The sequence below is a fragment of the Eulemur rufifrons genome, chromosome 6, assembly GCF_041146395.1.
Source record: "Eulemur rufifrons isolate Redbay chromosome 6, OSU_ERuf_1, whole genome shotgun sequence".
NCBI lineage: Eukaryota > Metazoa > Chordata > Mammalia > Primates > Lemuridae > Eulemur > Eulemur rufifrons.
The window spans coordinates 58901073-58960668 of record NC_090988.1 but is presented as its reverse complement, the minus strand read 5'-3'; the positions used below and the strand labels follow the sequence as shown (position 1 = coordinate 58960668).

At 36.3% G+C, this 59596-nt stretch overlaps 5 protein-coding genes across 5 annotated transcripts; all 5 read left to right on the top strand.

Moving 5' to 3' along the window:
- Window positions 1-10452: 10452 nt before the first annotated feature.
- LOC138384209 (olfactory receptor 5P3) lies at window positions 10453-11632 on the top strand. Its single transcript, XM_069469516.1, has one exon. The coding sequence runs from the start codon at window positions 10477-10479 to the stop codon at window positions 11410-11412; it is 936 nt and encodes a 311-aa protein (XP_069325617.1). The 5' UTR covers window positions 10453-10476; the 3' UTR covers window positions 11413-11632.
- Window positions 11633-21512: 9880 nt separating this feature from the next.
- LOC138384897 (olfactory receptor 5P76-like) lies at window positions 21513-22488 on the top strand. The gene has a single exon (XM_069470555.1). The coding sequence runs from the start codon at window positions 21514-21516 to the stop codon at window positions 22486-22488; it is 975 nt and encodes a 324-aa protein (XP_069326656.1). The 5' UTR covers window position 21513.
- A 6394-nt stretch (window positions 22489-28882) lies between these two features.
- On the top strand, window positions 28883-29857 carry LOC138384208 (olfactory receptor 5P76-like). Its single transcript, XM_069469515.1, has one exon. It carries the CDS (start codon window positions 28883-28885, stop codon window positions 29855-29857), a length of 975 nt encoding a protein of 324 aa, XP_069325616.1.
- A 9560-nt stretch (window positions 29858-39417) lies between these two features.
- Window positions 39418-40389, top strand: LOC138384207 (olfactory receptor 5P76-like). The gene has a single exon (XM_069469514.1). It carries the CDS (start codon window positions 39418-39420, stop codon window positions 40387-40389), a length of 972 nt encoding a protein of 323 aa, XP_069325615.1.
- A 15284-nt stretch (window positions 40390-55673) lies between these two features.
- On the top strand, window positions 55674-56652 carry LOC138384896 (olfactory receptor 5P76-like). The gene has a single exon (XM_069470554.1). The coding sequence runs from the start codon at window positions 55678-55680 to the stop codon at window positions 56650-56652; it is 975 nt and encodes a 324-aa protein (XP_069326655.1). The 5' UTR covers window positions 55674-55677.
- The last annotated feature ends 2944 nt before the right edge of the window (window positions 56653-59596 follow it).

The window sequence follows — 59596 nt, the reverse complement described above, 5'->3', positions numbered from 1 at the left end:
ATTGCAAGTTTTTTTCCTCAAGGTACATAGCCTCTCCTTAATGCAAGCAACTCTAGATCTCTGAATTGATTCAGGTCCGGAATTGTATGAAGAGCTTTCACTACATTTCATGGTATTTCAAATCAGGCTCCTGCTCTCTTTGACCCTACAAGGTATTAAGTCAGACATACCAAGTAGAGCCTTACTGGGTTGCCCATCGGTGGTTCTAAGGAAACCATGCTTAGTTAGCCATCTCCAAATTAATGTTGCACCTCATACTGCAAACATTAAATTGACTGGAAATTTTTTTTTTTTTGTCGAAGACATTAAAGACAAAGGTTTCTGTACAATGTAGACTTTCAAAACGGAAGTTTTTCAGCACATAATGAGTTTTATAGAAAGACATTAAATAATCACTGTAAAACTTGGTAAAAATCCAAAAAACAAGTGGCTAAGCAAACCTGATGTATACTGGTATAAATGTGGGAGATGTAAACATAAAGTGAGCAGGCAAATAACCATATAGGCCCTACTTTCAATGTTTGAAATGACTGAAGGAATAAATCACATAAGGTATAGAGTGTTCATAATTTCTAAGATTTTAGTTCTGTGTGATACTAAAAATAGACAAGTATATTGGCATCTAATCTTCCTAAATTTCTCATATATTGATAAGATTCTGGCATGAGAATAGATTTAAACATGACATAACTCAATATTGCAAAATTTCAGGAAAGGTCAATTGGTACAAATCATAATCACATTTTACTTAACGCTTTTTTTTTTAATTTAGATTTTTAATGATTTTTTTTGTTCTTTTTTTCCAATAAGCTTTCTCAGGTTGAAGATAAGCACATTTTAAATGCTGAACAGCATGAATCTTTTGCTAAGTGTCCACATGGATTTATCATAACCCAAACATAGAGGTTGCAATTCTGTCAAGCTCATAGTCTGGGAAAACTGCTTTTCAGTACTCCTACAGAAGCTTCAGTAGACTTATTTGCCAAGCCAACATGTTGGCTAATATGTATGGCAAATTAAGTCCTGTCTCAACTTGCATTTCCAAGGCAATAGCATCAAGCACCACCCCGAGTTTTATTGACTGCAACAGCTGTTTCTATGACCATCTGGAGCCTTTGAAGTGCACCTGCATTTTAGGATGATACTTCTCCAAATACAAAAGTTCTTGCTGTTAAAAGCTCCATGCCACTTTTGTCTTATGAATTGCACTACATATTCATATTTCATTACACTTTCAAATGATGCAAGAGCAACAAGCACTGGAGCTCTCCCAAGGCTTGCAACACAATGAACAGCAATACTGTAACCAAGTTCTTCAAGAAACTTTTTTTATAGGACTTAACCAGTCATCAAGAATTTGGTTGATTATATTAAGTGAAGTATCCCAAGAATGGAAAAACAAGCATCACATGTACTCACCAGAAAATTGGTTTCCTTGATCATCACCTAAATACAAATCTGGAAACGACACCAATTGGACATCAGACTGAGGTGGGGGGTGGGGGAGGGGATGGGGGTATGCCTACACAATGAGTGCATTGCGCACCGTTTGGGGAGTGGTAACACTTGAAGGTGCTGACTCGGGAAAGGGGGGGTGGGGAAAAAATATGAAACTATTGTTTTTAACTTGCACTGTTCACTTAATAATTTATCATGAATATTTCCCATATTATTTCATATCATTGTACAAGAAATAATGTATACATTATGAGGACATACTGTATCTAACAAGATATACCGTTAGACTCTTTGATTCTGTAAAATTAAATAAAAAAAAAAAAAAAAAAAAAAACACTGTACAGTGTTGGACCAAAAAAAAAAAAAAAAAAGAATTTGGTTGGAGAGAAATACACCAGCATCAAAGGCCAATCAAGAACAAGGGTGACTTCTTTGTCCATAAGAGTAGTGTAATAAGCTGCTTCACATACTCTTATTATACTATTGTGGTAACTCTATACTGGAACAAGACAAGGATGCCCAGTTTCACCACTTCTACTCAACATAGTACAGGAAGTCCTTGCCAGAGCAATCAGCAAGAGAAATAAATAAAGGGCATCCAAACGGGAAAAGAGAACATCAAACTATCCCTGTTTGCTGATGATATGATATTATATATAGAAAATTCTAAAGATGCCTCCAAAAGACTCCTAGGATTGATAAATTCAGTAAGGTATCAAGTTACAAAATCAATGTAGACAAATCAGTAGCATTTGTATACACTAATAACAACCAAGCTGAGACTCAAATCAAGAACTCAGTACAATCACAATAGCTGCAAAAACAAAAAAACAAACAAAACAAACAAACAAAAAAACCCAGGAATATACTTAACCAAGGAGATAGAGGATCTCTGCAAGGAGAACTATCAAACAGTGATGAAAGAAATTGTTGGTGACACAAACAAATGGAAAAACAGCCCATGTTCATGGGTTGGAAGAATCAATATTGTTAAAATGTCCATACTACTCAAAGTGATTTAGAGAGTCAATGCAATTCCCATCAAAATACCAATGTCATTATTCACAGAATTGGAAAAAACTATTCTAAATTTTACATGGAATCAAAAAAGAGCCCAAGTAGCCAAAGAAAGTCTAAGCTAAAAGAACAAATCTGGAGGTATCACATTACCTGACTTAAAATTATAGTGCAAGGTGATAGTAACCAAAACAGCTTGGTACTGGTATAAAAATAGACATACAGATTAGTGGAACAGAATAGAGAACTGAGATATAAAACCACATACCCAAAACCAACTGATCTTTGGCAAAATAGACAAAAACATACATTGGGTAAAGGTCACCTTATTCAATAAATTGTACTGGTAAAACTGGATAGCCACATGCAGACAAATAAAACTAGATACCTATATCTTACCATACACAAAAATTAACTCAAGATGGATTAAAGACTTAAATGTAAGTCCTGACACTATAAAAATTCTAGAAGAAGACTTAGGAAAAACTCTCTGGACATTGGCCTAGGCAAAGAATTTATGACTAAGATCCCAAAAGCAAATACAACAACAAAAAAGAATGGAACTTAATTAAACTGAAAGGTTCCTGTACAGCAAAAGAAATAATCAAAAGAATAAATAGACAACCTATAGAGTGGGAGAAAATAATCTTTTGCATCTGCCAAAAGATTAATATCCAGAATCTACAAGGAATTCAAACAAGTCTGCAAGAAAAACCAAAATAACCCCATTCAAAAGTGGGCAAAAGACATGAACAGACATTTTTCAAAAGAAGATATACAAATGGCCAACAAACATATGAAAAAATGCTCAACATCACTAGTCATCATGGAAATGCAAAGTAAAACCATTGTGAAATACCACCTTACCCTGTCAGAATGGTCATTGTTAAAAAGTCAAAAAACAGATGTTGGTGTGGATGTGGTGAAAAGGGAACACAATAGTTGTTGGCATGGGTGTTGTGAAAAGGGAACTGTTGGTAGGAATGTAAATTAGTACAACATCTATGGAAAACAGCATGAAGATTCCTCAAAGAAATAAATGTAGACTTACCATTCAATCCAGTAATCCCTCTACTGGGTATGTACCCAATGAAGAGAAGTCATTGTATCAAAAGGACACATGCACTTATATGTTTATTGCAACATAATTCACAATTAAAAAGATGTGGAATCGACCTATGTGCCCATCAGCTGATAAATGGATAAAGAAACTGTGGTATATACCATGGACTATTACTCAGCCATAAAAATAATGAAATAACGTCTTTTGCCACAGCTTTGATGGAACTGGAGGCCATTATCCTAAGCGAAGTATCTCGGACACAGAAAAACAAATACTGCATGTATTCACTTATAAATAGGAACTAAATGATGGGTATACATGGTCCTACAGAGTGGTATAATGGACTTTGGAGACTCAGAAGTGGGGAGCGTGGGAGACTGGTGAGGAATCAAAAATTTCCTGTCAGGTACAGTGTACACTATTTGGGTGATGGGTACACTAAAAGCCCTGAATTCACCACTATACAATTCATCCATGTAACAAAAACCACTTGTATTCCCTAAATCTATTGAAATTAAAAAAAAAAAAAAGAAATCAAGGATGGATTGAGAGGCTGAGTACAGATTCCCAAATAAAACCAGTAATAATTCCCTGCCCAGCTTCCCGATCTGATCCACTTTTAAGACCCAGAACCATCTGATTGATTGAAATTGAAAAGATATGGAATCGATGTATGTACCCATCAACTGATAAATGGATAAAGAAAATGTGGTATATATGTATACATATACCATGGAATATTACTCAGCCATAAAAAGAGTGAAATAATGTCTTTTGCTGCAACTTTGATGGAACTGGAGGCCCCAGGAAGAAGGACCCTGAAACTCATGACAAAGGAAGTATGAATTTTTTTGCCTTTCCTCAAAGAGAACTATGGTCATTACTGGAGTAACTAAATCCTGGGGGAATAGAAATATCCAAACTTATCAAGGCTGGTAATATGCAAAATTTGAGTTGACATTGATAACTGTGACCCAAAGATTCATCATGGCCACCCTTAGGGCATATGAGAACCAGATAATAAAAGGCATCCTGGGCCCCTGTCTGCCTCCCAGTGGCATAGACCTACTACTCAAAGACCATTTCCTTAGTCCCCCAGAGTATTAATGCAATCAGAGTGGACAAAATGGTAGAATGGCAGTGGGCAGAGAGTTCACATTGATTCCTTAGCTTTGAGTTAAGAGCCATGTTAGTAGGGAAGCCCATGTGGAAGTCTCTTGAAACTGCCCATCCCCTATCCCCTATAAGAATGAGACAGATCCTACAAACTCAGCAAAGTATTAACCCCAAATGCATCTGCTATGTCAGATGTGCAGAATCTTTGCTTAAAGAGATGAACACAGCCTCACACACATTCTGTGTGGCTGTTGATATGGCAAATGTATTTTTTTCCATATCTTATCAGAAAAAAAGATGACTGTGTGATAGATGATACACACATTTGTAATCTTTCCCAGAATTATGTTAACTCTGTTGACCTGTGTTATATCATATTAGAACACTATAAAAAAGATCTATATCTTCCCAACCACCTATAAGCACAAAATGGAACAAAAGACCCACCTATGAAGAAAAAAGTGAAACAAAAGGCAACTTAGAAGGTTGGTTGGAACTTTCTGTGTGGACTCCTCCATTGTCTATGCCATAGCTCTGGATCTTAGATCCAAGTCTCCAGTTTCTGGGCCAAAGGTTTGATCTCGGAATTAGTCTTTCTTTTTCTTGATGGGCAGCACATATCTGTAGCTGAGTAGTTTTATCAGCCTCTTTCCTGCTCGCAGAATTTCAGGAGTCTGATAGCTGCCTTTCATTTTGCTCTGTCTCTGTCCCTTTAAGTCCAAGCTGGTGTTGTTTTTGAGAGTATATCATTTCTGAAAACATTTTGGGACTCCCTTGTATGTTATGAGTGTTCACACCATTAGACAAGAGGGTCCTTCACAAGTATTTCCTTGACAATCCCATCTTTAATCTTGATTTCTGCTAAAATGGCTGAGGGAATTCATGAGCCACATACCTAATCTCTTCAGCACTAGCAAAAGTTGCAAGTTGTCTGGCCACACCTTTGGCTTTCTTTCCAAAGCATGCTTTCCTAACAATGAATCTCACATTTCAACATCTTTTGCAATCTAAATAGGCTGAGACTTTCCCAAATCATCACGCCATGGCTGCTTTTTGTCTAAAAGCTCTTCCTTTAAATGATCTGTCCTCTCACATCTTAATGTAATGAGTGAGAAAAGCCAGGCTGTACCTTCAACACTTCACTTGTAAATGTCCTCAGCTAAATATCCAAGTTCATCACTTACAAGTTCTGCTTTCCATATAACTGTAGGACACAATTCAGCTAGACTTTGTGCTACTATATAACAAGGATCACTTTCCACCAATTTCCAAAGACATGTTCCTCATTTCCTTCTGAGCCCTCACCCAGCAAAATGGACTAAAAAGCAAGACTGGACAAGAAAGTCACTTGACATATAATAATATATGCAAGTTGAAAGTAAAATAATGAAAAAAGATATAGTGTATAGACATTAATTGAAGGAAAAGGGCTATATTAACATATAGCCTCTGAATTAGCTATATTAATATCAGTGTAGAATTCAGAGCAAAGAAAATTACTAGAGACATAGAGGGATATTACATAATAACACAATTCTTAAAATGATAAAACTACAGAAATGAAGAACATATTAGGGGATGCCTGAAGTTAAGGAGGGTATGGGGATGGGATGGAAGTTGTGGGTATAAAGGAGTAACATGAGGGGTCCTTGTGGTGCTGGAAATGTTCTGTATCTTGACTGTATCACTGTCAATATCTTGGTTGTGATATTGTGCTATAGGTTTTTAAGATGTTTCCATTGGAACAAATTGGGTAAATGGTATATGGGACCTTTCTGTATTATTATTTCTTATAACTGCATGTGAATCTAAAATGATCTCAAAATAAAAATTTAATTAAAAAACAAAGGTGCTACCATTTAGAAATATACAAAGGACATAAGCACTTATATTTTCCCAGAAAAATTTTAAGTTTGAATTGAAATTATATCTGGTAAACTGTACCCTTGTTTATTTTTATAAGTCCCAATACAGTTAGAATGATTTTAATGATTCATCAAAAGCATTTATTAAAACATTCTAATGCATACACAAAAAATTTATAGAGGTTCTTAGGTAATATATATTTTTATGAGCATGTCTATCTGTAATTTTCTTTGTCTTGGTGGATTTCTAGTGGAATTTTTATAAACAAGTAGTGTACTCAAGGGAGTATATCCCCAAAGACCCCAAATCTCATAAATGTAGCCTTTCTGTACACTGACAATTCTTTGGAATTTGTCGTTATCATTAAGGTGTCGTTATCATCTACAGGTAATACTTTTTCTTTTCTATTGATACAGGTATGTTTGTTTCTCATTTTTGTATTAGAAGTTAAAGTATGGTTACTTCAAGGAAATAACAATTTGTTGAACATTCACTTATTTCTATGATCAGTGCTTGGTATTATCTTGTACATCATCTTATCTAACACAAGAATCCTGTGAAGTATTTTTTTTAAACAAATAAATAAATAAAATAATGAAAGGTTGAAGAGTTTATGTAAATTTTCCAGGATTCCATAGATTGTCAGTGGCAAAGCTGAATCCAGTCCCGGGCCTGTATGTCTCCAAAGCTCATGGCATTTCTGTCCAACACATTGCTTTTGTGCCATAATGCTCTCATCATTGACTCTGAATTTGTGTCATATACGTCTATTTTTCTTAAAATTTTAAGCTTTCATTCAGTCTTGGGTTCATGCCACTAAATCGAGTTCCTACCGCAGTCCTATACAAAGATAAGAAAACTAGAACTTTGAAATTCTGACATGTAATTGCATGGTGTTCATAAGATAGCATGCTATTGCTCACTTAATCTACATATGAAGTTATTCAAGCATCTCAGTTCAGAATAAAAGTGTGAAAATGTGGCTGGATGAGCACACAACTGTTGATGCCAGTATGAGAGAAAGAGTGTGTGTGTGTGTGTGTGTGTCTGTGAGAGAGAGAGAGAAACAGAGAGAGAGAGTTCAGTCTGCTTGACACTGAATTCTTCAGGGAAAAATAAATTAATATTTAATTTTGGTTGATCTTTTAACAACAGAATTATGAGAATTTTTGTGTTTGTTATTGATGAGGAGTGATAATGCTACAACAAAGAATGGAAATTTCCAAGAGTAAATAAATCTTATATTAAAAAAAATATGGGCCGGGCGCGGTGGCTCACGCCTGTAATCCTAGCACTCTGGGAGGCCGAGGCGGGTGGATCGCTCAAGGTCAGGAGTTTGAGACCAGCCTGAGCAAAAGCGAGACCCCGTCTCTACTAAAAATAGAAAGAAATTATACGGACAACTAAATATATATATAGAAAAATTAGCCGGGCATGGTGGCACATGCCTGTAGTCCCAGCTACTCGGGAGGCTGAGGCAGTAGGATCGCTTGAGCCCAGGAGCCTGAGGTTGCTGTGAGCTAAGCTGACGCCACGGCACTCACTCTAGCCCGGGCAACAAAGTGAGACTCTGTCTCAAAAAAAAAAAAAAAAAAAAAATGAAAATATTAAATTATCCCAATTTTCTTCCAATAGCCTACTCTATGTTCATTTCTCTACTTTTGCCTAGAATGTCATCTCCATCCAACTGGAGCTAAGAACGGTTATTTTCAAATATCCTTATGTTCTCTTGAATCAAGAGGTTCCACTTCCATCTCTTTTTAACTCTTTTTCACCTTTTCTCTGTGCTTTATGGTACTCACAGTCATTAACAAAATCTCTTATGTCCTCAATATCTCTTTTGAACACTCCATTCCCATCACTGTCATTTTCGACAGATACTTGGCTCTCCCTGAGGACAATGTTTTCTCTGCAGCCTTCTCAAGTGATCCACACTTTTTCTCTTACCACTTTTAACCCTGGGCCTGTTGGTTGTTAGGGTCTTCCCTTTCTCCTACTGCTGCGTATAGCAAAATTCTCTCTCTCTCCTACCTACAAGCTCCCATAGTTAAGCTTTACATCATCAGACTATACTAACCAAGCCTCTTTTTCTCTCCTCCTCCTTTTGCAATCATCTACTGACTTGCATCATGTTGTCTCGTCATCTTTGGAAAATTTTTGGCTCTGGCTCACTCTCTTGTTCTTACGTTATTCCTGTCACAATTCCTGATGGTTTTACTGTCTCTACATAGAGGATCTTCTTAGTTTCTTGATCCCTCCTACAAAGATCTTGTTTTCCTCCCTACCCAAACTAATCCCTTCCATTGTTAGAGTTTAGACATTATCACTTGCCAGTAACTGTAGCTTTTCCATAATCTCATTTTAAGCATCCCAAATTGTAATTACCACAATGTCTTGTCTTTCCAGTTCATTCTCCCCAGTAGAATAATTACAGCAAATATTCAGTCCTTGGAGGTCTAGGAACTTTTTGTTGTTTTTACCCATCTCATGTACTTACTTCATCTTTGCTTAGCTTGAACATAATGGTTATTTTACTCTCTACCTTGCCTGTACTTTCAAATGCCACATCTATGCCTTCTATTGCTCTGCAAAAAGAAAATCCTGCATAAGAAACTCTTATTTCTCAACTATCAAACACCCACAATTGATCAGCTGAAAACAGAGGTATATCAATTCCCTAGGTTCTGGACACTTGAAAGAGACTCTTTATCACCTTCCTCACAGAATTGTCATTACCTTGCAGACACAACTTTATAGGAATTACTGGATTACAAAGTCACCTTTTCAAGAGTAAATGTAGTATTTATTATATATGAGCATAATTTAAAAAACCTTTTTGAACATATAATGAATCAAGTATGCTTTCTGATATTCTATATTCTTCTGCAGAAATTATAGAAAATATTTATGTGATATAAAGATGGTAATGAAATAGTGGAAGTCCAGGAATATGGTTTTTCATCTGTTTTACCAGAAAGCCATTTGACCTAAAATTAGTTACTTAACTTTTTTAGATCTTAGTTTACAGCTTTCTAAAATGCAGGAAATGAAGTGGATTATTTCTGGGGTCTTTTGAAGCTAGGCATCCTGTGAGGAAGCTCTCATATGTTTCTTGCTTTTTCCTAATTTTTCTCAAGCAAGTTGGTATGGGGGAGAGCTTTCCAGAAGCTGACTTAGAGATCTGATTTTATCTCTAAGGGACTATTCAGAGGGGGCTGGATATTTGTGTTGTGTAGGAGGCTGGAACCTTCTGTTGGCAACCCAGCCCCAGCTTATGCAGAGTCTCAGGCACGTGTGGAAGCTTCCAGGAGTAACCTGATCAATGTGTCTTCCCTGCATTGGCTCATTATAATCTCATCTCCTCTTTAAAACCTCAATCTTTCTTTGCATATTTGTTCATGATTTGAGAATGTTACCCCACCTCCTGCGTCTGTCTAAACTTCCTTGATATTGATTGTACTTTCCCCCAATTGTGAGACCTTTGGGTGGGAACCACAGCCCACTACTTAACTAGTGATCTCTTCCTGGTCCTCTGTTTTAGCATGCAACTCATCTGCTTGACCTCTGCCTTGAATTGAGAATTCATAATAACTGTACATCTTCTTTCATACAAGAAGTGATACCTTAGACATCCTTTTGAGGGCTGCTCTTTTCCATAGGTCCTGGTTCATTCTGATATTTCTGCCTTGCTTCGATTATGTCTTTAGCTTGAGAAGTTCCAGTTACTGATTCACACAATCTAGTGGCCAACTCTGAGATGTGCTCATGGGAGAAACTGTTCCTCACAAAACACCTAAACTAACCACATGAGGTGAGTTTACACATGAGTGTCTATATTGTTATGATTTTTATTATACAGACATTGTAAAAATATTAATAAATATCCACATTATAGTCCTTAATTCCATTCTAATATCCAAGTGTTTTTCTTTCAGTGGGCCCCATTCCCAATATAGATGGAGACTGGAAACTACACAACTGTGACAGAGTTCATTATTTTGGGGTTAACAGAAGATACTACAGTTTGTGCCATTTTATTTATTGTGTTTCTAGGAGTCTATGTTGTCACCTTAATGGGTAATATCAGCATAATCATGTTAATCAGGAGAAGTCCACATCTTCATGCACCCATGTACCTTTTCCTCTGCCATTTGGCCTTTGTAGACATCGGATACTCCTCATCAGTCACACCTGTCATGCTCATGGGCTTCCCTGGGAAAGGAGTCTCTCTTCCTGCTACTGGCTGTGTGGCCCAGCTCTGTTCTGTGGTTACGTTTGGGACAGCTGAGTGCTTCCTACTGGCCGCCATGGCCTACGATCGCTATGTGGCCATCTGCTCTCCCCTGCTCTACTTCACCCTCATGTCCCCCAGGGTCTGCATCATCTTAGTGGGAGCCTCCTACCTGGGGGGATGTGTGAATGCTTGGACATTCACTGGCTGTTTATTAAGTCTGACCTTCTGTGGGCCAAATAAAGTCAATCACTTTTTCTGTGACTATTCACCACTTTTGAAGCTTTCTTGTTCTCATGATTTTACTTCTGAAATAATTCCAGCCATCTCGTCTGGTTCCATCATTGTGGTCACTGTGTTTGTCATAGCCATCTCCTACATCTACATCCTCATCACCATCCTGAAGATGCGCTCCAGCGAGGGGCGCCACAAGGCCTTCTCCACCTGCACCTCCCACCTCACTGCGGTCACTCTGTTCTATGGGACCATTACATTCATTTATGTGATGCCCAAGTCCAGCTACTCGACTGACCAGAACAAGGTGGTGTCTGTGTTCTACACGGTGGTGATCCCCATGTTGAACCCCCTCATCTACAGTTTCAGGAACAAGGAGATCACTGGGGCTCTGAAAAGACAGCTTGGAAGAAAAATATTTTCTTAATGACACTGTTTATTTTAAAGAATTTGATATATCATTATTGCATAGACATACTAATAAAAGGACATTGAATGTTTGTGAATAAAAGATATCCATCCATATACCATTAGCTAAGATGGAGCTTGTTAGTCAAATGAGAGGTGGATTTTCAGATATTAAAAAGTAAATCAGAGGCCCATCATACATTGCCTTTAATAATATTAAATTAAACTTATATTGAGAACACAAATTGTTTCCAATGAAAAATTCTTAAACTGCTGAAAATTCTTTTAAAAATTTATTCATATTTTCCAAAAGTTGTTCTCTGCCACAAGTTAAGGTTATTATGGCTTCAAATCTTTAGATGTGGCCATATTCAACATCAGCTTATCCTAAGATAATCCTGATAACCACAGTTATGACTGACTGCATTCTGAGAGGAAATGACAAAGTGGAACCAGATATGTTCTTCTGGGAGCTGAAGATCTTCCAGAGATGTTACCTGCTAAGGATGAGCTTTGTGAGTCCACAAAAATCTGGTCTGTGTCCCTGGCCTCTTATTCAGGCATAGTTATAGGGGTCTCAAGAGAAGGACAGGATGTGTTTCTGAGTGACCTGTGAATTCTGTCAGGTCAAAACAGATGACTTCCTCTGTAGGAATGAGCAGGGTTCCTAAACTCCTCAGAGACTGAGTGAAACAAAAATAGGCAATAGGCTGGGTGCAGTGGCTCACGCCTGTAATCCTAGCACTCTGAGAGGCCGAGGTGGGAGAATCGCTTGAGGTCAGGAGTTCAAGACCAGCCTGAGCAAGAGCAAGATCCCGTCTCTACTAAAAATAGAAAGAAATTAGCTGGACAACTAAAAATGCATACAGAAAAAATTAGCTGGGCATGGTGGCGCATGCCTGTAGTCCCAGCTACCTGGGAGGCTGTGGCAGAAGGATTGCTCGAGCCCAGGAGTTTGAGGTTGCTGTGAGCTAGGCTGATGCCACAGCACTCTAGCTAGGGGGAAAAAAACAAACAAACAAAAAACAAACAAACAAACAAAAAAACAGGCAATAATCTCCAAGAGGAGAATCCAGCTTGTAATGTGACATTATGACTGTGAGGAACAACCCTTTGGAGTGACTTGTTCATGGTCAAACCCACATCTTACTCAAGAACCTCGAGGGAATTGGACTATCTTTCCCTTGAAATTGTGACTGTCCCTGGAGAGTTTGAATCAACCTCCACATGCTAACCACTACCAGATTTACTTCCATTTCTTGTCCCCTCTTCTGTGTTTCACACACAAATTTCAACTTTCTGCCAAAAGAACCATAGGGTTTCAATCATTTCATTTGCTCATTTGTTCTTTCATACATTCAAGAATCATATTTGGTAACTCTTACAATATAGGCGCTGTCCTTGGCTATTGAGGATATAAGTGACAAACAGCCAAAGATATCTGCCCTCATGGAATTTATCTTCTAGCATAGGAGTCAAACAATAAAACTAACAAGTAAGTGATACAGACTATTAGAAGGGGGATGAGTGCACGGAAGGTTGATATGCCAGGGTAGGGAGTGGTTACTGTAGGTCTCACTGGGAATATAACAACTGAGCGATGATTGCAGGAGGTGAGGACAGTTCATGTCAAATATGGTGATACCTGTGAACAGTTGTGCAAGTCTAATCTTCCACTCATAGGCATGAAATTTGAGTTTGAGGTTTCTGTTCCAACAATGGTAGGGTTGATCATTGTAATCAATCTCATGGTGAACACAAGGAAAACAAATGATCAAGTGTTAGCTATATCTTAAGTATCACATTAGAGCTTACAGGATAATAAGGAATTGCCTCACCAGAAAGTGTGAGAATCCAGAGAAGTAGACCTAACACTCAAAAATGCTTTTGCCATGAAAGAAGTTGACCAGTGAGAAGACAGTGTTACCAACCTGTGTTGTGGATTTAGTGTTCTTTTGGGCTGAGAGGGGCAACAGTCAAAGCCTAGGGCATGTTTAGATGAGAATTCTGATTGATAACATCTCACATACTTCCTTGGGATGGGGGGAAACCTTATGTAAGTAAGCCTGGTACGGATTAGCAGCCCTGGAGGGCTAGGGAATCTCAAGCCTTGAATTTGAATATAGCATGGTCAAGTACAGGTGGCACCCCGGGTTGAACTGAATATGTAAACAACCAACCTATGTCTCAATTATTCCTACTGATAATTATTCAAAATCAATAACCACACACAGTGGAAAATAATGACAGGTACAAAAGGAAACAAGGTACCAAACATAGGAGCTAGTAGAAACAATGGACAACAGAAACGAAACTACTAAGATTTAACATTTCATTACTTAAATAATGATGATTTAATTAATCATCATAGACTATAATATTGTGTAAAATTTATTAACACAAACATGTGGTGAGCCAAAGTTTGTAACTCTCAAATCTCTTTTCTGAACACAAGTCCTGTCAGATATATGCACAGTAAATATTATACCCTTTTCTGTGTTTGTTCACTGTCATTTGAAGAGCAAATGTTTTAAATTTTGATGAAGACCAATGTCTTTGTGTTAGTCAGCATGGGCTGCCAACACAAAATACCATAGACTGGGTGGCTTAAACAGTAGACAGTATTTTTTTCTTACAATTTTGGCGGCTGAAAATGCAAGATCAAGGGACCAGCATGTTTGGTTTCAGGTGAGGCCTCTCTTGTTGGCTTGGTAGGTGGCCACTATCTTATTGTGTGCTCACAAGGCCTTTCCCTGGTGTGTGCTCAGCAAGAGAGGGAGAGAGAAAGAACTCTCTGGTGCTCTTCTTTTGAGGGTGCTAATCTCATCAGACCAGGGCTCCACACTCATGACCTCATATAACCCTAATTACCCCCACCCCCAAAGCTTCATCTTCACATAGCATCACATTGGAGGTTAGGGCTTCAACATGTGATTTTTGGGGGGCACAAACATTCAGTCCATAACAACCAATATGTAATTTTTTTTTTTGCTACTCTTATGGTTCTTGCGTAATACCTAAGAAATCTTTGTTTATCCCCAAATGCAAACTTTCTCCTATATTCACCTCTAGAAATTTTATTGTTTTATCTTTTGCATTTATATCTATGATACATTTTGAGTTACTTTTCTTTATGATGTGAGGTAAGAGTTGGTGTTTTTTTCCATGTGTCTATGCAGTTGTTTCAGTAATATTTGTTGCAAACTCTTTCTATCCTTATTGAATATCCTTTAATATTTGTCTAAAACTGAATTGAAAAATATATATTTATGTCTGTTTTTGGATTGTCTTTTCTGCTCCTTTGAACTGTATGTCTAACCTTTCACCAATACACCATTGTTAATTTCTGTAGACTTATGATAAGTCTTGAAATCTTGTATTGAAAATATTCAAACTTTTTTTTCCTTTCTAAAATTGTTTTTCTTATTCCAGCTATAAGTCATATTCAGATAAATTGTAGATCTAGTTTATTAATCTCTAGAAAAGATCTTACTAGAATTTTGATTGGGATTTCATTGTGTGGGTCAATTATTGGAGAACTGATATTTTAATAATATTGTGTCTTCTAACCCATGAACATAGTGTAGCTGTCTAAGTATATTTAGATCTTCTTTATTTTCTCTCATCAGGGTTCTATAATTTTTTCATGGTCTCACATGACTTTTCATCAATTTATTCCCAAATATTTTGTGTTTTTGACCTATTGTAAGTGGAGTTTTCTTTTTTCATTTTTCAGTCATTGCTCCAAGCATCTAAAATACAATTCATTTTTTATATATTGACCACATTTCCTGCAACCTTGCTAATTAGTTCTAGTGTATGTTTTAGAGATCCCTCAGAATTTTCTATGTAAATCTATATGCTATCTGCAGTAGACACATTTTCCCTTCTCTCTGAGTTTTTATTTTATTTTATCACTTTTACTTGTCTTATTGCATGCCCAGGACCTCCGGCAAAATGGAGTGATGAGAATGGGCCTTCCTGTTTCTTAATCTTAGGAGGAAAAGTATTCAATATTTTACTCTTGAGAGTTGAAGGTTTTTCATGGATGCTTTACCCATTTTTTTTTTTGTTGTTGTTGTTCTTCTTCTTTTCCCCTTCCTTGCCTTCTTTTGGATTATTTCAGTATTTTTCAAATCCAACTCAATTTATTTATTTCTTTCTTTCTTTCTTTCTTTCTTTCTTTCTTTCTTTCTTTCTTTCTTGAGACAAGGTCTTCCTCTATTTCCCTGGCTAGAATGAAGTGGCATCACTATAGTTTACTGCAACCTCAAATTCCTGGCGTCAGTTATCTTCCTGCCTCAGTTTCCTGAGTGGCTGGGACTACAGGCATGTGCCACCATGCATGGCTAATTTTTTAAATTTTTTTGTAGAGATGGAGTCTTCCTGTGTTTTTCAGGTTGGTCTCAAACTCCTGTCCTCAAGTCCTTCTCCCACCTCAGCCTCTCAAAGTGCTTATTTATATTTATATAAATTAATTTGCATGTGTATAAGTGATAAATTATTTTTATTGAGAGCATGAAAAATAAGATCAGGCATCAAAGTGGCAACTATTATATGCAATTATAAATATTATAGAGAAATATAAGTTCTGTTGCTATAAAACTAAAACATAAAAATTCCTGTAAAATCTCATTAGGATGCAGGCAAAAGGCAGCTTAATTTTTTCTCATTGCTGCTTCTTCATAGCCCCTGTTTCAGTTACTTCTTCACTACTCTCATGTAAAACCATCCATCTAAAGGATGAGGAAGGGGGGGTGGGGGGGCATGGGAAATATATATAACCTGAACTTTTGTACCCACGTAATAAGCTGAAATTTAAAGAAAAAAAATAAAAGCCCCCCCCCAAAAAAAAAGAAAGAAAGAAAACAATCGAAAAGCAGAAGATACCAAAAAAAAAAAAAAAAAAAAAAAAAAAAAAAGATGAGGAAGGTTGCTTATGCACTGAATTTTACCCTCCATTGGTTGGGGTTGCTCCCAAGGCTTTAATTACCCCCACATCTGGAATGTGCTTGCATGTGGTCTTGGCAAGGTCCTGGTGACTGCCCAGAATGTCTTAGGCTTCTGAACAGGAGCAAAGCATTAAAGTGGAGTTCGTGTTTATCACTGGAAGTGGGAAACTTACAATATGAGTTAGAACCAACCACCATATATGTTCCTGAAATCATAATTGGGGTAAGGATATCTAACATAGGTATCAAAAACATGTATTACAACTGCCTACCCACATTATCTTACCATATCATGAGGGAAGAGGAAATGCCACTCCAACAAGTCACACTATAAATAAGTGTACCCTAGAAATCATTTTTAGCATTCCTCTATAAATATGTCCTAATATATACTTGACTTGCATATTCATTTAAATATTGTTAGGACATTTTTGGTTTTGTCTTTTTTGGAGGAGGGAGGGTTAGATCATACCTAGCAAGTTCTGATTTGAGATTCTGCATGTATGCTATCTTAGGATGCTTTCCCCAGAAACAGATCCTGAGAAAAGGGTTTGCTTTAAAGTGATTTATTAAGAGGGTGCTCCAAGAAACTGGTAAGGGATTCAGGGAAGCAGGATGGGTAGAGGGAGAAAAGAAAATGAGGGTGCAATTTCAGGAAGAGTCCTGATTCTCCAGTGGATATTATTTATATACTCATAATGGTATAAACACAGATTTTCATATTTTGAAATCAGTGTACAGAGTTTTTAAAACTTAGCACTAATTACAGAATGCAGTGTCAAGGTACAGGAGACTGAAATGGGGAAGTAAATTTTAGAAAGAGAGTTGAAGAGAGGTATGGGCATGCAGATAACTTTATCCTTGTAAAACAGGGGGTCACAAGATATTTTCTGTAATTAAACACAAGCCAAATTAAATTAATTAAACGTGAAATATATATTACATAAATTTTAAGGTTTAATAAAATACAAAATCAAAATGTAATTTTACTGAAAGGATGGAAGGATGGAAAGGACTTATATTTTCAATAGCTGGAAACTTGAAAGATTAAGAAACTGAATTTTTAAGGAACAAAAGACTGAGAGGACAGTGACCTGAGCTAGGCTATTATACCTTGTGATACAGATATGAAAAAGTTTGCAAAATATATATATATATGTCCATTAATTAAGGAAATTGAAAACATGGTTGTTTGGGGTGTAAGATTTGTATTTATTCTCTTCACTGCTAAAGTTGAGTAGCTTATTTATAAAAAACTGCATGTGAGATTTAATCTTAACTCTAGATATTTATTGTAATATAATTTTTAAACTTCATACCATGACATTATATTGCCTGTTAGCTGTGAGAAAATTATTAAATTTTATTCTTTGCAATAGATCATTGAATTAAAATCTATTCTCTTTTTTCTTTAACTCACTAGATATTATTGTTTCAATCTTGTTATATTAAATTCAATAAAACTGTACAAATACTTTTAGGCATGGAAAGACTACTGGTTTCCTCCTTGCATCAATTATATTTAACTTAAATAGAAAGCAAAAATAGCAGGAATGAAAACAAATTCTAAGCTTTTCTTTAGAAAAGCATTTTGTTTTTAAATATTGAAGTATCTCAATCATGAAATAGTTTAAAGAGTCAAAGTGGTTACCTGCAGGGAGTGAGGCTTTGGATTTGTAAAGGATGGGGCTCTGGACCATTGTTATCTTTTACAAGCCATTTGAATTATATGCATAGAATTATTTGATAACTTTAAAATGAATACAATTAAATTCTTTTAATTAAACAGCCAGCTCACTCTGGCTGTTCTGTGAAAGGGAAATTATGCATATAGGAAAATTAATTAGGACAGTTTTGCACTGGAGAGAAGGGGAGAAGTGGACACATATAGAAATTTAGCAGATATGATTAACTACACATGAGAAGAAATTAGTATCCTGAATGCTGGCCACGTGGTTAGGTCCAAACTGGAGGCCCAGCTAGTTTTAGGCAATTAGGCAAGGTGTTGGAGAGAAAACTGTAAATCAGGAACTAGTTGGGAACCAGTGGTCATCACTGAGCACTTAGATCTTGGTGACATTAGTAGTACGGAGTACACATTCTAACCTTCAGTCTTACCTGAATTTAAAATCTAGATTTAATTTTCCCAAGTAAATACAGTTGGACAAGTAGATTAAACCTTGGCCTTCTCATTCTCTGTAAAATTAGGAGAATGGGAATATTTGCTCACCAAATAATTGTGAGGATTAAATGAAATAATGTGGTAAAGTGATAAGCACAGTGCTTGATTGGCAAAGAGGAAGCTCTGAATGAAAGTTGGTTGGTATCAGCAGTGGTAAACCACTTCCATCAAGGGGAGCATCTGGAATATGAGATAGGACTCTCTAATATTAGGGTTAGCAAGAGACTTAGATTGAGTCTTCAGCTTGAAGGTCACTGTCTCTATGATTATCCTTCGAGTCATGTAAGTCACTCCCCAGTAGTCGTTCCTTGGAGATGTAGTATAAGGGACTAAGTCTTACCTGAAAGGCATCCAACATTTTTTACCTCCCAGTTCTCTATCTATACAACTTTAGTAGTATTTATTTTATATCTTTTGACAGGAAAAAATATGTCCATCACTTAAATAATTTTGGTATTTGAAATTTAATTTTATGTGGGATTTACACTCCGTATTTCCAAAGGTACCTAAAGGAGTGTCTTAAACATTTATCACTACAAAATACTCACAACATGAATAAGTGTTGAATGAATGCAGCTAAGGTAACTGCTTTGTATTTGCAGTTTAGTATTCCTTAACCTGAAATATCAAAGTGAACTCAGAACCAATATTTAGCCATGTGATACTTTATAATATTATGCTTCCAACAATTATCAAAGGAAAGTACACCAACACCTAGATAAAATGAAAAAATTTGATCACTTCAGGATTGACAGAACCCTTAAAGATTAGTTGTGTTTGTGTTGATTGAACAGTTCAATGTTCACTTGAGAATGTGATAATGATCCCAGGTGCTTTTGAATTCGTATTTGAATCTCTAAAATCTTTAGAGATTTATCCCCAAAGGCAGGCAATGAAATCATGTTGCTGCTATATAATAACAAGGACTTTGAACGTATAGGTGTAAGATGAGTGAATTCTTCTTTCAAGAAGTAAGATTTCGGCTTTTGTGAGTGAACCCGATGTATTGATTTTCATTTACCATTTGAGAACACTTTATTCTCTAGAGTTGTGTGTGTACTCACAAGTCATAGTTGTGAACAAGGCAGATGTAATTTATCAGCCAGCCAGCAAGGAACTTTAGCTTAATTAAATTGAGTTTCCATAGCCAATTTATGTGAATAAACAGGCATAATTCAGTCTACCAAGATTTCTCATTTATCTACCCAGAAGAACAGAAACTGACATGCTCATTTAGCACTATCTAAACTTGGCACTCAACCACAATGCTAATAACTTCACTAACTGTGAGATGCTTTGAGAACTTACTGGGAGTAAATATGTTGTGGAAAGACCTGCTTTGCTTATTGGTCTGAATGCTCCAGAATCACAGACAACTGGACACTCTGGACAAAGTCGAAGATATAAAGCCAGAAAACTTGGAGAAGAGAGTCAAGCTGGCCACTAGCTGGGTGAACCTGGGTAAAGTATAATCTTTGTAGGCTGAAACTTTATTCAGCTGTACATTATTTCCAAAATATACTATTTCATTCTATAATATCAATACTTCAATTAAAAACATTGTTACATTAGGAAATTATTTGATTGGTTTGAATAAATGTACTATATGCTCTGAATAGTAATCACATAACTTTTGCATAGTGATTAGGTTGATATATCAAACTACATGATGTAACAACATTTTAACTGGAAATATTAAAACATCTTAATCCATTTATACTAGGTGACTTCATTCATAAACATAACTTGAAATTCCTTTCGGTTCCTTCCTTGTCCATTGAAGAAAATTGTACTTCTCTTTTTAAACACTAGTGTTGTTTAAGTGACAGACATGGTAAACTATGTAACTAATTAGGCACCTCTTTTATACGTTAACTGTCAAAAAACTGAAATATTAATCTGTTATGCACTTATTTTCAACTGTACTAGATTTCATGGTAAATGTTATTTACTTTCCTTTATGGTGTAGTTTCTGCAGGAATTGATTGGATCCAGACTGCTTGGGATTCATATCTTGATTCCAGAACTCGCTATGGAACCTTAGGTAAGTCACTTTACATGTTCAAATTCAGGTTCCTCATCTATAAAATGTAAATTAACAATACTGAATGGTATTTTATGGAAATTAATAAATACATATATATATATTTCTTAAGCCTGTGCTAGTAATTTAGTAACCATTCAGTAAATGTTAGCTAATACTCATCTCCATTGTGTAATCCTACACTTACATATATTTTACTCTTTTTTGCTGTACTTACAATCCCTTTTTGTGATATTTTTAAATCTCTAGCTTCAAAGGCAGGTGAGGTACATTTTTTAGAAAGAATAAAAAAGATACACATTACTTGAAGTAAGTTCTTAGTGTTTCTGATAAAAACAAGTTTTAAAATATAGAATGACTCATTACACAAAAATATATAAACAATGAGACTCTAAATTTAATAAAACAATTTTTAGTCCAAAATTTCCTTGAATGATACATTTGTTCACATTAACCTTCATGTATTTTTTTATTTCAACATATTATGGGGGTAGAAAAGTTTAGGCTACGTATATTGCCCTTGCCCCGCAACCCCCGAGTCAGAGCTTCAAGCCTGTCCATCCCCCAGACGGTGAGCATCACATTTATTATGTGTGTATACACCCATCCCCTCCTCACCCCTCCCATCTGCCTGAGACCCAATTAATGTTATTCCTATATGTGCACTTAGGTGTCGATCAGTGAACCCAATTTGATGGTGAGTATATGTGGTGCTTTTTCCATTCTTGGGATACATCTTGGGATAGTAGAATGGGTTCCAGCTTTATCCAGGAAAATAAAAGAGGTGCTATATCATCATTGTTTCTTATAGCTGAGTAGTCCTCCATGGTATACATATATAACCTTCATGTATTTATTAATGAAAATGAAACCATTAAATTTATATCTGCCTTAATGTACTAATCTCATCATAGGTTCTTTTGGGGAGCAGCTACTTGTCTCATGGATTCCCTCGTGTATGGGAACCACACTGCTGTGACAGAGTTCATCTTATTGGGCTTAACAGATGATCCAGTCCTTCGTGTCATCCTCTTCATGATCATCCTGTGCATATACCTGGTGACCATCTCTGGAAACCTCAGCATAATCATTCTAATCAGAATCTCCTCTCAGCTCCATCATCCTATGTATTTTTTTCTGAGCCACTTGGCTTCTGCTGACATAAGCTATTCATCTTCTGTGACACCCAACATGCTTGTCAACTTCCTGGTGGAGAGAAATACAATCTCCTACCTTGGATGTACCATCCAGTTTGGTTTTGGTGCTTTCTTTGGGACAGTTGAATGCTTCCTTCTGGCTGTCATGTCTTATGATCGTTTTGTGGCAATCTGCAACCCACTGCTTTATTCAACCAAAATGTCCACACAAGTCTGTGTGAAATTGCTCGTAGTGGCTTACACAGGTGGTTTTCTTAATGCTTCCTCCTTTGTCTTTTCCTTCTTTTCTTTATTCTTCTGTGGACCAAATAGAGTCAATCATTTTTTCTGTGATTTTGCTCCTTTAATTGAACTCTCCTGTTCTGATGCCAGTGTCCCGATAGCTGTTTCCTCATTTTCTGTTGGCTCCATCGTTGTGGTCACTGTGTTTGTCATAGCCATCTCCTACATCTACATCCTCATCACCATCCTGAAGATGCGCTCCAGCGAGGGGCGCCACAAGGCCTTCTCCACCTGCACCTCCCACCTCACTGCGGTCACTCTGTTCTATGGGACCATTACATTCATTTATGTGATGCCCAAGTCCAGCTACTCGACTGACCAGAACAAGGTGGTGTCTGTGTTCTACATGGTGGTGATCCCCATGTTGAACCCCCTCATCTACAGTCTCAGGAACAAGGAGATTAAAGGGGCTCTGAAGAGAGAACTTGGTAGAAGAATATTTTCTAGTGATGCCTGTTATTTTTGTAGGATTTCATAGAAATATATTAAACAGAACACTTTGTAGTTTTTCAGAATACTTAATGCATGTGTACATATGGATTCATATTTTCTTTCTCCAAAATGTTGTGAACTCCATATTGAAACTCAGTTTCTTCTTCCTCCATGCAGTTAATATTGACAGCAACTCCTGGAACATAGTAAGCGTAATTGCATATTTGAAATAAAAGAAAAAGAATTAATGATAATGACTGGCTGAATGAAGCTTTTATTCTTGCTTGAACACTTTCTCTGCTGAATTTGAATCCCCACCACTGAAATGCTCAATGCTTCCACCTGATTCAAGTGATTGAATGTGACAGGCTTTTGCACAAACTCACACTCACGACTTTTATGCCACAGCCTTGACACTGTTATAACTCACATTAGCAACTAGAATCCCAGCCTAGTTTACTAAAAGTTTTGTAACAACACTCTACTGAATAATTTATCCCTTATGTCTTTGCATTATTGGAGAGTTAGACAATCTAGAAGCCAAATATTAATAACAGTAGCAGTAGCTGTAGTGACAGTATTAGCAATAGTAGTTAAGGGTGAAATTTTTCACTACGTTCTGGGCACTGTCTCAGTGATTTACAAGTACAGTATTAACCTAATTAATCCTGAGAATGAATGACTTCTGTCAATTATTTTCTCAATCCTTATATCCTCTTAATACTTTGAGTTGTTATGAGGCATATATTCTCTGTGGTGAGCAGAGGGAGGGGCTCTTTGAGAACACTTCACTACTAGGGGACTTTTGTTTTTGGGACACATTCTTTTCTAGGTAACCCTTTCTGTTGAAAGTAAGTATAGAGACTTAGTCATCTGGATATGGGAGGTTAATTTCTATTACACCAACTTTCTGGCACAAAATAAATAAAAGGTTGGGTAAATATTTTTAAATGTATGTTTTTGCTTCTGTTTATGTGGTGAATCACATTTATTGATTGACATATGTTGAAACATCCTTATATCCGTGAGATGAAGCCCACTTGTTCATGGTGGATTTTTTTTTTTATGTGCTGTTGAATTAGGTTTTCTAGTATTTTATTGATGATTTTTTTTCCATCTATATTCATAAGGGATATTGGCTTGTAGTTTTCTTTTTTTTTTGTTGTGTCCTTTCCTGGCTTTGGTATCAAGGTGATGCTTGATAGCATCTATGGCTTCATAGAATCAGTTGGGCAGGATTCCTTTCCTCGTTGTAATGGAATAATTAATTTCTTCAGTATGGGTACTGGCTCTTATTCATAGGTCTGGTAAAATTCAGCTGTGCATCCATATGGCCTGGGGCTTTTCTTGTTGGAAGACTTTTTGTTACTGCTTTAATATCGTTGCTTCTTATTGGTCTCTTCAGTAGTTCTATTTCTTCCTGATTGCAGCTTGGGGAATTCTGTGTTTCCGCAAATTTGTCCATTTCCTATATGTTTTTGAGTGTATGTACATAGACATTTTCATAGCATTCACAGATGATATTTTGTATTTCAGTGGTATCAGTTGTAATATCTCCTTTTTCATTTCTGCTCGAGCTAATTTGGGTCCTTTTTCTTCTATTCCTGGTTAATCTAGCAAGAGGTATATCAATTTTGCTTACCTTTTAAAAGAACCAACTTTTTGTTTCATTGAAACCTTGTATTGGTTGTTTTCCATTTTTTTTACTTCTGATGTGATCTTAGTTATTTCTTTTTTTCTGCTGCTTTTTTTTTTTATTTCATCTTATTATGGGGTATACAGAATTTCAGGTTACATATGTTGCCCATGTACCGCCTGTCCCCTGAAGTCAAAGCTCCAGGCGTGACCGTTCCCCAGACAATGCACATTGCATTCATCATGTAGGTATATACCCATCCCCTCCTCACATCCTCCTCTCCCCGAGTCAGCACCTTCAAGCGTGACCATTCCCCAAACGGTGCGCATTGCACTCATCATGTAGGCATACACCCATCCCCTCCCCCAAGCCCCCCACCTCAGTCTGATATCCGATTGGTATTGTTCCCAGATGTGAATTTAGGTGATGATCAGGGAAACCAATTTTCTGGTGAGTACATGTGATGCTTGTTTTTCCATTCTTGGGATACTTCACTTAATATAATGGGTTCCAACTCTCTTCAGGAGAACCATAGAGATGTCGTGTCTCCGTTATTTCTTATAGCTGAGTAATATTCCATGGTATACATATACCACAGTTTACTAATCCATTCATGTATTGATGGGCATTTGGGTTGTTTCCACATCTTTGCAATCGTGCAAACTAGTGCAACCCCTGTGGAAAGCATTATGGAGATACCTTAAACAGATTCAAGTAGACCTACCATTTGATCCAGCAATCCCATTATTGGGCATATACCCAAAGGAAAAAAGGTCATTCTATAACAAAGACACATGTACCCGAATGTTTATAGCAGCACAATTCACAATTTTCTGCTGCTTTTGATTTGGTGTGCTCTTCCTTTCTTAGTTCCTTGACATGTATCATTTGATTTTTAATTTGTGATTTTTCTGTGTTTTTAATATAGGCATTTCAGGCCATGAATTTTTCACTTAGGACAGGTTTAGCTGAACCCCATAGATTTTGTTAGCTTCTGTGCCCTTTGTTATTCAGGTTAGGAATCTTTAGATTTCCACCTTAATTTCATTGTTGACCCAGTAATTGTTCAACAGCAGGCTGTTTAATTTCCATAACTTTGTGTAGAGTTGAGTGTTTCTCTTAAAGTTGAGTTCTAGTTTTATTCCACTCTGGTCTGAGAAGATACATGATATGATCTCCATGTTTTTGAACGTGATGAGACAAGTTTTGTACCCTCTGATATGATCAGTCTTGGAGAATGCTCCATGAGTTGATGACAACAATATATATTCAGTAATTTTGGGATAAAATGTTCTGTAAATGTATCTTAGGCCCATTTTTTTAGAGTCCTGTTTAAGTCAGTGTTTATCTATTTTCTGGTTTGGATGATCTGTCCAGTTCTGTCAGTGGCGTGTTGAAGTCCCTGGAAATTAGGATGCTGCTGTTTATCCCTTTGCTTAGATTTAGCAGGATTTCCTTTATGAATTGGGGCACTCTTGTGTTAGGTGTGTAAATATTTAGGATTGTTAGGTCTTCTTGTTGAATTGCTCCCTTTACCATTATATAATGACCATATTATACCATTCCTTACTATTGTGGATTTAAAGGCAATATTGTCTGATATGAGAATGGCTACAACTGATTTCTTTTGGTTTCTATTTGCATGAAATATTTCTTTCCATCCCTTCATCTTGAATCTGTATGATTCACCTGCCACGGTAATGCCAGCTGCCTCCAGTGGAGAACTCAGCCTCTGTAGACACTTGGCAGAAACAAGAATTAAGGAGATGGTGTGAGGTGGGGCTGGTTGGTGCTCTCCCCTCTCATGGTCCCCCAATGGGTGGTAGCCCTGAGGAGCTGAGCTGGCAATCCTCCTTGCAACATCAAAGCAAACGAACCAGCTCTCCACCTCTCCATGTCCTAGTGGCAGGGGATCCCAATAGGAAGCAGAAGTTACTCAGAGGCAAGGAAGCATGTGAGTCAGTACCTCACCTTCCCTGGGAATGAATCAATAAGGCAGAAGTGGAGCTGAACTTCCACCTCCCCCTCTGGAAGAAGGCAGTGTAACTGAACACTCCATTTGCCAGACTGGTGTCAGTGGAGCCCAGCAAGGAGATAAGTATCCTCACTCATCTGCCAGTTTCAGCTACATCCCAACAGGATGACTACCTGCTAAAAAAAGATTGAATATGATCCCAAGTTTCATAATATGATATTCAAAATGTCCATGATGCATTCAAAAATCAATTGTTATTATAAGAACCAGAAAGATATATCTTGAATATAAAAAAGACAATCATGTCAACAGTAAGACAAATAAGATATTCAAATTTTCAGACAAGGATTTAAAGCAGCTGTTGAAAAATGATTCAAGAAGCAATAAATAATTGATCACTTGAGTATTGACAGAATCCTTAAAGATTAGTTGTGTGTGTGTGGATTGAACTGTTTAATATTCACTTGAGAATGTAATAATGATCCCTGGTGCTTTTGAATTCATATTTGAATCTCTAAACTCTTTAGAGATTTATCCCCAAAGGCAAGCAATAATATCATGTGGCTGGAATATAATAACAAGTACTTTGAATGTATAGCTGTGAGATGACTGAATTCTTATTTCAAGAAGTAAGATTTTGGCTTTTGTGGAGTGAACCTGATGTATTGATTTTCATTTACCATTTGGGAACACTTTATTCTGCAAAAATTCTCTCTCTATTCAAACCAAACAAATAATTTCCTAATGTAAAAATGTTTTGTAATTGAAGTATTGACATTATAGTATGAAATAGTATTATTTGGGGAATAACATACAGCTGAATAAAGTTGCAGCCTAAAATGTTTATAGTTTTCCCATACTTATGTATTTGTACTTACAAGTCATAGTTGAAAACAGGGCAGATGTAACCTATCAGTCATCTAACAAGTAACTTTGGCCGAATTAAATTGAGTTTCCACAGCTAATTTAGTGTGAATAAATAGGCATAATTCAGTCTATGAAGATTTCTCATTTATCCACCCAAAAGAACAGAAGCTCACCTGGTCATTTAAGGCTATCTAAACTCAGCACTCAGCCTTAATGCTAATAAGTTCACTAACTGTGAGGTGCTTTGCGAACCTACTGCAAGTAAATATGTTGTGGAAAGACGTACTTTGTTTATTGGTCTAAATGCTCCAGCATCACAGACAACTGGACACACCGGACAAAGTCAAAAATATAAAGTCAGAAAACTTGGAGAAGAGACTCAGTCTGTCCACTAGCTGGGTGAACCTGAGTGAACTATAAACTTTGTAGGCTGAAACATTTATTCAGCTGTAAATTATTTCCAAAATAATGCTATTTCATTCTATAATATCAATACTTCAATTAGAAAACATTGTTACATTAGGAAATTATTTGATTGGTTTGAATAAGTGTACTACAATTATACACTGAATATTAATCATATAACATTTGCATAGTGATTATATTGATATATCAAGCTACTAGATATAAGAATGTTTTAACTGGGAATATTAAAATAACTTAATCAATTTATACTAGGTGCCTTCATTCATAAACAAAACTTGAAATTCCTTTCTATTTCTTCCTTGTCTGTTCAAGAAAATTGTATTTCTCCTTTTAAAAACTAGTGTTTAATTGATAGACATGGTAAACTATGTAACTAATTAGGTACCTCTTTTATACATTAATTGTCAGAAAACTAAAATGCTAATCTGTTATCCACCTATTTGCAAGTGTACTAGATTTCGTGGCAAATAATATTCGCTTTCATTTATAGCATAGTTTCTGCAGGAATTGGCTGGATCCAGACTGCCTGGGGTTCATATCCTCATTGCACCACTTGCTAAGTAACTTTAGGTAAGTTACAAATTCAGGTTCCTCATCTACAAAATGTGAATTAAAACTATTGATTATTATTGTATGGGAAATTAAAAAATGCATATATATTTCTTAACCCCTGTGCCAGTAATTTAGTACCATTCAGTAAATGTTAGCCAATACTCAAGTCTCTGTTGCATAATCCTACACTTAGATGTTTTAATCTTTTTTGCTGTACTTATGATCCCTTTTTGTTATGTTTTTAAATCTTTAGCTTCAAAGCCACTTTAAGTACATTTTATAAAAAGAATAAAAAAGGATATACATTATGTGAAGTAAGTTGTTTTGGCGTTTCTCTTAAAAACAATTTAAAATATAGAATGACTCATTACACAAAAATATATAACAATGAGACTCTAAATTAAATAAAACAAAGATGTGGAACTAACCGAAGTGCCCATCAGTACATGAGCGGATTATATGTATACCATGGAGTTCTACTCAGCCACAAAATACATGGTGCTCTAGCACCTCTTGTATTATACTGAATAGAGCTGGAGCCCATTCTACTAAGTGAAGTATCCCAAGAATGGAAAAACAAGCACCACATGTACTCACCATCAAATTGGTTTTAACTGATCAACACTTAAGTGTACATATATTAGTAACATTCACTGGGTGTCGGGCAGGTAGGAGACGGGAGGAGGGGATGGTAATATATACACTTAATGCGTGTGATGAGCACCGTCTAGGGGATGGACATGCTTGAAGCTCTGACTTGGGTGGGGCAAGGGCAATATATGTAACCTAAACATTTGTACCCCTGTAATATACTGAAATAAAAAAATTAATAAAAAAAATTTTAGTACAAACTTTCCTTGAATTATATATTTATTCATATTAACCTTCATGTATCCATTAATGAAAATGCAACCATCAAATTTATAACTGCTTTAATGTATGGTTCTCATCACAGGTTCATTTGAGGAGCAGCTGCAGTGACTCATGGATTCCTGGGTGGACAGGAACCACACTGCAGTGACCATGTTCATTTTATTGGGCTTAACATTTGATCCAGTCCTTCGATTCATCCTCTTCATGATCATCCTGTGCATCTACCTGGTGACCATCTCTGGAAACCTCAGCATAATCATTCTAATCAGAATCTCCTCTCAGCTCCATCATCCTATGTATTTTTTTCTGAGCCACTTGGCTTCGGCTGACATAGGCTGTTCATCTACTGTCACACCCAACATGCTCGTAAACTTCCTGGTGGAGAGAAATACAATCTCCTACCTTGGATGTGTCACCCAGCTTGGTTCAACTGCTTTCTTTGGGACAGTCGAATGTTTCCTTCTGGCTGCCATGGCATATGACCGCTTTGTGGCAGTCTGCAACCCATTGCTTTATTCAACCAAAATGTCCCCTCAAGTCTGTGTCCAGTTACTCATAGTGGCTTACACAGGTGGTTGTCTTAATGCTTCCTCCTTTATCTTTTCCTTCTTTTCTTTATTCTTCTGTGGACCAAATAGAGTCAATCATTTTTTCTGTGATTTTGCTCCTTTAATTGAACTCTCCTGTTTTGATACCACTGTCCCCGCAGCTGTTCCCTCATTTTCTTGTGGCTCCGTCATTGTGGTCACTGTGTTTGTCATAGCCATCTCCTACATCTATATTCTCATCACCATCCTGAAGATGCGCTCCAGTGAGGGGCGCCACAAGGCCTTCTCCACCTGCACCTCCCACCTCACTGCAGTCACTCTGTTCTATGGGACCATTACATTCATTTATGTGATGCCCAAGTCCAGCTACTCGACTGACCAGAACAAGGTGGTGTCTGTGTTCTACACGGTGGTGATCCCCATGTTGAACCCCCTCATCTACACTCTTAGGAATAAGGAGATTAAGGTGGCTCTGAAGAGAGAACTCAGTAGGGGAATATTTTCTAGTGATGCTCGTTATTTTTGTAGGATTTGTTAGAATAATATTACATGTAACCCTGTGTATTTTCTACAGCGTACTTAGTGCATATGTATATACAGATTCAGTATTTCCTTTGTCCACAATGTTGTAAGGTTCATACTGAAGCTCAGTGCCTTTCTTCTTTCCCAATGCATTTAATTTTCACAACAATTCCTATTCCTGGAACTTACTAAGCATCATTGCATATTGGAAATAAAAGAAAAAGAATTAATGATAATGAATGGCTGGATGAAGCCTTTCTTCTTGCTTAAATCACTGTCTCTGCTGACTTTGAATTCTTGCCAATGAAATGTTCAATGCTTGCACCTGATTCAAGTGATTGTATGTGACAGGATTTGCACAAACTCGTACTCGCCAGATCTACACCACTTCCTTGACACTGTTATAACCTGGATTAGCAACTAGAGTCCCAGTCTAGTTTACTAAAAGGTTTATAATCACAATCTATGGAATAATTTCGCTCTTATGTACTTGCATATTTGGAGAGTTAGAAGATCTAGAAGGTAAATATTAGTAATAGCTGTAGTAACAGTATTAGCAATAGCTGTTAACAATGAAATTTTTCACTATATTCTGGGCACTTTTCTCAGTGATTTACAATATTAACCTAATTAATCCAAAGAAGGACTCCTTAACATTTTTTTTCAATCCTTATATTAGAGAGGATTTAAGAGAGGCACATACAGGTTAAGCAAATGCTCAAGACCATGAATACCTTCTTAATAATTCGATTTCTTTTGAGGCATATATTCTCTGTGGAGAGCAGAGTGAGGGGCTCTTTGAGAACACTTTACCACTAGGGGACTTTTGTTTCTGGGGCACATTCCTTTTTAGCTAACTCTTTCTTTTTAAAGTATAGAGACTTCCACATCTGGATGTGGCAGGTTAATTCAGGTTAATTCATATTAATATTACACCAACTTTTTGGCAAAAAATAAGCAAAAGGCTGGGCAAATATTTTTAAATGTATCTATTGATATGATATGGTCTTTGTTTTTGCTTCTGTTTATGTGGTCAATCACATTTAGTGATTGACATATGCTGAAACATCCTTACAACCCTGGGATGAAGCCCACTTGGTCATGGTGGATTATTTTTTTTGATGTGTTGTTGAGCTCGGTTTGCTAGTGTTTTATGGAGGATGTTTGCATCTATATTCATAGGGTATATTTGTTTGTAGTTTTCTTTTTTTGTTGTGTCCTTTCCTGGCTTTGGTATCAAGGTGATACTGGCTTCATAGAATGAGTTGGGGAGCATTCCCATGTCCTTGATGTTATGGAGTAATTTCTGCAGTATGGGTACCAGCTCTTCTTTGTAGGTCTGGTAAAATTTGGGTGTGAGTCTATCTGGTCTGCGTTTTTTTGTTGTTGTTGTTGGAAGATTATTTATTACTGCTTCAATCTTGTTGCCTGTTATTGGTCTGTTCAGGAGTTCTATTTCTTCCTGACTGAGTTTTGGGACTTTGTGTGTTTCCAGGAATTTATCAATCCCTCCATGTTTTTGAGTTTATGTGCATAGAGATTTTCATAGCATTCACAGATGATATTTTGTATTTCTGTGGTATCAGTTGTAATAGCTTCTTAACATTTCTGCTTGAGGTTGTTTGGGCCCTTTTTCTTCTATTCCTGGTTAATACATCAAGAGGTCTCCCAATTTTGCATATCTTTTTAAAGAACTATCTCTTTGTTTCATTGATACTTCATATTTTTTTTTTTTTCCATTTCGTTTAGTTCTGCTCTGACCTTACTTATTTCTGTTCTCTTGCTGGCTTTCAGTTTGGTTTGCTCTTCCTTTTCTAGTTTCTTGAGATGTATCATTAGAGTTTTAAATTGTGATCTTTCTGTTTTTTTGATGGAAGCATTTAAAGGCTATGAATTTTCTGCTCTGGACTGCCTTTGCTGAACCTCATAGATTTTGGTAGCTTCTGTCCCCTTTGTCGTTCAATTCAAGGAATCTTTTGGTTTCTACCTTAATTTCATTATGGACCCAGGAATCGTTGAGGAGAAGGTTGTTTAATTTCTATGACTTTGTGTAGAGTTGAGTGTTTCTCTTAGAGTTGATTACTAGTTTTATTCCACTGTGGTCTGAGAAGATACACGATATGATCTCTATGTTTTTGACTTTGATGAGACATGTTTTGGGGCCTAAGATATAATCAATTTTGGAGACCATTCCATGCACTGAGAAGAATGTGTATGCAGTAGTTATTGAGTAAAATTTTCTGTAAATGTCTGTTACACCCATTTGTTCTAGAGTCCCATTTAAGTCAGTGTTTCTTTCTTTATTTTCTAGGTTGGATGATTTGTCCATTTCTTTCAGTGGAGTGTTGAAGCCCTTGGCAATTATGCTGCTGCTGTTTATCTTTTTGATGAGATTTAGTACAGTTTGCTTTATCAATCTGGGTGCTCCTGTGTTAGGTATGTAAACATTTAGGATTGTTATGTCTTCTTATTGAATTTCTCCATTTGCCATTATATAATGACCATCTTTGCCTTTCTCTACTATTGTTGATTTGAAGTCAATTCTATATGATATGAGAATGGCTACACCTGCTTCCTTTACTTTCCATTTGCATGAAATATTTTTTTTTTTCCATTTCTTCACCTTGAGACTGTTTGAGTCCTTGTGAGTTAGATGTGTTTTCTGGAGATAGCAGATACTTGGGTTGTATCTTTTTATCCATTCAACCAGCCTGTGTCTTTTGAGAAAGCATTTGACAAATTCAACACCCATTCTTGATAAAAACACTCAACAAACTAAGCATAGTAGGAATGTATCTCTTTGTGGCAATAAGATACTAAGTTATAAACACGACTTAAGGCCATGCGAGGCAAAGGTTAAGTCTCACACCCCTACACCTAAAAGAATAAACTGTTCTAACTGCCACAAGGTTTTTCTTTTTCTCTAGCAACTAAACAAACACTGGCCTCTAGATAAGCAATATTATAATAAGATGCTGACCCTACCCACATTTTCCACAAGCCCTAACTAGAGCTTTGACAAGTGACTAATTTCAGTAACTTTCTCCTGTTAAGAGACCACCAGCCTTGGACTAGTTCTTGTTAATTTATAGAGGCTACACAGTTGAGTGCTTTCCATCACTACTTCACTGTTTGACATATATGACCTAACTATAATACATTTAAATGTTGTCTCCACCCCCAAGTGAGCACTGGGTGTATGTAACATGCATGTTTGCTTAGCACACATGCATTAGCGTCCCCTTCGTTAGTATTCATAGCTCCTCGGAAAACCTGATGGCTATGTATACTTGCCCAACCCATTAAGCACAAATTCCTGTTCCATCCTCCCTTCCTTCAAAGTACTTGGTTTTGGTTTTCAGCCAGAGGCTGCACTTCCTGCCTGAAGGTTGTGATCCTCTTCTTGAGAAATAAAGCTCTCCTCCTCAAATTTATGAAGACCTCAGGATTTTTATGTTGACAGAACACATTACTTATAAGAGAAAAGGAACTTGAAAGACAGCGAGTTTCTCATCTGAAACTATGAAACCAGAAGGAGGTGGCACATTTTTCTTTTTATTTTCGATTTTAAAAAAATTGTATATGTTTAAATTATACATGCTTAGGTATACATAGCCATAGTGATATAATTAAAACAATCAAGCAAACTACCATATCCACCATCTCATATAGTTACCCTTTTTTTGTAGAACACCTAAAATCTACTTACATAGGAAATCTCCAGTATGCAATACAATATTATTAACTATAACCTTCTTGCTGTACATTAGGTTGCTAAACTTATCCTACATAACTGCAACATTTTAGCCTTTGACCTACAATTCCCAGTACCCCCCCACCCTTCCCCTTGTAACCACCAATCTGCTCTCTGTTTCTATGTATTTGTCATTTTTGTTTAGATTCCATATATAAGCGAGATCATGCAATACTTTTCTTTCTGTGTATGGCTTATTTTACTTAGCATAATGTCCTTTAGGACCACGCATATTGTGGCAAATGGCAGCATCTGCTTCTTTTAAAAGGCTGAATAATATTCCTATGTGTGTGTGTGTGTGTGTGTGTGTGTATGTGTGTATACATACCAAATTTTTTTCATCCACTTATCTCCTCATGGACACTTATATTGTTCCCATATCTTGGCTATTGTGATTAAAACTGCCATGAACGTAGTGGCTCAGAATCTCCATGACATGCTGATTCCTTTTCCTTTGAGTATATACCCTGGAAACGGATTGTTGGGTCATTTTGAGAAGTCCCCATACAATTTCTATAATGGATACAGCAATGTACAGTCCTACCAACAGTGCACAAGGGTTACTCTTCTCTATACCTTTGGCAACACTTCTTATCTCTTGGCATTTTTATAATCTCCATTGTAAAATATGGGGTGATAGCTCATTGTGGTTTTGATTTGCATTGTCCTGATGATTAGCAATATTGATTAGTAGATTTTATCTACCTTTTGGCCATTTATATGTCTCCTTTTGAGTAATGTCTATTCAGATCTTGTGCCCATTTTTTAATCATTTTTTTTTTTTTTGCTATTGAATTATACGAGTTCTTTGTATTTTGGGGACGTTAACCTCTTATCAGATAGATGGTTTGCAAATATTTTCTCCCAGTTCATGGGTTGCCTTTTCATTTTGTTGAATGTATTGTTTGTTATGGAGAATATTTTTAGCTTTGTAGTTTCACTTGTTTATTTTTGCTTTTCTTTCCTGAGCTTTTGCTATCAAATCAAAAAATTTATTGTCCAGGCCAATGTCAAGGACATTTTCTCCCAGGGTTTCTTCTAGGAAATTTATGGTTTTAGGTCTAATGTTTAGGTCTTTAATCCATTTTGAGTTGGTTTTAGTGAATGATTTAAGATGCATGCAATTTCATTCTTTTGCATACAGATATCCAGTTTTTCCAGAAGCATTTATCAAAGAGACTATCCTTTTTCTATTGTGTATTCTTAGTGACCTTGTCTAAAATTAGTTAACCATTGATATGTGGGTTCGTTTCTGTGATAGTCATTCTATTGGTCTGTGAGTATGTTGTTTCTTTATTTTAAAAATTATTTTTAATGGTAGTAAAATACATATAGCATAAAATTTCCATCTTAACCATTTTAAGCATATAGTTCAGTGGTACTAAGAACATTCACATTGTTGTTCAACCATCATCGTCCATCTCTAGAACTCTTTTCATCTTGTAAAATCGATACTTTGTAACCACTAAGCAGTAACTCCTCATTCCCCTCTCACTTTCAGGCTCTGTAAACCATCATTTACTTTATGTCTCCATGAACTTGACTACTCTAGGTACATCCTATGTGTGGAATTTTTTGCAGTATTTGTCTTTTTGTGACTGGCTTATACATTTAACATAACGTCCTCAAGGCTCATCCATGTTGTAGCATATGTCAGAATTTCCTTCCTTTATAAGGCTGAATAATATTCTCTTATATGTACATGCCACATTTTTTTGTTTATCCATCCTTTTATCCATGGACACTTGAATTGCTTCCACATTTTTGATTACTGCGAGATAACAATGAACTGAGCTAGGTATTATTATATCTTGCTATGCATAAGATATAAAGACAAAGCTGAAGGAAATATATATGATTGTAAAAAAAACCAAAAACACATTTTGGGTTGGATAAGGTTTATATTTATTCTTTATTTTGCTAGAATAAAATAAGTAACTTATTTGTAATAACCTTATCTCAGAGATTCCACTTTCACTCTACTTATTAATTGCTCTGTAAATTTCAAACATAGTACTGTGACATTCCACGCCTGTTAGTAGTGGGCAATTATTGATTTTTATTCTATCTTTTTAATAGAATATTGATTAAAGTTTTTTGATATTTAGCCCATTTAATATTATTGGTCTTACTTTGTAATAATAAGTTCAAAAAATAAAATCTGTACAGATCCTTTCAGGTATGGAAAAACCACTAAATTGCTCCATGCATCAGTTATATTCAACTTAAACAAAAGGAGAAAACAGCCCGAACACAGACAGAAATTCTAAATTTTCCTTTAGCAAGATATTTTATTTTTAGATACTGAAGTATCTCAAACATGAAATAGTTTAAAGAGTCAAAGTGGTTACCTACAGGGAGTGAGGCTTTGGATATGTAATGGATGGGCTCTGGAGCATTGCTTTCTCTTATAAGCCATTTGAATTAAGTACACATAATTATTCAATAGCATTGAAATGGATACAATTAAATTCTTTTAATTAAACAACTTGTCCTGGCTGTCCTGTGAAAGGAGAATCATATATATAAGAAAACCAATTAGGACAGCTATTGCACTGGAGAGATGAGGAGGAGTGGACACATATCAGAGAAATTTGGGAGGTATGATTAACTGCACGTGAGAGGAAATTAGGATCCTGAATGCTGTCCATGTCCTCAGGGCCAAACTGGAGGCCCAGCTAGTTTTGGGCAATTGGGCAAGGTATTGAGGGTGAGGTGAGAAAACTGTAAATCGGGAACTAGTTGGGAAGCAGTGGTCATCACTGAGGCACTTAGATCTTGGTGACATTAGTAGTACAGAGTACACATTCTAACCTTCAGTCTTACCTGAATTTAAAACCTAGATTTAATTTTCCCAATTGAGTATAGTTGGACAAATAGATTAAACCAAATCTTGGCCTTCTCATTCTCTAAAAAATTAGGAGAATAGGAATATTTGCTAACCAAATTACTGTGAGAATTTAATGAGATAATGTATTAATAGTAAAATGATAAGCACAGTGCTTGGTTGGCAAAGAGGAAGCTCTGAATGAAAGTTGGTTGGTATCAGCAGTGGTAAACCACTTCCAGCAAGGGGGCATCAGAAGAGAGCATGAGATAGACTCTCTAATATTAGGGTTAGCAAGAGACTTAGATTGAGTCTTCAGTTGAAGGTCACTGTTTTTACCATCATCCTTCTATCACGTAAGTCATTCACCTTTAGTCATCCCTTAGAAGTGCGTGGATAAGAGACCAAGTCTTTCCTGGAAGGCATCCAACTTTTTTACCTCCCAGTTCTCTAACTATACAACTTTAGTAGTATTTATTTTATATCTTTTGTCAGAAAAATACATCCATCACTTAAATAATTGTGTTATTTAAACTTCAGTTTTATGTGGCATTTCCACTCCATATTTTCAAAAGTGCAAAATGGAGTGTCTTATATCTTTCAGTAAAAAATACTTAAACATGAACAAGTGTTGAATGAATGGAGCTAAGGTAACTGTGTTATATTTGCAGTTTCGTATTTTTTAACCTGAAATATCACAGTAAACTTAGAATCAATAGTAAGCCATGAGATAATTCATTACATTATACTCCCAATAATTATCAAATGAAAGTACACCGACACCTAGATAAAATGAAAAACAAAATTGATCACTTGAGGATTGATCGAACCCTTAAAGATTAGCTGTGTTTGTGTGGGTTGGACTGTTCAATATTCACTTGAGAATGTGATAATGATCCCTGGTGCTTTTGAATTCATATTTGAATCTCAAAATCTTTAGAGATTTATCCCCAAAGGCAAGCAATAAAATCATGTTGCTGCTATATAATAATAAGAACTTTGAATCTATAAATGTAAGATGAAGTAAGATTTTGGCTTGAGTGAGTCTGATGTATTGATTTTTATTTACCATTTGAGAACACTTTATTCTCTAGAGTTGTGTGTGTACTCACAAGTCACAGTTGTGAACAGGGAAGATATAATCTATCCGTCAGCTAGCAACTAACTTTAGCTGAATTAAATTGAGTTTCCACAGCCAATTTAGTGTGAATAAATACGTATAATTCAGTCTACGATTATTTCTCATTTATCCCCCTATAAGAACAGAAACTCACATGGTGTTTTAGCGCTATCTAAACTTGGCACTCGTCCAAAATGCTAATAGCTTCACTAACTGTGAGATGCTTTGCGAACTTACTGTGAGTAAATATGTTGAGGAAAGACCTACTTTGTTTATTGGTCTGAATGCTCCAGCATCACAGACAACTGGACACTCTGGACAACGTGAAAGGTATAAAGCCAGAAAACTTGGAGAGCAGAGTCAAACTGGCCACTAACTGCGTTAACCTGGGTAAATTATAAACTTTGTAGGCTGAAACTTTATTCAGCTGTATATTATTTCAAAAATAATACTATTTCATTCTACAGTATCAATACTTCAATTGGAAAACATTGTTACAGTAGGAAATTATTTGATTAGTTTGAATAAATGTACTATAATTATGGTCTAAATATTAATCATATAACATTTGCATAGTGATTAGATTGATATATCAAACTATTGTATATCACAACATTTTCATTGGAAATATTAAAATGACTTAATAAATTTACACTAGTTCACTTCATTCGTAAATATAATGTTGTTTTTTTTTTTTTTTTTTGAGACAGAGTCTCACTTTGTTGCCCAGGCTAGAGTGAGTGCCGTGGTGTCAGCCTAGCTCACAGCAACCTCAAACTCCTGGGCTCAAGTGATCCTCCTGCCTCAGCCTCCCGAGTAGCTGGGACTACAGGCATGCGCCACTATGCCCGGTTAATTTTTCTATATATATATTTTTAGTTGTCCATATAATTTTTTTCTATTTTTAGTAGAGATGGGGTCTCGCTCTTGCTCAGGCTGGTCTCGAACTCCTGACCTTGAGCGATCCGCCCGCCTCGGCCTCCCAGAGTGCTAGGATTACAGGCGTGAGCCACCGCGCCCGGCCCGTAAATATAATGTTAAATTCCTACTTCTTCCTTGTCCTTTCAAGAAAATTGTACTTTTCCTTTTAAAAACTAGTGTTGTTTAACTGATAGACATGGTATTTCAATAACTAATTAGGCACTTCTTTTATATAATAATTGTCAGAAGACTGAAACGCTAATCTGTTACTCATTTATTTTCAAGTGTACTAGATTTCATGGCAAATATTATTCACTTTCATTCATAGCATAGTTTCTGCAGGAATTGACTGTATCAATACTGCCTGGGGTTCATGTTCTGATTCCACCACTTGCTATGTAACCTTAGGTAAGTTAGTTACATTTTCCAATGCATGCTCCCCATCTATAAAATAGAAATTAAAAATACTGAATATTTTATGAAATTAAAAAATGCACATATATATATTTCTTAACCCTGTGCCAGTAATTTAGTAACCATTCCATAAATGTTAGCTAATATTCACATATCCATTGCATAATCCTATATTTATATATTTTAATCTTTTGTTGTACTTATGATCCCTTTTTTGTTATGTTTATAAATCTTTAGCTTCAAAGTCACTTTAAGTATATTTTATAAAAATAATATAAAAGGATGTACATTATTTGAAGTTTTTTTGTGTTTATGGTAAAAACAAGTTTTAAAATATAGAATGGCTCATTACACAAAAATACATAAACAATGAGACTCTAAAATCAATAAAATATTTTTTAGTCCAAACTTTCCTTGAAAAATATATTTGTTCCTATTAACTTTATGCATTTATTAATGAAAATGCAACCATCAAATTTATAACTGTTTTAATGTACGGTTCTCATCACAGGTTCATTTTGGCAGCAGCTACCTTGTTTCATGAATTCACTGGTGGACAGGAACCACACTGCTGTGACAGAGTTCATCTTATTGGGCTTAACAGATGATCCAGTCCTTCGTGTTGTCCTCTTCATGATCATCCTGTGCATCTACCTGGTGACCATCTCTGGAAACCTCAGCATAATCATTCTAATCAGAATCTCCTCTCAGCTCCATCATCCTATGTATTTTTTTCTGAGCCACTTGGCTTCGGCTGACATAGGCTATTCATCTTCTGTCACACCCAACATGCTTGTAAACTTCCTGGTGGAGAGAAATACAATCTCCTACCTTGGATGTACCATCCAGTTTGGTTTTGGTGCTTTCTTTGGGACAGTTGAATGTTTCCTTCTGGCTGCCATGGCTTATGACCGCTTTGTGGCAATCTGCAACCCACTGCTTTATTCAACCAAAATGTCCACACAAGTCTGTGTCTGGTTACTCATAGTGGCTTACATAGGTGGTTTTCTTAATGCTTCCTCCTTTGTCTTTTCCTTCTTTTCTTTATTCTTCTGTGGACCAAATAGAGTTAATCATTTTTTCTGTGATTTTGCTCCTTTAATTGAACTCTCCTGTTTTGATACCACTGTCCCCACAGCTGTTCCTTCATTTTCTACTGGCTCTATCCTTATGGTCACTGTGTTTATCATAGCCATCTCCTACATCTACATCCTCATCACCATCCTGAAGATGCGCTCCAGCGAGGGGCGCCACAAGGCCTTCTCCACCTGCACCTCTCACCTCACTGCGGTCACTCTGTTCTATGGGACCACTACATTCATTTATGTGATGCCCAAGTCCAGCTATTCGACTGACCAGAACAAGGTGGTGTCTGTGTTCTATACGGTGATGATCCCCATGTTGAACCCCCTTATTTACAGTCTAAGGAACAAGGAGATGAAGGGGGCTTTGAAGAGCAAGATTGGTAGGGGAATATTTTCTATTGATGCTTATTGTTGTAGGATTTCATAGAATAATATTACATAGAAGCCTGGGTATTTTCTTCAGAATACTTGGTTCATATGTAGATATAGATTGAACACTTCCTTTCTCCACAATGTTGTAAACTTCATATTGAAGCTTAGTGCCTTTCTTGTTCCCCCATGCATTTAATTTTCACAACAATTCCTGGAACATAGTAAACATAATTGTACATTTGAAATAAAGAGAAAAGAATTAATGAATGGTTAGTTAAATGAATCTTTTGTTCTTGCTTGAAACACTGTCTCTGCTGACTTTGAATCCTGGCCACTGAAATGTTCAGTGCTTCCAGTTTATTCAAGTGATTGAATGTGACAGGCTTTTGCACAAACTCATACCACATTTACTCCATTGCCTTTACACTGTTACAACCCAGATTGTGAACTATAGTCCCAGCCTAGTTTACTGAAAGGTTTGTAAGCATGCTCTGTTGAGTAATTTTTCCCTTACATATCTGCATATTTGGAGAGTTAGAAAACCTGAAGCTATATATTAGCAACAGTAGCAGTAGCTGTGGAAACAGTATTAGCAATAGCAGTTAAGGGTGAAATTTTTCACTACATCCTGGGCTCTGTTTTAGTGATTTACAAGTATTATCCTAATTAATCCTGAGAATGACTTCTTAAATTTTTTTTCAATCCTTATATTATACTGGATGTAACAGAGGCATGTACAGGTTAAGTAATAACTCGAGATCATGAATACACTCTTAATACTTTGATTTGTTTTGAGGCATATATTCTCTGTGGTGATCAGAGTGAGCGGCTTTGAAAACACTTCACGACCTGGGGACTTTTGTTTCTGGGACACTTTCCTTTCTAGATAACCCTTTCTGTTTAAAGTAAGTATAGAGACTTCCACATCTGGATATGGGAGGTTAATTTCTATTACACCATTTTTTTCTGGCACAAAGTAAGTAAAAGGCTGGGTAAATATTTTTAAATGCATGCATTGGGATGACCATATGGTCTTTGCTTTTGCTTCTGTTTATGTGGTGAAGTACATTTATTGATTTACATGTGTTGAAACATCCCTGCATCCGTGGGATGAAGCCCCCTTGGTCATGGTGGATTATTTTTTGATGTGCTGTTGAATTCAGTTTGCTTGTATTTTACTGAGTATTTTTCCTTCTATATTCATAAGGGATATTTGTCTGTTGTTTTCTTTTTTTGTTATGTCCTTTCCTGGCTTTGGTGTGAAGGTGATAATGACTTCATGGAGTGAGTTGGGGAGGATTCCCAACTTCTCCATGTTAACGGAAAAATTTCTGCAGTATAGGTACCAGCTCTTTGTAGGTCTGATAAAATTTGGCTGTGACTCCATCTGGTCCAGGACTTTTTTTTTTGTCATGATGTTTTCTATTGCTTCAACCTCATTGCTCATTTTGGTCTGTTAAGGATTTCTATTTCTTTCTGATTGAGTCTGGGGAAGTTATGTATTTCCAGGAATATGTTCATTTCCTCTATGTCTTTGAGTATATGTGCATAGAGATTCTCATAGCATTCACAGATAATATTTTGTATTTCTGTGGTATCAGTTCTAACATCTCTTTATTCGTTTCTGATTGAGCTTATTTGGGTCCTTTCTCTTCTATTCCTGGTTAATCTAGCAAAAAGTCTATCAATTTTGTTTATATTTTTAAAGAACCAACTTTTTGTTTCATTGATACTTTGTATTGATTTTTTTCTATTTGATTTAGTTCTGCTCTGACATATTAGTTTTCTACTGTTGGCTTTGAGTTTGGTTTGTTCTTCCTTTCCTAGTTCCTTGAGCTGTGTCATTAGATTTTTAATTTGTGATCATTCTGTTTGATGTAGGCTTTAAGGCTATGAATTTACTCCTTAGGACTGCTTTTGCTGAACCCCATATTTTGGTATCTTGTGTCCCTTTTATTATTCAGTTCAAGGAATCATTTGATTTCTGTCTTAATTTCATTATTGACTCAATAATCATTCAGCAGCAGGTTGTTTAATTTCTTTGACTTTGTGAAGAATTGAATGTTTCTCTTATAGTTGATTTCTAGTTTTATTCCATTGTGGTCCTAGAAGATACATGATATAATCTCTGTTTTTTTTAATTTGATGAGACATTTTTTGTGTCCTAAGATATGATCAATCTTGGAGAATGCTCCGTGAGTTGATGAGAAGTATGTATATTCAGTAATTTTTGAGTAAAATGTTGTATAAATGTCTGTTATGCCCATTTGTTCTAGAGTCCTGTTTAAGTCAGTGTTTCTTTATTTATTTTCTAGGTTGGATGATCTGACCAGTTCTGTCAGTGGGGTGTTGAAGTTCCTGGCAATTATAATGCTACTGTTTATCTCTTTGCTTAGATTTAGTAGGGTTTGTTTTATGAATCTAGGAATTCCTGTGTTAGGTGTGTAAATATTAGGGTTATGTCTTTTCGTTGAATTGCTCCCTTTAATGATCATCTTTATCTTTCCTTACTATTATTGATTTAAAGTCAATTTTATCTGATATGAGAATGACTTCATCTGCTTTTTTTGGTTTCCATATGCATGAAATATTTCTTTCCGTCCCTTCATCTTGAGTTTGTATGAGTCCTTGTAGGTTAGATATGTTTCCTGGAGATAGTAGACACTTGGGTTGTATTTTTTTCATTTATTCAGCCAGCCTGTGTTTCTTGAGAAAGCATTTGACAAAATTCAGCACCATTTCATGTTAAAAACACTGAACAGGCCGGGCACGGTGCTCACTCCTGTAATCCTAGCACTCCGGGAGGCCGAGGCGGGCGGATCATTTGAGCTCAGGAGTTCAACACCAGCCTGAGTAAGAGTGAGACCCCGTCTCTACTAAAAATAGAAAGAAATTATATGGACAGCTAAAAATATATATAGAAAAATTAGCCGGGCATGGTGGTGCATGCTTGTAGTCCCAGCTACTTGGGGGGCTGAGGCAATAGGATCACTTAAGCCGAGGAGTTGGAGGTTGCTGTGAGCTAGGCTGATGCCACAGCACTCTAGCGCGGGCAACAGAGTGAGACTCTGTCAAAAAAAAAAAAAAAAACAAAAAAAAACACCAACCCAAAACAAAACACTGAACAAATTAGGTATAGAAGGAATGTATCTCAGGATTATAAAAGCCATGTATGACAAACCCACAGCCAACATCATACTGAATGGGGAAAAGTTGAAAGCATCCCCGCTAAGTACTCGAATAAGCCTAGGGTGCCCACTGTCACCACTTCTATTTTTCATCATGCTGGAAGACCTAGCCAGGACAATCAGGCAAAAGAAAGATATAAAGGATATCGAAATCGGGAAAGAGAATGTCAAATTATCACTTTTTACTGATGATATGATCTTATATACAGAAAACACCAAAGACTCCAATAAGAGACTCCCCAAATTGATAAAGAAATTAAGCAAAGTCTCAGGTTACAACATCAATGTACATATATCAGTAGCATTCCTGTACACCAAAAACAGTCAAGCTCAGAGTCAAATCAAAGATTCAATTCCATTCACAATATCCATAGAGAAAATAAAATACCTAGGAATATACTTAGATAAGGAGTTGCAATATTTCTACAAAGAGAACTATGAAACACTGAGGAAAGAAATTGCAGGTGATGCAAATAGATAGAAAAGTACATCATGCACATGGATCCGTAGAATCAACATGGTTAAAATGGCCATACTACCCAAAGCGATTTATAGATTCAATGCAACCCCCATTATAATATCAATGTCATATTTCAAAAATCTAGAAAAAAGTATTCTATTCTTCATTTGTAACCAGAAAGGAGCCTGAATAGCCAAAGTAATCTTAAGCAAAAAACCAAATCTGGGTGCATCAAATTACCAGAGTTCAAACTATACTACCAGGCTGTAGTAATCCAAACAACATGGTATGGGCACAAAAATGGGGAGATTGAACAATGAAATGGAACAGAGAAACCAAATATAAAACCATCTACATACAGCCAACTGACCTTTGACAAAGTAGACAATAATATACACTGGGGAAAGAATGCCTATTCAACAAGTAGTGCTGGGAAAATTGGATAGCCGTATGTAGAAGAATGAAACAGGTTCCATAACTCTCACCACTTATAAACATTTATTCAAGTTGGATAAAGGACTTAACTATAAGGTATGAGACCATAAGAATTCTAGAAGAAAATTTTGGATTAACTCTTCTAGATAGTGGCCTATGCAAAGAATTTATGAAGAAGACCCCAATGGCAATCCCAGTAACAACAAAAATAAGTAAATAGGATTTGATTAAATGAAAAACTTCTACACACCTAAGAAAATAATCAACAGAGCAAATAGAGAGCTTACAGAATGGGAGAAAATATTTGCAACCTATATATCCGATAGAGAGTTAATAACCAGTATCTGCAAAGAACTCAAGTAAATCAGCAAGGGAAAAACAAACCATCTTATTACAAAGTGGGAAAAAACATGAATAGAAGCTTTTCAAAAAAAAAAAAATAGACAAATGGCCAATAACATATGAAAAAAATGCTCAATGTCACTAATTATCAGGGAAATGCAAATTAAAATCATAATGAGATACCACCTTACCCAGTTAGAATGGCTTTTATTAAAAAGTTCAAAAACAATAGATGCTGGCATGGATGCAGAGAGAAAGGAACACATACACTGTTGGTGGGACTACAAATTAGTACAGTCTCTATAGAAAACAGTACAGAGATTCCTCAAAGAACTAAAAGTAGACCTATCATTTGATCCAGCAATCACACGATTGAGTATTTACCCACAGGAAAGGAGGTCATTTCATCAAAAAGACACCTGTACTGGAAAGTTTTTTGCATCACAAATCACAGTGGCAAAGATATGAAATTAACCCAAGTGCTCATCAATTAATGAGTAGATTAACAAGATGTGGTATAGATAAAATATGGAATACAGCTCAGTCATGAAGAGGGACCAATTAAGGTCTTTTGCCACAATTTGAATGGAACTGGAGATAATTATCCTAAGTGATGTCTCTAAAGCATGGAAAAAGAAACACCACATGTACTCACTATTAAATTGGAACTAACCAATGTGCATACATGTCCGCAGAGGGAAGTAAAACTTAGTGGAAATCAAGTGGTGGGTGGAAGGAGACGATGGGTGAAAACCCACCTAACATGTAAAATGAACACTGTCTGGATGATGGACACACTTATAATCCTGAGTCGGGTGTAACAAAATGGATACATTGCAACCAGAACCATTTATATCCCTGTAATAGTTTGAAATTAGAAAAAACAAAAAGAAAAAATTTAATGCTTAAAGGCATAGATTTCCAGTTCCCTTGAAGCTGAAGTAGCCCCAGTCCTCCCAAACCCTCCTTCTTATTACTAAAGCCCCCCAGATGGAGCAAAAGAAACAAGTACAAAAAGACTTTGAAAGGTAGAATGAAGGAGGTCAACTGCTTAAGTACTTTGGGACTTGAGAAGCAACATAGCAGTGGGTCCTTTGGGTCTCCTTATTGTTTCTATTTTTCTTGGACAGTATGGTGCAGAAACCTTCGACTCAGAACTGCTAACAGACACAGACTTAAACACCGCCAAGAGAAGCCTCTTCCCTCCTAGTCAAAGAACGGGAAAAAGGGGGGCCTTGAAAGAACAAAAATCATTTGGCATTATTTGCCCAATTGCAGACAAAAGCCAATGGAAAAACATTCCACATCCCCTTTCCCTAGGTTTAAGTGGAGACAAGCAGGTAATTGACCTCTCCCTACCCTCTCTTTGATTCCCATGCCAGGGTTGTGCCAGCTGGGTCCAGTGGAGAACTGAGCCTCTACAGATGCTAGGAAGACACAAGAATTAATTAGATGGTGTGAGGTGGGGCTAGTCCGGACTTTCCCCTCTCATGGCCCCTCAGCGAGGGGTGGCCCTAAGGAGCTGAGCTGGCAATCCTCCCTGCAACATCAAAGCAGATGAACCAGCTCTCCACTTCCCTGTGTCCTAGCAGTGGTGAATCCCAATAGGAAGCAGAAGTTACTCAGAGGCAAGGAGGCATGTGAGTCAGTACCCCACCTTCCCTGGGAATGAATCAATAAGGCAGAAGTGGAGCTGAACTTCCACCTCCCCCTCTGGAAGAAGGCAGTGTAACTCAGCACTCCATTTTGGCAGACTGGTGTCAGTGGAGCCCAGCGAGGAGATAAGTATCCTCACTCACCTGCCAGTTTCAGCTGCACCCCAGCAGGATGACTGCCTGCTAAAAAGAAGATTGAATATGATCCCAAGTCTCATAATATGATATCAAAATGTCCATGATGCAATCAAAAATCAATTGTTATTTCGAGAACCAGAAAGACATATCTTGAATATAAAAAAGACAATCATGTCAACACTAAGCAAAAATAGATACTCAAATTTTCTGACAAAGATTTAAAGCAGCTTTTGAAAAAATGATTCCAGAAGGAATATATAATTGAAAAAAATGAAGAAAATGGAGAATTTCATCAAGGAAATAGAAGTTATAAAGAAAAACTGAACAGAAAATATATAACTACAAAATACACTCATAGAAATATGAAAAGAAAATTAACAATAATCTTGCTGGATGGGCTTAGTAGTAGAGTGGAGGTTAAGGAGACAGAATCAGCGAACTTAAATAAAAATGAATAAAATTTATATGTTCTGAACAACAAATAAATGGATTAGAACAAGAAAAAGGAACAGAATTACATGAACCTATGGGACAGAAAAGAGAGCTAATATTTCCATCTTGAGGTTCCAAAAGGAGAGAAGAATGAAAGGGGACCTCAATAATTATTCAAAGAAATAATGAGTGAAAAATTCCCAAATTGGTGAAAAATAAATATAGCTACAGATTCAGGAACCTGAGCGAATCTCAGACAAGATAAACCCAAGGAAATCCACATCAAGAGAGTTCCTAACTAAACTCTTGAAAATTAAAGACAGAAAAATCTTGAATGCAGCCAGAGAGAAAGGACTGAGACCTAAAAATAAAATCCTAAGCCCCCACATCAATGGAATGGACCCTCTCTTGGCCAAGGGGACCCTAAAGAAACGTTAAAAACTAACTTCCCAGCAGTGATGGGACTTGAGGTCAGACATGCCTTGTTATAGTTCTTGCTTTTGCAGTTTAGACCCAGCACTGACCACCATTAATGTTAAAGTACAGATCATAAGACTGACAGAATGGACTCTTTGTGACAATAAGATATCAAGTTATAAACACGGCTAAGGCCATACCACACAAAGGTTAAGTCTCACACCCCCACTTAAAGAATAAACTTGTGTTCTAACTGCCACAAGGTTTTTCTTTTTCTCTAGTGACTAAAAAAACACTGGCCTCCAGATAAGCAATATTAAAATAAGATGCGTACCCCACGCACATGTTTCACAAGCCATGACTACAGCTTTGATTGGACAAGTGACTGATTTCAGTAACTTTCTCCAGATAAGAGACCATCGCCCATGGACTGGTTCTGGCTGATTTATAGAGGCTGTGCACTTGAGTGCCTTCCTGTCCCTGTTTCACCTTTTGACATATACGGCCTAACTATAATACATTTAAATGTTTCTCCACACCTAAGTGAACACTGGCTGTGTGTAACATGCATGTTTGCTTATCACACATGCATTAGCAATCCCTTTGTGAATATCCATAGCTCCTCGATAACCTGATGGATATATATGCTTGGCCAACCCATTAAGCACAAATCCCTATTCCACCCTTCCTTTCTTCTAAGTACTTGTTTTTGGTTTTCAGCCAGAGCCTGCACTTTCTGCCGACAGGTTGTGATCCCTTTTTTGAGAAATAAAGTTCTCTCCTCTCCACATTTATGAAGACCTTGTGATTTTTAAGTTGGCAGAACACATTACTTATAAGAGAAAAGCAACTTAAAATACAGTGAGTTTCTCTTCTGAAACTATGAAACCAGAAGGAAGTGGCACAATTTTTTTTCTTTTATTTGAATTTAAAAAATTGTGTATGTTTAAATTATACATGTTTAGATATACATGGACATAGTGATATCATTAAAACCATCAAGCAAATTATCGTATCCACCATCTCATATAGTTACCCTTTTATTGTGAACACCTAAAATTTGCTTTCTTAGCAAATTCCAGCATGCAATACAGTATTGTTCACTATAGCCTTCTTGCTGTACATTAGGTTGCTAAACTTATCCTACATAACTGCAACATTTTAGCCTTTGACCTACATTTCCCCTTACCCACCTCTTTTCCCTGATAACAACCAATCTGCTGTCTGTTTCTACATATTTGCCATTTTTTTAGATTCCATATATAAGTGAGATCATGCAATACTTTTCTTTCTGAGTATGGCTTATTTTACTTAATATAATGTCCTTTAGGATCACCCATATTGTGGTAAATGACAGGTTCTGCTTCTTTTAAAAGGCTAAATAATATTGCATTGTGTGTGTGTGTGTGCATGCCCATGTGCGTATGTATGTGTGTACATACCAATTGTTTTTCATCCATTTATCTACTGATGGACACTTACATTGTTTCCATATCTTGGCTATTGTGAATAAAACTGCAATGAACATGGTGGCTCAGAATCTCCATGAGGTGCTGATTCCATTTCCTTTGAGTATATACCCTGCACACGCATTGCTGGGTTATTTTGAGGAATCCCCATACGATTTCTATAATGCATGTACCAATGTACAGTCTTACCAACAGTGCTCAAGGGTTCCCTTTTCTCCATAACTTTGCCAACACTTGTTATCGTTTTGTCATTTTTATTTTATTTTTTCCATTATCTCTGCCCTTCTTTTTCCTGTTTTCAGTCATCTTCTCTCTCTCTCTAGCCCTCATTTTCTTAGTCTTGCTGTGAGTCTCTATTTCTGCCTTCCATCACACTCCATTCTTTACCTCAGTCTCTCTGTCCCTGTCTTGCCATCTCTCCCTCCCTCCAGGTCTAAATGTCCCTGTTTCTCCACGTGGTCCTGTCTTTCTTCCAGCCATAAGATGCATTTCTGGGCCCCCAAAACAGATCATCCTTTCCCCTGCCCTGGATGTCACATTAACCCTCCCTCTCCCTCTCCCTGACCTGGCCAGAGAGAGCTGATGAGTGGGGAAAACTGGTAGAACATGTCCAGCAGCTTCAGGAACTCTTTTATTTTTACTTATTTATTTTATTTCTTTTTTATTCATTTTTTTTAATTCAGGATATTATGGGGGCACAAACATTTGTGTTACCTGTAATGCGTTTGCCCCACCCAAGCCAGGGCTACAAGCATGCCCTTCCCCAATACGCTGCACTCTGCTTCCATGAGTTGTGGGTTTACTTCCCCCCACCACTCCCACCTGACTGGCACCCAGTAAGTATTATTACCATGTGAGCACCTTAGTGTTGATCAGTTAGTACCAATTTGATGGTGAGTACATGTGGTGCATATTTTTCCTTCCTTGTGATACCTCATGTTGAAGGATGGGCTCAAGCTCTATCCAGGGTAATATAAGAGGTGCTAGTTCACCATTGTTCTTTGTAGTTGAGTCGTAGTCTATGGTATACATATACCACATTTTATTAATCCACTCATGTATTGATGGGCACTTGGGTTGTTTCCACATCCTTGCAATTGTGAATTGTGCTGCCATAAACATTTGAGTGCAGATGTCTTTATTATAGAATGTCTTTTTATTCATTATGTAGATGCCCCAGTAATGGGATTGCTGGATCAAATGGTATTTCTATTTTTAGCTTTTTGATGTATATCTCCAAATTACATTCCACAGGGGTTGTACTAATTTGCAGTCCCACCAGCAGTGTAAGAGTGTTCCTATCTCTCCACATCTAAGCCAGCATTTGTTGTTTTGTGACATTTTGATAAAGACCATTCTCACTGGAGTTAGGTGAGATCTCATTGTGGTTTTGATTTGCATTTCCCTGATGATTGGAGATGTTAAGCACTTTTTTATATGTTTGCTGGCCATTATTCTGTCTTCTTCTGTTCATGTCCTTTGCCCATTTATTGATGGGTTTGTTTGATTTTTTTCTTGTTGATTTTCTTAAGTTCTATGTAGATTCCTGTTATCAGCCCTTTATCAGATGTGTAGAAAGCAAATATTTTCTTCTGTTCTATTGGTTGTCTATTCACTCTAATGATAGTTTCCTTGGCTTCTGTCATTTTTATAATGGCCATTGTAACAAGTGTGAGGTGATATCTCATTGTGGTTTTGATTTGCATTTTCTTCATGATTAGCAGCAATTTTATCTACCTTTTGGCCATTTATATGTCTTCTTTGGAGAAATGTCTAATTCAGAGCTTGTGTCCATTTTTCATTAGTTTTTTTTTTTTTGCTATTGAATTATATGAGTTCATTATATTTTTTGGATGTTAATCTCTTATCAGATGTATGGTTTGCAAATATTTTCTCCCAATTCAGAGGTTGCCTTTTCATTGTGTTGAATGTATCCTTTTCTATGCAGAATATTTTTAGTTATATTGTCCTACTTATTTATTTTTGCTTTTATGTCTGAGCTTTTGCTATCAAATCGCAAAAATTATTGCCCAGGCCATGTCAAGGATATTTTCCCCTAGGTTTTGTTCTAGGAAATTTATGGTTTTAGGTCTCAGGTTTGGTTCTTTAATCCATTTTGAGTTGGTTTTTGTGAGTTGTATAAGATGCGTGCAATTTCATTCTTTTGCATGCAGATATCCAGTTTTTCCAAAAGCATTTACCAAAGAAACTATCCTTTTTCTATTGTGTATTTTAGTGACCTTATCTAAAATTAGTTGAGCATTTATGTGTGGGTTTATTTCTGTGCTCTCTATTCTTTCTGTTCATCTGTGAGTATGTTGTTTCTTTATTTTAAAAATTATTTTTAATGGTAGTAAAATACATATAGCATAAAATTTCCATCTTAACCATTTTAAGCATATAGTTCAGTGGTACTAAGAACATTCACATTGTTGTTCAACCATCATCGTCCATCTCTAGAACTCTTTTCATCTTGTAAAATTGATACTTTTTAACCACTAAACAATAACTTCTCATTCCCCTCTCACTTTCAGGCTCAGTAAACCACCATTTACTTTCTGTCTCCATGAACTTGACTACTCTAGGTACATCCTATGTGTGGAATTTTTTGCAGTATTTGTCTTTTTGTGACTGGCTTATATCATTTAGCATAACTTCCTCAAGGCTCATCCATGTTGTAGCATATGTCAGAATTTCCTTCCTTTATAAGGCTGAATAATATTCTCTTGTATGCATATTCTACATTTTTTGTTTATCCATTCTTTTATCCATGGACACTTGGATTTGCTTCCACATTTTTGGTTACTGCAAGATAACAGTGAACTGAGCTGGGTATTAATATTATATCTTGCTACCATAAGATATAAAGAAAAAGCTGAAGTGCATATATGTGACTGTAAAAGAAATCAAAAACACTTTTTTGGTTGGGTAAGCATTATATTTATTCTTTATTTTGCTAGAATAAAATAAATAACTTATTTGTAATAACCTTGCCTGAGAGATTCCATTTTCACTGTACTTATTAATTGCTCTGTAAATTTCAAACATAGTATCATGACATTCCATGGCCTGTTAGTTGTGAGCAATAATTAATTTTTATTCTACGTTTTTAATAGAATGTTGGTTAAAATTTTTTGTTTTTTGATATTTAGCCCATTTAATATTATTGGTCTTACTTTGTAATAAGAAGTCTAAAAAATAAAATCTGTACAGATCCTTTCAGGTATGGAAAAACCACTAAATTTCTCAATGCATCAGTTATGTTCAACTTAAACAAAAGGAGAAAATGGCCCGAACACAGACAGAAATTCTAAATTTTCCTTTAGCAAGACATTTTATTTTTAGATACTGAAGTATCTCAAACATGGAATAGTTTAAACAGTCAAAGTGGTTACCTACAGGGAGTGAGACTTTGGATTTGTAATGGATGGGCCATCTGAATTAAGTACACATAATTATTTGATAGCATTAGAATGGATACAATTAATTTTTTTAATTAAACAACTCATTCTGGCTGTCCTGTGAAAGGGCAATGGTGCATATAGGAAAATTAATTAGGACAGTCATTGCACTGGAGAGATGGGGAGAAGTGGACACATATCAGAGAAATTTGGGAGGTATGGGGCACATGAGAGGAAATTAGGATCCTGAATTCTGGCCAGTCCTCAGGGACAGAGTGGAGGTCCAGCTAGTTTTAGGTAATTAGGCAAGGTGTTGAGAGTGAGGAGAGAAAACTGTAAATCAGGAACTGGTTGGGAAGCACTGGTAATCACTGAGGCACTTAGATCTTGGTGACATCAGTAGTACAGAATACACATTCTAACCTTCAGTATGAGCTGAATTTAAAACCTAGATTTAATTTTCCCAATTGAGTACAGTTGCACAAGTAGATTAAACCTTGGCCTTCTCATTCTCTGTAAAATTAGCAGAATGGGAATATTTGCTCACCAAATAATTGTGAGGATTAAATGAGATAATGTAGTAAAGTGATAAGCACAGTGCTTGGTTGGCAAAGAGGAAGCTCTGAATGAATGTTGGTTTGTATCAGCAGTGGTAAACCACTCCCATCAAAGGCGGCATTAGGGAAGACTGTGAGGTAGAACTCTCTAATATTAGGGTTAGCAAGAGACATATACAGAGTCTTCAGGTTGAAGGTTGCTATTTCTACCACCATCATTCTAGTCATGTAAGTCACCAGTCGTCATCCCTTGGAAGGGCGTGGTATGATAGATGAAGTCTTATCTGGAAGGTGTCCAACTTTTTTACTTCCCATTTCTCTATCTATGCATCTTTAGTAGTATTCATTTTATATCTTTTGTCAGAAAAATACATTGACCACTTAAATAACTGTATTATTTAAAATTTAATTTGATGTGGGATTTCTACTCCTTATTTCCAGCAGTACCTAATGAAGTGTCTTACATCTATCAGTACAAAATACTTAGAACATGAACAAATGTTGAATGAATGGAGCTAAGGTAACTGTGTTATATTTGAAGTTTAGTAATCTTTAACCTGAAATATCACAGTAAACTTAGAATCAATAGTTAGCCATAAGATAATTCATTATATTATACTTCCAATAATCATAGAATGAAAGTGCATTGAAACCTAGATAAAATGAAAGAAAAATTGATCACTTGAGGATTGATTGAACCCTTAAAGATTAGTTGTGTGTGTGTGGATTGGACTGTTCAATATTCACTTGAGAATGTGATAATGATCCCTGGTGCTTTTGAATTCATATTTGATTCTCTAAAATCTTTAGAGATTTATCCCCAAAGGCAGGCAATGAAATCATGTTGCTGCTGTATAATAACAAGGACTTTGAAGTTATAACTGTAAGATGAGTGAATTCTTCTTTCAAGAAGTAAGATTTTGCTTTCATGAGTCAATCTAATGTATTGATTTTCATTTACCATTTGAGAACACTTTATTCTCTAAAGTTGTATGTGTACTCACCAGTCATAATTGTGAACAGGGCAGATGTAATCTACTGGTCAGCTAGCAAGTAACTCTAGGTGAATTAAATTGAGTTTCCAGAGTCACTTTAATGTGAATAAACAGGCATAATTCAGCCTACGAAGATTTTTCATTTATCCACCCATAAGAACAGAAAGTCATATGCTCATTTAGCACTATCTAAACTTGGCACTCATCCACAATGCTAATAACTTCACTATCTGTGAGATGCTTTGAGGACTTACTGTGAGTAAATATGTTGTGGAAAGACCTACTTTGTTTATTGTCTGAATGCTCCTGCATCACAAACAACTGGACAACGTGAAAAGTATAAAGCCAGAAAACTGGAAAAAGAGATTCAAACTGGCCCTAACTGGGTGAACCTGGGTAAACTACAAACTTTTTAGGTTGAAACTTTATTCACCTGTATATTATTTCCAAAATAATACTATTTCCTTCTATAATATCAATATTTCAATTGGAAAACACTGTTACAGTAGGAAAGTATTTGATTGGTTTGAATAAATGTACTATAATTGTGCTCTGAATATTAATCATAAGATTTGCATAGTGATTAGATTGATATATGAAACTACACGATGTAACAACATTTTAATTGAAAATATTAAAAAACTTAATAAATTTATACTAGGTGACTTCATTTATCAACATATTTGAAATTCCTTTCCATTTCTTTCTTGTCCTTTCAAGAAAATTGTACTTCTCTCCTTTTAAAAACTAGTATTGTTTAACTGATAGACATGGTAAACTACATAACTAATTAGGTACCTCTTTTATACATTAATTGTCAGAAAACTGAAATGCTCATCTGTTATGCACTTATTTTCAAGTGTACTATTTTCTTGGTAAATATTTTGTTGTTGTTGTTGTTGAGACACAGTGTCATTTGGTGTCCCTGGGTAGAGTGCAGTGATTGTAGCTCACCTCAAGCTCCAACTCCTGGGCTGTGAGCCTTCATTCTGCCTCAGCCTTCTGGGTACCTGGGACTACAAGCTCATGCCAACACCTGGTTGGGTTTTGTGGTTTTGTGTATTTTATTTTTGTTTTTCTTTTTTATTTGGTAGAGACGAGGTTTCACTGTGCTCCCGCTGGTGTTGAACCCCTGATCTCTGGCTATCGTCTTGCCTCAGCCTCCCAGAAAGCTAGGATTACAGGGTGAGCCACCATGCCCCGCCAATTTATGGTAAATATTATTCACTTTCCTTTATAACATAGTTTCTGTAGGAATTGACTGGATTCAAACTGCCTGAGGTTCATATCCTGATACCACCATTTGCTATGTAACCTTAGGTAAGGTATTTTACATTGTCTAAATCAGGATACTCATATATAAAATGGAACTTAAAAATACTGAATATTATTTTATGGAAATTAAAAATACATACATATATATTTCTTAACCCTGTGCCAGTAATTTAGTAACCATTCAGTAAGTGTTAGCTAATACTCAGATCTCCATCACATAATTGTACAGTTATATATTTAGTCTTTTTGCTGTACTTATGATCTCTTTTTGTTATGTTTTTAAATTTTTAGGTTCAAAGCCACTTTTTGGTTTTTTAGTGTGTGTCCTTTTGTTTTGTTTTTTGGTGTTTCTGGTAAAAGAAGTTTTAAACTCTGGAATGATTCATTACACAAAAATCTATAAACAATGAGACTCTAAATTCAATAAAACAATTTTTAGTCCAAATCTTCCTTGAATGATATATTTGTTCATATTAACCTTCATCTATTTATTAAAGAAAATGTAATCCTCAATTTTATAACTGCTTTAATGTACTCTTCCCAACACAGGTTCATTTTGGGGAGCAGCTATCTTATCTCATGGATTCCCAGGTAGATATGAACCACACTGCTGTGACAGAATTCATCTTATTGGGCTTAACAGACGATCCAGTCCTTCGTGTCGTCCTCTTCATGATCATCCTGTGCATCTACCTGGTGACCATCTCTGGAAACCTCAGCATAGTCATTCTAATCAGAATCTCCTCTCAGCTCCATCACCCTATGTATTTTTTTCTGAGCCACTTGGCTTCTGTTGACATAGGCTCTTCATCTTCTGTCACACCTAACATGCTTGTAAACTTCCTGGTGGAGAGAAATACAATCTCCTACCTTGGATGTATCATCCAGTTTGGTTTTGCTGCTTTCTTTGGGACAGCTGAATGCTTCCTTCTGGCTGCCATGGCTTATGACCGCTTTGTGGCAATCTGCAACCCACTGCTTTATTCAACCAAAATGTCCACACAAGTCTGTGTGAAATTGCTCGTAGTGGCTTACATGGGTGGTTTTCTTAACTCTTCTTCCTTTATCTTTTCGTTGTTTTCTTTATTCTTCTGTGGACCAAATAGAGTCAATCATTTTTTCTGTGATTTTGCTCCTTTAATTGAACTCTCCTGTTCTGATGCCAGTGTCCCTATAGCTGTTTCCTCATTTTCTGTTGGCTCTATCATTGTGGTCACTGTGTTTGTCATAGCCATCTCCTACATCTACATCCTCATCACCATCCTGAAGATGCGCTCCAGAGAGGGGCGCCACAAGGCCTTCTCCACCTGCACCTCCCACCTCACTGCGGTCACTCTGTTCTATGGGACCATTACATTCATTTATGTGATGCCCAAGTCCAGCTACTCGACTGACCAGAACAAGGTGGTGTCTGTGTTCTACATGGTGGTGATCCCCATGTTGAACCCCCTCATATACAGTCTCAGGAACAAGGAGATTAAAGGGGCTCTGAAGAGGGAACTTGGTAGAAGAATATTTTCTTGTGATGCCTGTTATTTTTGTAGAATTTCATAGAATAATACTATATGGAACCCTGTGTTTTTTCTTCAGCATACTTAGTACATATGTAGATACAGATTCAATGTTTCCTTTATCCACAACGTTGTACACTTCATATTGAAGCTCAGTGCCTTTCTTCCCCCATGCATTTAATTTTCACAACAATTCCTGGAACATAGTAAGCATAATTGCATATTTGAAATAAAGGAAAAAGAATTAATGATTATGGATGGCTGAGTGAAGCTTTAGTTCTTGCTTGAACAGTTTCTCTGCTGAATTTGAATCCCCACCACTGAAATGTTCAATGCTTCCACCTGATTCACGTGATTGAATGTGACAGGCTTTTGACAAACTCATACTCACCACATCTACACCACTGCCTTGACACTGTTATAACCGGGATTAGCAACTGAATCAGAGCCTAGTTTACTAAAAGGTTTGTAATCACACTCTACTGAACAATTTCTCCCTTGTGTATTTGCATATTTGGAGAGTTAGACAATCTAGAAGCCAAATATTAGGAATAGTAGCAGTAGCTGTAGTAACAGTATTAGGAATAGCAGGTAACGATAAAATTGTTCACTATTTTCTGGGCACTTTCCCCAGTGATGTATAAGTATGGTATTAACCTAATTTATCCACAGAATGACTCCTTAAAATTTTTTTCAATCCTTATATTACAGCGGATGTAGCAGAGGCACATACAGGTTAATGTATACATCAAGATCATGAATATCCTCTTAATTTTGATTAATTCTCAAATCTTTGATTTATTTGGAGGCATATATTCTCTGTGGTGAGCAAAGTGAGGGGATCTTTGAGAAAATTTCACCACTAGGGGACTTTTGTTTCTGAGACACATTCCTTTTTAGCTAACACTTTCTATTTATTTATTTATTTATTATTTTTTAAAATTTCAAGATGTTATGGGAGTACAAACATTTCGGTTACATGTCAAGACTTTGCCTCACCCAAGCCAGGACTAGAGGCGTGCCCTTCCCACACACAATGCTCACTGTGTCCATTAGTTGTGAGTTTACTCACCCCTACCCTCCCAACCCCCAGTGAATATTACTAACATGTGAGCACCTTAATATTGATCAGTTAGTGCCAATTTGATGGTGAGTACATGTGGTGCTTGTTTTTTCCACTCTTGTGATACTTCACTTGGAAAGATGGGCTCTAACTCCACTCAGGATAATATAAGAGGTGCTATTTCACCATTGTTTTTTGTGGTTGAGTAGTATTCCATAGTATACATATACCCCATTTTATTAATTCACTCATGTATTGATGGACACTTGGGTTGTTTCCACATCTTTGCAATTGTGAATTGTGTTGCCATAAACATTCAAGTGCAGAGGTCTTTATTGTTAAATGATTTTTTTCCCTTTGGCTAGATGCCTAGTAGCGGGACTGCTGGATCAAATGGCATTTCTATTTTTAGTTCTTTTAGATATCTCCAAATTACTTTCCACAGAGGTTGTGCTAATTTGCAGTCCCACCAGCAGTGTAAGAGTGTTCCTATCTCTCCACATCCACACAAGCATTTGTCGTTTGGGGACTTTTTGATAAAAGCTATTCTCATTGGAGTTAGGTGATATCTCATTGCGGTTTTGATTTGCATTTCCCTGATGAGTAGAGATGTTGAGCACTTTTTTTATATGTTTGCTGGTCATTATTCTGTCTTCTTTTGAAAAGTTTCTGTTCATGTCTTTTTCCTACTTTTTAATGGGATTGTTTGATTTTTTTCTTGTTGATTTTCTTAAGTTCTATATAGATTCTTTTTATCAGCCCTTTATCAGATGTGTAGCATGAAAATATTTTCTCCCATTCTGTAGGTTGTCTATTTGCTCTAATGATAGCTTCCTTGGCTGTGCAAGAGCTTTTTAATTTGATCAGGTCACATTTATTTATTTTTGTTGCTGCTATGATTGCTTTCTTCTTCATAAATTCTTTGACTAGACTGATATGTATAAGAGTTTTCCCAAAATTTTCTTCTAGAATTCTTAAGCTTTCTAGCCTTAGGTTTAAGTCCGTTATCCATCGTGGTTTATTTTTGTAAGAGGTGAGAGATGTGGATCCAGTTTCAACCTTCTCCATGTGGTATCTAATTTTCCCAACACCATTTATTGAAAAGAGATTCTTCCCCCAGTGTATATTTTTGTCTGCTTTGTCAAAGATTAGATGACAATATGAGGATGGTTTTGTAGCTGGGTTCTCAGTACTGTTCCAAAGGTCTATATCTCTGTTCCTGTGTCAGTACAATGCTGTTTTAGTTACTCTAGCCTTGTAGTAAAGCTTGAAGTCCGGTAGACTGATTTGTTCAATTTGTTCTTTTTGCTTAAGATTGCTTTGGCTATATGAGGTCTTTTCTGGTGTTTGCAGATATAGCTAACCCTTTCTTTTTAAAGTATAGAGACTTCCACATCTGGATATGGCAGGTTCATTTGTAGTAACACCAATAATCTGGCACAAAATAAGTAAAAGGATGGGTAAATATTTTTAAATGCATGTATTCAGATGATCATATGGTATTTGGTTTTATTTCTGTTTATATGATGAATCACATTTATTGATTTATGTATACTGAAACATCCTTGCTTCACCTGGATGAAGCCCACTAGGTCATGGTGGATTATTTTTTTAATATGCTGTTGAATTCAGTTTGCCAGTATTTTATTGAGGATTTTTGCATCTATATTCATAAGGGATATTGGTCTCTAGTTTTCTGTTTTTGTTGTGTCTTTTCCTGGCTTTGGTATCAAGGTGATATTGGCTTCACAGAATGAGTTGGGGAGGATTCCCTCCTTCTTGATGTTATGGAATAAATTTTGCATTATGGGTACCAGCTCTTCTTTGTAGATCTGGTAAAATTTGGCTGTGACTCATTTGGTCTAGGGCTTTTTTTCTGTTGGAAGACTTTTCATTACTGCTTTAATCTCATTGCTTGTTACTG

Coding starts and splice junctions, on each gene's coding strand:
- LOC138384208 (XM_069469515.1), top strand. CDS start 28,883: ATGGATTCCTGGGTGGACAGGAACCACACTGCAGTGACCATGTTCATT.
- LOC138384897 (XM_069470555.1), top strand. CDS start 21,514: ATGGATTCCCTCGTGTATGGGAACCACACTGCTGTGACAGAGTTCATC.
- LOC138384896 (XM_069470554.1), top strand. CDS start 55,678: ATGGATTCCCAGGTAGATATGAACCACACTGCTGTGACAGAATTCATC.
- LOC138384207 (XM_069469514.1), top strand. CDS start 39,418: ATGAATTCACTGGTGGACAGGAACCACACTGCTGTGACAGAGTTCATC.
- LOC138384209 (XM_069469516.1), top strand. CDS start 10,477: ATGGAGACTGGAAACTACACAACTGTGACAGAGTTCATTATTTTGGGG.